Here is a 72,089-nt window from a genome sequence, read left to right on the forward strand (position 1 = left end):
AAAGAAACACAGATTTCAGTTGTTTTTGATCCCACAGGTTTAAATCTAAGAGTAATTCATCTATGTCATTTGATGCAACAAGTTTGTTTTCTGCTGGTATTTAAGTCAAGAAATCAAGAATAAATTAGCCTGGCGAGGTCTGCAAAAAGTGGAAAAACAGGTTTCCCCCAAGGGGAGGGCATTCCTCTCAGCAGATACTCACTGACATATGATAATTGTGGGGTACAGCAGACTTTTTTCTGCAACGAGAGACTGAACAATGGTAGATTCTCCAGGCCAGGAAATGGACATGTGAACAGCTTGTAAACTTGGCTTGCAGAAGGTTCCCAACGGTGGGGGCTACTCCTTGAGCTCCAGGGAGAGACAAAAGACGGACCATTTGCTGCCAAGAACATGTAATGAACAATTTTTAGAGACTCATAACTTGTTATTAGAAAGGGTGACAAAATGTGGTGGAACTGTGTAGCATATTCTGAACAGGAATGGTGATATATGTGATTTTATGGGAACTGTATTTATGCTAGAATTGTTTAACTTTACCCAGGCATCCCTATGGTAAACACAAATATTTGTGGAAATTTGGAGAAAGTTTGAAACATGTTTTTATGGAAAAAATGACAAAATGCTGCAGAAAGTCGAAACAAGATCTCACAGCTGCGGGATTTTGATGAACAGATACTACATACAATATGTTATCCTTGTGTGTGATTTTTGTAGAGGTTACAAATGTATAAATATGTATTTAGGACAACATTCGATTTTGATACAAATGGCTAGGGGAGGTTTCTAAGGATTGTAAAAACCAAACCATAAACTTGACATCAGCTGTGTTTGAGCCAATCACTCTGATGCAGGGCAGAGATGAGGCTCTGATCCAATCCCAGTCCACACAGGCAAGTTTAGTTAAGCCGGCCCATACACCCATTCTTGTGATGTCATTTGAAAGGATAAATAGCGATAGCTGACAACAGATAGGGTCTTACTCTTCTGATTCCAGCGAAGCACTCTGATCCAGCAGCCAACATCCAGCATTCAACATCCTTCAAGATCCAGATACCTAGGACCCGGCCAAGCAGTAGCTGAACCATTTTCAGCAAGGCCTCAATCCTCAACTTATCTTTATAACCCAGTGAAGCGCTGTGGTGTGAGAAAGCATCCTGAAACTAGCATCCTAAAACCATCTGGCTTAATGCAATAATGCTTGCCTGATGAACTCGCCACCCTGCTGATTTGAAATACCCAGAAACAAGAAGGGCAGATCCTGTGCAGTTCCGGTGACCGGCCTAGCTGATCTAGTCCCACGCCTGATGTGCTGTCTTTCCTTGATAGATCCAATCCATTGACAAGAACCGTGACTGTCCAAAAATCTTAAAATCCCAGTGGATTGTGAGTATTAATAGGACGCTAGAGAACTATTTTATACCTTTCATTATCATGTTCCATTCTGATTCCTGAACTATCCCTACTTTCCCAGCCAGTAACAGTGTCAAAATCATTAGTGCTATATTATTCTGTCTAGTTGCTAAAGCGCTGTTTTCATAGTCATCTTTATTTGTGCAACTCGGATCCATAAATCTCACTTTGAGTGTTTGGAATGGTGCTGCCGGGGAAGGTGATGGGGATCTGTTACTGAAGTCCTGAATCAGTCTCAGAGCTTACTTTGTCCCGACTTGGTTGCATAGCCTGAACGCTCTAGCCTTGAGTAAAATCATAAGCCATATTTTCTGATTCTAAACTGAAGTCCTTGTTCAAATTCGTGTCTTTATTTTAGAAAAAACACCTCTCACTAAAACCTCTATAACTCCCTCAGTTTTTAAGGTAGAAGCAAAATTTAAACTCCCACTTGTACCTAACATCCTTAGCTACCACTGCAAATATCATTGTGAAACAGTGCGATTGACCCATTATAACAAAAATTGCATAAGTAAAAGTTTGCCACGAATTGACATTTGGAAAGGTTTTATATGTGTGAATTACCTTTAAATTATTTCCTTTTGATTAAATCTTTGCTTGTGTTTGCTTGCATCTGTTCAAAGCGGCTCCCATAGGAATTTATAATAATTTAAGCATTTTGAACATATTTTGTGTTTTTGCTCAGACAATTTCAAAGCCATCTGACAGTTGAAAAGTCAAATCCGTTCTTCCCTTGTGTTTAAGGTGGGGAAGGTGGGAGTGAAATTCTGTTTGGTCTGCATTATTCCTGAATACCTGCTCTCTCCTCACATCTATTTAATATGCCAATTGGTGGGTCTAGGGGTGTTGAAAGGGGAACCCCTAACCATAGTGCTACCTGTTCCAAACCAACTCAGAAGTATTCTTTGCTGCATTCTTTTTGTGTTCATTACTTCATTCCTAGTGCATTAAAGATATTATTCATTGTTCCTGTCACCCCATTGGTGATTGTTGTTACCTATTAAAAATATATTGTGATTTTAAATTCTAAATAAATAAACAAATAATTACCTTTACAACCAGCCTGATTCCTGGTTCAGTGTAACCTGGGGGGTATTTTGAAGAGGGTGTGATATGAGTGGTATATCATTCATAATATTGAACTTATAGATACAAATAAATAAGGGTTTCATTTGCGCACTACATGCTGGGAGAGACTTGGGTGTGTGCCGGATTGAAATCTCTTACATATAGATCACTTAAAATGCACAACTCTGGGGTCAATGATACTCATTTGCCCAGAGCCAACTGTACATTATTGTGTATGGTCCCCCAATATGTTTTAAGTCGTGCACAATGCCATAAAATATGCAGGATGTCTGCCTCTGGCGCTTTACATCTCCAGCATGCATCATGTTGCTTGAGACATGCCGATTTCAATTTATTGGGGTTCCAATGCCATGCCTGCATACATTTAAATTGTGTCAGCTTGAGACTCCCTTCTCTACACCCCTTGGGGTAGGTCTCCAGTATGCTGTTAAGCTTGTCTTCACTGAACATTCAACATATTTTGCCATCTTTACACCATCCCTTCATTTGTGCTTTCTATGTATAGCAAATCTCTGAATGTAGTGTATAATGTTCCTATCCAGGCCTTTCAATCTTTCAGGTCTGTCAGTACTTTTGTCACAGGAGAGCTCTCTGGCCCTTTCCCCAACTCCATGAGCGCATGTGTAACACAGTCTGCGAGATGAATGTACCTCCAATACTCTGCTGGGCTCAGATGAACATTTTTGGATAAGCTAGTAAAGCTGAGCAACATTTCCCCATACCATATGTCCTTAATTTGGTGTAACAATCTGGCTTCCCATTACGCCCATGTTATACTTTTTAATGGCCTTATTATTCCAAAGGGGAGCTTCTCTCTGCCAGTGACAATCCACTTTGAGCAGCTGGTGTGCCTGTCCCCTTATCCCTCCCGAGGACATGAGAATCATGGTTTTCCTGAGTTCCTCTTTATCACTGTATATCATGTTGTTCTTCTTTTGCATGCCCTGTAAGCTGCTCCAATCCCACCCATGAGGGCCTCATTCATTCTGTCTCCTTATAAAATACAGCTACACGAGAGATTTGTTGCGCGAGATAGTAGAGCTCTACATTGGGTAAGTTAAGGCCTCCTGAGGTTGTAGAGGCTGCAAGGGTGCAGAAGTACGAGTGTGACACAGTGATGTCATGCTTGTTGGCAAAGACTTATTATAAAAATAAAGAAAAGGAAAAACCTAGCTTGCCCTGTTTCTATGAGGAGTTGCCCTACTGCAAAAAAACACTCTGTCAGGATGTTTGTAAAGTAAAATGTCCACCATCCGCGTCCAAACCTATTTCTGTCCCTTAGACTAAATTGACTAAGGAAAAACCGGGCATCTTCTTGATCCACAAGGAGTCTTCTCTTGCTGTCTGGGCATAGCCCCATAAAGTTCCATTTGTGGTGTGAAAACACAATCAGTGTCACAGTTCCGCAGTATAAAGTGGGAAGTCTCCTCCCCCTGATTCTTTCTCCAACTCAAAACTGTTGCACTATGTCTGGTATACTATCCTGCCAGACTTTACTGTAGAATTCAGAACTCCAGCAAATGTCTCGTCCTTCTGAAATGGGTCCTCGACCCCTTGTTGCAACCTCTTGTACTCATTTTCATGGGTTCCAGATCTCTCACAATTGTCTCAGGTTCTCCCTGACTATTTCACTTTTGTCCCAGCTCCCTCTAGGTTCAATCAGGTTCTCCCTAACTTTTTCACATGGCCCCCAGATCTCCCTTGGCTGTCTTGGGATCTCCCCAACTTGCTCTGCTACTCCTTTCTTTTCTGTGTGGGTCCCAGACCCTTTTATACTCTCTTGGGATCTCCCCAACTAGCTATGGGCCCCAGACCCTTCAAAGTGTCCCTTCCTCTTGTAAGGGTGCCTGACCCTTGTGCCTTGCTGTTGTGGGCCTCGCCCAACTTCACATGGGTCCAAGACCCTGATGTGTTGCTCTGTCCAACTGAACAGACCTGTTGTACTCTCCTGCCATTTTGTTTCAGCTTTTCTTTTCCCTTGTATTTCTTTTGGGTCTCTGACCCGGCTTTGCTTCGGTTATTCACTTGGGTCCCAGACCCAATTTTACTGGCCTCCAAGGACATCTGGTTCACTCTCCTGCCAAGTGTTTAGTGATGTTGCATATCTCTTTGTTTTTATATTTCTCTTGGGGTTCTTGACCCATGCATTATTCGCTTCAATTTGTATTGGGTCCCTGACCTTCCTTACATTTCCCCTTGTACAGTTGCCAGCCTCTCTCATGGGCCCAGGCAGCCCCCATACATTGTTTTCCGGGTTCTTGCTGTGTGAGTTTCCGATCCTCCACTCTCTGCTTGTGCTCTCTTCTGCGTCCATGCCTCAACTTCAGGGAGTCAGGCTGCATTGCTTTGCTCCAGGAGACATGCCAAATCTTCTACATGTTTGGGGTCTCCTCTGCTTCTTGTGGTCTGCTGGTTCTTGGCAGCACCTTGGCAGATGGCGGCTTCGTTCCACCATCTCCCCAGTCTACAGCATCTTCCTGTGTTTCTCCACCTGCAGCATTCAAACTTCTCCCTTGTTTCCACCGGGGCAGACCTTCTTCTGATGTGTACACCGTTTAACCAGTAGGCGGTCTCCAACAACTAGACTGTGCATTCTGGTTCGTATAGGTATTCCTCATTGCTTGACCATTCCTCGTTGTTACAGTACTGAACTGATGATCCTCATAGAGTTCAGTAGGATTCTTCTTTGACTCAGTATTTTCTTGGGACTTAGTTTCCTCAACTCTACACAGATAAAAAGAGGTGCAGGGAACCACAGGGTATTGAGTGGGGTTAAAGGAAGGAGGTGATAGAACTGAAGGAGGGGATTAGCGTGTTCTCCCAAGGTGATCACCACTGGTCCCATGGAGGGATTCCCTTCCGATGAGATCCACCTGCTGAGTACCACCCTTAGGTTTACTATCGTGTAATAGCCTCACCTCCTTAGTCTCATGGGATTGGGCTTCCTCCAAGGAAGCAGTGACAATTGCCTGGTATTCATCAAATACCCTTTCCCTCATGCAGCTACTTCTCCCTCTGAATTCTTTCATGGGGTTTTTAGGCTGGTATCCCTATTCCAGATAGGCATATTAGGTGAGAAATCTTCCTCCTCCCATAGTTATAGTAAAAAAAAAAAACTGTGGGTTTATTGATTTTCTCCAAAATCTCCCCAAACCTCAGGAAGTCTGTCAAAATGATGTTTTTTTCCGGTATTCCTGGTATGACCGCTGAGTTTATTAAGAGCTCTTTGCCCCTGATCTTAATAACTTTGGGGGTTCTATGATATTCTTCCAGGCCCCATTATAGACAGGTGATCTTAATAGGTTTACTGTGTTTTAGTTCATCTATGTCAACTAGATCACCCCTTATGACTGTATCCTTGCTCCCTTAATCCATCAGAGCTGATACTCGAACTCCATTAATGGTGTTGGGTTTGTGAGTTTTAAAAGGGATAGCCTGACAGAAGTAATTGTTGGTGGTTTCAATGCCAATGTCAATTTGGTACTCAAGATCATTCTATGCTTCCCCTGTCATGTATACTATTTCCATAGGTTCAACATTCTTATTGGAGGGACATTGCCTATCTAAATGTCATTTTCTCCACAAGGAAAGTAAACAAATGGGGAATCTGCAGGGATTCTAGTTTCATCAAGTTTTACTGTTCACCTATCTTTTGTTACCGACTGTCTTCTTTCCTCTCTTTCTGAATCTCAGGTTCCCATTTTATTGATTCTTGGTAAGCCCTCATTTATCTTTTCCCTAACCTGAGTCTTTGTTTTGGGATAAAAAGCACTTCAGGGTCCTGGTTTCATCTCTTATTTCCCATTGTCAGTCTTATGCAAAAGCCTAAGGTGTTTATTAGCCTCTACATGATTTTGGCCGGTTTCTATGATTATCACCAGTGTGGGCTTGCTCATTTGCAAAATGGGTCTCTGGAGCCATGGATGCAAGATATGTGTAAGCTGTTCCATGGCTAAGGATTACAACACCTCTGGGAGGGGTTTCTTCCTTTTCCAATACGATAAGGTGTTTTGAATTCTAGCCCGCAACTCCACTGGAGTTTCACCTGGGTTCAATTTAATTTCCTGAAAAGGTATTTCTGTAGAAATGTTCAGTCTGTCCCACTCTAAGAAACAAATGAAGTAAGCCCCAAGGTGTTAAGGGTCTGAAAGGATACGATATGATATGATAGGTTATTTATAATGTGCTTCATACCCAGAGGTTTCTAAGCGCAGACCCAGGGATCGAACCTGTGTTGCTCCGTGTCATCTTGCTTCCAAGGCGAGCACGTTGCCGCTGAGCTATCCTCCTGAGCCAAATGCATGTACGTCCCCCTTTAACAGGGGTGCCAGATAGCAGGTTTTGAGTTTATCCCCCCAATGAAACTGCTGGGCTAGTCATTCAAAGTTTAGGAAGAAACTTCCTAAATCTTCCCCTTCCCTATAAGGCTGTAAGAACCCATGCGGGAGGATTGGTCTTGGTTGGGATGCTACTACCCTGGCAATACCCTCTTGAAATCCGACCTCTGTTTCCACCTGGTGGATTACAATATGTTCCAGGAGAGCCTCGAGGGTGCTCTTGGTTTGGATTGGGACTGGTCTCTGTGAGAGCTCTAGCTCTGTAGTTGAAGCTGGTTCAATTGGAGTCTTCAGGGATCGTAAGTTGGAAGAAGAAATCTTGGGTGATCCAAAGACAAAAATATCATATTCAAATTTACAAGTACATTCTTCGATTTCTTGGGGTGTACAACTCTCTGTTTGAAAGGGCTCCTTGTGTCTTGGGGAATTCTCTTCAGGAACTGGCCACAAACTATCGGACAAGGTAGGGGTTTGTACAGATTCCCTATAAATTACTTGTGGGGATTATTTTAAACTTGGCTTTATGCCAGGGCTGCCTATTGGTGGTAGATTATTAGTGGTTTTAATGTCAAGATTTAGTTTCTGATTGGGTCCAATAGAGTATTTAGATAGACATGCTCCATCAGCTAATAGCCTTTCTTTAAACATAAGTTTATGGTGGAACATTGGGATTTTTAATTTGACTAGGAGTAATTATGTTAGTGCATTGATGGGTTCTGCTGGAGTGATGTTTAACTAAATCCCTTCCCCTTCTTACTACTTAACTATTATTAACATGTGGGGGGTGGCATGCAGTGTGTATGGGTTCACCACAATGTATCAAGTGGATCAGTATCACACTCCAACATATTATATAAGGGTGAAGAACAAGTCTGACACAGTGGTGGCATGCTTGTTGTCAAAAACCGTTATTATAAAATTAAAGAAAATGAAAAACATATCTTGCACAATTTCTAAGAGGGGTTACCCTACCTCAACATAAACACTGTGCACTCTGTCAGAATGTCTGTAAGGTAAAATGTCCACCGTCCAGCGTCAAATCCTCTTTCTGTCCCTTACACTAAATTAACTAAGGAAAAACTGGGCTTCTTCTTGATCGAAAAGGGTCTTCTCTCGTTCTCTGGACATGGCCCCGTAAAGTTCCATTTGTGGTGTGAAAACACAATGAGTGTCACAGGTAAAGTCCATTTCCCTTGTTTCTTCCTCCAACTCGAAACTGTAGTGCCAAGTCTGGTACACTATCCTGCCAGAATTAACCGTAGAATTCAGAACTTCAGCAAAGGTCTCTTCCTTTTGAAATGGGTTCTTCACTCCTTGTTTCAACATCTAGTATTATATCACATAGTGCCCAGATCCCTCTGGGTTGTCTCGGGTTCTCCTGACTCTTTCATATGGGTCCCAGATCCGTATGGGTTGCCTCAGATTCTCCCTTTATACTTTTACGTGGCTCCCAGATCTCGCTGGGCTGTCTCAGGATCTCCCCCAACTTGTTCTGTGCTCCTCTCTCTTCTGTGTGAGTCCCAGACCCCTTTATATTCTTTTGGCTCTCCCCAACATGCTGTGGGCCGCAGCCCCTTCAAGGTTTATCTTCACCATTAATGGGTCCCTGATTCTTGTGCCTTGCTATTATGGGTCTTAGTTTCAACTTCTTGTACTTGTTCACATGGGTCACAGATCTCTCATGGCTGTCTCGTCTTCTCCCCTACTCTTTCACATTTGTCCCAGATTACTCTGATACTCCTTTTCCTTCTTTGTGGGTCCCAGACCCCTTTATATTCTCCTGTGTCCTCCCGACTTGCTTTTAGCCTCAGCCCCTTGAAAGTGTCTCTTCCTCTTGAAGAGATACCTGACCATTGTGCCTTGCTGTTGTTGGCCTCTCCCAACTTAATTTGGCTCCCAGACCCTGATGTGCTTCTCTGTCCAACGGAACAGACCTGGTGTACTCTCCTGCCATGTACTGTTAGACATAGGATATTATAAACAATTAGTTTCAGCTTTTTTTTCCCTTATATTTTTTTCTGGTCTAAAACGAAGCCTTGCTTCTTTGATTCACTTGGCTGCCCATGACACTTGGTTCACTCTCCTGCCAAGTGTTTACAGATGTGGCATATGTTTGTTTTTTATATTTCTCTTGGGTTCCTTACTATCTGCTTCAACTTGTTTTGGGTCTTCGACCCTGCTCAGGCTCCCCTTGTTTGGTTCACAGCTCTTCTCATGGACCCAGGCAGCACCCATAACTTGTTTTCAAGTTCCTGCTGTGTGGTATCTTGCTCGGGCTCCCCCGACTCTCTGAGCGACCTATCAATCCTCCGCTCTCTGCTCGCTCTGTCTTCCATGTCCCTTCTTCACCTTCAATGAGTCTTGCTGCACGGCTTTGCTCCAGGAGGCGTCCAGAGTTTTCTACACACTTGTGTTCCCCTCCACTTCTCGTGGTCTGTTGGTTCCTGTCAGCACCCATGCAGACAGTGACTTTGTTCCACCGTCTTCGCGGACTACAGCTTCTTCCAGTGTTTCTCTGTCTGCGGCATTCAAACTTTGCTCTGGGTTCTTCCGGGGCAGCCTTCACCAGTGGTGTAGTCCTTCTTCTGATTTGTACTTCATATAACCAATCGGGAGTCTCCAACAACTAATAAGCACATTGTGGTTCCTATTGGTATTCCTCATTTCTCCAACCTTCCTCCTCTCTACAGTACTGAAATGGTGATCATGATAGAGTTCAGTAGGATACTTCTTTGTCTCACTAGTTCCTTGGGACTTAGTTTCCTCAACTCTACATAGAGAGATAGAGGTGTGGGGTCCCACAGGCTACTGAGTGGGGTTAAAGAAAGGATGTGATATAACTGAAGGAGGGGGAAACCACATTCTCCCAATGTGATCGTCACTGGTACCATGGAGGGATTCCCTTTCCATGAGATCCACCCCAGGGGGACTATTGGGTAGCAGCCTCACCTCATTGGACTCATAGGAAGGGGTGCCCGATGGTAGCAGTGACAATACCCTGGGACTCATCCCAGGGTATGCAACATCTTCATTTTCAAAAGTGGCCTCATGCTTCCCCACACAAAGTATTTAACCGCTGTCATAATCTTCCATATCAGCAGTGGTAGAACCTCTAGTGGTAGCATTTTGAAGGCATAATTTAGTCTCATTATTATCACTATCTTAACAATGTGTACTCTTCGCCATGAAGACAAATGAAATGCTTTCCATCGGTCCATTTCTTTGCATGTTTTCTTCCAGTTTTTTTTCTATGTTGTCCTACACCATGTCTGCCAGGCCTTGATACAGATGAATCCCTAAATATTACATACCTTTGTCCACCAATCTAAAATTGTTATTTGAAATACAGGTTCTAATTGTACTTTTGTGCAGTGGCATCCCTTCACATTTATCTCAATTCCTTTTCTATACCGAAAAGACGGAGAAAGCATGTACAACCCTCGTAAGTTCCACAATCGAGGAGCATGGGATGGCCAGTTTTAACATGATGTTGTCAGCAAATAGCAGTGTTTTAATCTACCCTCTTGGTGTTTTTTTTTTATCCCCTACATGTTTCTATTTTCCCTGATTGCTGCTGAAATAGACACTAATGCCAAAGTAAACAGGAGTGGTGATAATGGGCAGCCTTGCCTGTACCACCTTGTGATTTCGAATGGTGCCAAAATGCATCCTCCTGTTTTTACCGTAGCACCAGGGTGAGAGTATAATAGCCTGACATTTTATATTTGATCATCTCATAAACCAAACTGTCTGGTATTCGGAACAAATACCCCATTCCACCGTGTTGAAGGCTTATTTCTGCATCTAGTGGAAGCGCCATCCCTCTCTTACAAAAATACATGCAGCACTACTCTCATATTATCTCTCGCAGCTTGCCCAGGCATATACCCCACTTTTGTGCTATTACAAGCTTCGGTATAATTTTCTGCAGTTTAATCAACAAGATGGGCCAACGAGATGTTTCTATAGCTTCCACAGTTAGTCAGATCCCTTCCTGGTCTGGGTAAGATGGTGATCAGAGCCCAGTTATATTCCAGAACTAAGGTCCCCACTTTTGCTGCCTCGTGAAAAAGTCTAGTTAGGGCATCTGCAATCTTAATCCCTCTTGCTATATAGAACTCCATGGGCAACCCATCTTCTCCCAGTAATGTATTGGCCTTCATATCTTTGATAGCTTCGCAAACCTTCTCCACTAAGAAAGGTCCACCTATCACCAGCCTGTCTTCATTGCTTAAAATGGGTAGAGTTATGGCATTTAAGAATTCATCCTCCTTCCTCCAATTGATGGCTGCTTCAGCGGTCGATAGGTTACTATAAAACCTACAGAAGGCTGTGCCTTTTGGATCTGTGACATTTCCCCCAGTGTCTGCATTTCTAATCAAGGCAATTCCCACCTGCTCCTCCCTCTGTCTCAGTTGGGCAGCCAACAAATGGCCTGCTTTCTTCCCCTGTTCTTAAGTGGGTGCTTTTATCCAAAACAGTGCATAGTCTGCTTGCTTTGTAAAAAATTGCATTTAATTCACATTTCCCCCTGTCTGTACTTTTATCAGATTCACCTGCAAGGGTGTCTCATCATAGAGGCATTTCTGATGTGCTACGTCACATTCAAGCACCTCCAGACCTTGCAGGCAATCCCATAACATTAGCATCCTGGCTAGATCCAATAAGCCATATTGCAAGTCCCATTTCCTCATCATCAGCCTCAAGTCTAGAAACCCTTTTCTCTTGTCTAATGTCTCTCTGGATAATTCTGGCGAGATGTATATTTTGTGGCCTTTCCCACATTAGTGGGTTTTTAACTCTGACAGCTGCTAGAATCTGACATAAATGCAGGTGGTACAGGAAACAGGCTATCATGGGTCTAAGTGTTTGCACGCTGCATCCATGTCTTCTTCTCACCCTGTGAGCCCGCTGTATCTCCAGCCCCCTCACAAATTCCACATGTAGGGTAGTTGGTATCCAAGTTTCAAGGAAGTTGAGGTGAGTCTTTCCCTTGAATCGCTTCTGGAAATCCAAAGAAGCATATGTTGCTTTGTCTTCTTCTGTTCTCTAACTCACAGTTAGCCTCTTGAAGCACATCTACCTGTTCTTGCATGGTGAACATGTTGTCAGACATTGTTCAACTCTTCCAACTCTTTCCTCTACTTCCCTTAGCTTGTCTGTGAAACTGGTCATCTCAGCCTTCACACTCAAGACCTTGTTGTGTATTTCCTTTGCTCTGACACCCATTGTTGCCACTACTTCATTGAGCTTGGCAAACAACTGCAGGATAAGGTCCAGCTTCAATGCTTCCAGTGAGGGACTTCCTCCTTCTTGCTCCTTACTTGGCATATTGCCTAAGTGGGCTCCTGTGATATTTCCTATTTGCAACAGTATTTTTCCCCCTCTGTGCCTTATACCCCTCATGTCTTTTTTAAAAATCTGCTTCTTCTCCCTCCTCTGCCCTCCTCCTCCTTTCATCCTTAGGCTGCTTCACTGCTTCAGAAGGTGCATTTCTACAGGCATCTTTCCCAGTTGAGGGGACACATGGACAGTGTTCACTCTCCTCTAATCTTCTACCTTACATATGTTCCAACATGTCTTTCTCTGCCATGGTTCATAATGGTGTCATTTTTCCTCCTTTCCTCAGTGTTTCATCCTAGACATTTGAATAAGCATATATTTTTAATGAGGTCTCGACTATCTCTGTTCTCTCACCTGCAGCCAGAGGACTTTGGGTAGATTGCAGCTATAAGGTCCTCCCGGTTAAGCATAACTGTGCCTTCCTGGCAACATGCTGCCTGTCTTCAGGATCTGCACCTCTTCAAAACCCTGCTGTCAGCATTCCTTTGTCTGTTATGGAGCTCGGCCTCACTCCCTCCAACTCCGGAACCAGTTTGCTTCCACAGCACTGGCTCACTCCCTTCTGTACTGCAGTCTACCCACTAGCAGGCTATGAGACAACACTGCCTCGCACACCGCTCACCCTTGCTGCTCTGGATGGTCAGAACTCCCTCTTCTCTGTCAGCACATCTTTGCCACTCATCCCTTTATTAGCCTGCACCGGCTCCTCACCAATTTACTGGCACTGTGTCCTCAGCAGCTATCACAGTTCAGCACTAGGAAAGCGAGGTGCAGCAACCAGCTGCCATTTTCTTTTTGGACCCAGCTTCTGGTCTCCAGCAGCCCTTCACTTTTCTGCTTTCTGTAGACATCCACTTATGTTAAACACATATGTTAAACAATAATGTCATTCCGTGCTGTAACTTTCCCACTGCCGATTCTACGCTCTCAGAGACCGTTTCACTGCTTCTAGTCTCTCACATGGAGTAGAAGGTGGTGAGGAGAGTATGAGGGTCAGGTCTAAGTAGACATTTTCTTGGGCAGTTGGACACATCCCCTTCTGCTTCAATTTTGAATCTTTTGTTGTTCAGGAGGTGTCATAGTCGAGTGTCAAATTCTATAACACATGGTAGTCAATATTCTTCAGCTTTTAAAAATTATGACATATAGGATATAACTTGGACACCACTTGCTAGCTAGAGATGTGAGCGAAGATAAGGGGTTAATGCACCAGACCCTAGTGTTCTAAACAGCCACGCTTATCTACAGGACCTGACATTTTTCAGTACTATGGCTTAGGCCATTGCCGAACACTGCAATAGGTATAGGTTCTTTGAGATAGCTAAGTCACAACCGCTATTGTATATATAGTAAAGTATTCTGAACTAGGTACCATTAACTATTAAGGGTGTCAATATAGGCATAAAGAAGAATTAAGATCAATGTAATCATTCATTATGAAATGAACAATGGAGCCCTAGACAAAACGTGTATTACTAAATTGATGAATTAGTTAAAGTGTGTTTATTGTTTTTATAGGTGCACTTGATGGTTAAACAAATATACCTGTTCTTTGGGGAATTTATGTAAGGTTAGACTCATATTAAAACTACCTACTACCAATAAAAAATCTGTCTGTAACCATTGTGGCGCATTGAAACTTATAATCATATTCACAATTGTGATGCAGTGGATTGGCAAGCCAGGGAACAGGTGAGGTTATACAGATCTAAAGCAAAACAAAAGAGGTGATGACTGGCATGTTTCTACAGACAACCGTTCTTCACCTGCCACACCATTACAGAAAGGGTAAAGACCATATGGAAATCAGGCTTGGTTACACCACAAAAGAGGCAGGACCAGCCAACCCTGAACAGTTTGGTCAAATTCCTTCTGTACAAGACCACGAGCAATTCAAGACATGTTGTGGCACCCTGAGCATCATCAGTGAGTTGTTGCTTGGGTCAATAGGCCCAGCAGGCACAGGACCAACATCGGGGTGACTTAAGCAAAACCAAAGAGGTGATGTCTGAAAGGTTTTGAATGAATCTGCACCTCTGTCATTGCTCTGGGCAACCGTCCAGGCCATCATTCCTTGTCTGCCAAGCCGTTACAAATATTGGAAAGACAATATGCAAATCAGACTTGGTCCCACCCTAAAACAGGTAGTCGAGCCTGAACTGCTTGGTAAAATCCCTTCTGCAGGAGACCACAAACAACCCCAGACATGTTTCATGCTATTTGGCATCATCAGTGAGGTGTAGCTTGGGTCTCTAGGACCAGCTTGCGCAGGACAGGAATCTGCGTGTACCTGGCCCACTCAGGATGACTAAAGCAAAAGGTCTGGCGGGTTGCCCCCAAAGCTGCACAGTGGTTATGGTTGATTCAAAACTATACAGCCATCACCTTTTGATGTTGCATTAGTTATATGAATAAACCCTTAGGAGGAAAGGGTTAACATTTGTCATTCAAAAGTCCCTGGCTTCTAAGGGCAGTGAACCAAGAACTACATAAAAGGAATTTACTACAGTCATTGATAAAAATATTGCAGGTGAATCATATTAAAATCCTCCTGTATGGATCCCCCTTGCACTCTCCCATTTCCCTCTCCCTTGCACTTGCACGTTCTCAATGTCACTGGGACTAGTAAGATTGTTGTTTGTGTCCTCCTATTACCCCACCCTTGCCTCATCGCACCCTGAAGCACTTGTGTATGGGCGTGCTATAAATAAAATATATGATATCATTCTTCTTCCACCTTTTCTGTGCTTTGATAGATACACTTATCATGGACAATGCGACAGCATAGGCCAGCTTTGGACAATATACCAAAACACAGTCCAAACTTAAAGTCGGTGTGTCTCCAGCACGGTGTTCAGTCAAAATGTCGAAAGAAAAGTCGAATGACAAAAATGTCTAAAAGAAAATGTCTAAAAAAAAAGTCGAATTTATTATTTCTTTATTTATATATTTTTTTTTGGGTTCGGTAAGTAAAAAAAAGGGGTAAAATAAAAAAAATAGAAAAAAGGGGGGTTGGGGGGAACCCCCCCATTTAGAAAAAAAAACCTATTGAAAAAGAAATTCGATTTTTTTTCGACATTTTGACTTTCGACATTTTTGTTTTCGAACAAATCACTATAAACCCTCCAGCACATGTAAGGTTGAAAGGCTAACCTTACACAAATACATTAATGTGTCCCTTAATGGTGTCATAATAAAAAGAATATATATATATATTATATGTTGTCAGCAAGCGGCGAGTAATGACGCGAAACGCGTCGACTTTTTGTTGGGAAGGCCGAGATGCAAGACGGCTGATACATGTTTATGTCAACTTTTAACCAATAAAGAGGTTACAAAGATATGCTGGTAGCGATTTAATTTCTGAAGCATCATTTGAAGGCGAGTGCTCCTCGAATGACTGAGGACAAGTCAGTTTCATGGATCACATATATATATATATATATATATATATATATATATATATATATATATATATATATATATATATATATATATATATATATATATATATATATATATATATATATATATATATATATATATATATATATATATATATATATATATATATATATATATATATATATATATATATATATATATACACATATATATATATATATGTGCTAACAAATGGGTAAACATGGCTTATTTCATCCTTTCAAATATTGAAACAATAACAAAAAAATGGAATATACAAAAACTGGCAAAGTGCCAAATTTGAGCCCGTTGAGCAGTTAACTGTCTCAATGTTAAGGTATCTGAAAGGTGTCTGCTTCTTGTTTCCAAGGCAGTTCAACTCTACAATTTAGTTTTGTCTCTTCCTCCTCCTGGTCCTCCTCCTCTTCCTCTTGTTCTTCCTCTACCTGCTTCTCCTTCTTCTCTTTCTACTCAGGTTTGTTTTCCTGGATGACAGCCATCATTAAATAGAATTTGGAAAAATTGGGAAATCAGGTCCACAGATTACAATTACCATCATGGCCTACTCATTACATTTGCTGCTTGCTTAATCAGCGGTACATATGTGTGGGGTCTGTCGTTGTCCTCTAAGTCCTATGCCTCAGGATCTTTAGTCATATAGCCTTTGGCCTCTTTCCAAAAGTGGAGCTTGGCTGGTTGAAACAGCTGTTTTACAAAGGAGTAGACCATCCCCTTCAGCTTACTTCATTTCACCCCTGTTTCCATGTTAGCCAATCCAATACTAACAGCAGGTATGTTCGATTCATGTAATCAGTTGCACTGACCATCTTCCTAGGGTAGATTTACATGAAGCGAATGTCACCCTGTTGGTTGCGCACATATTAATTGGAATGTTTGTCTTCGAAGAAGGATTTGCAAAGCCAGTGTTTTTCATTTTAGCTCATCAGCGATTTACCTTGCTAACTAGAACAGAACTGCAGCATTGACCATATCAAAAACATGTTTGGCTGTGTCAGCATATTGCAATAAAGCATGCCTGCTAGCTTAGATTTAATTTACATTAACATGAACATCTATCTTTTGTTTGCTAAAAAGCATCTTTGCAGAGGTACAGCCCCAGTGTTATATTTGAAGCCTCTCAGCACCTGCTTCTTAAATCTGCTTGTGCACGAGTACGCACTTTCTCTTTGCATGACATCACATTTCAGTATGGCAGATTTCTTGGCTTTCGGGTTTCATGGATTGTTTAAAGTAAGAAACATTTAACACTGACGATTTCACTATTTACAAAGCTGTGCTAAGTGTGACTGCATTTCTATTACAAAGGCTATGAAGTCTTTTCAGTCAGTCATTTCAGAAATATTATTTCATACAAACTGTACATATTAATATTTCACATTCCAATTATATACATCAACTCAATACATCTAAACAACACAAGAGTGTTCAATCATATTTAACAAACACCCTATCATACAGTAAATATTTGACAATATAACCTTTACAATAAAGTGTAGCTGCGCTAAAATACAGTACAAGATAGGATTAAAATCTACTACTTGGCTATAGTGAAAGAACAGTACAACTCCTTATATAGTTGTTTACAGGACATCAGTGTTATAAATATAACAATAATGTGCCGCTTTGCTTGAGTGTAGAACACAGATAAGATAAGAACACCCAGCCAACCGCTGGAGTATTGACCAACACATTTATAAGGCAGGATACCTTGGATAAAACTTAGCTTCCTAAGTATTGTCAACAAAGATGTCCTCACAATGTGATCTTAGGCAGGACTGAAAAATAGAAGTAGATTTTTTCAAAATAAAATGCTTGTGCTTAATAAATAGCAATATCGTGCTTTGGACAATAATGCAAAATAATAACAGATACAATGACAATGTGCACTCATTCTGGCAGAGCATGAAGTGTTGTTTTGACAATTGTTTTTAAATATTTAACAGTTATAAACACACCATTGTGTAGTCCATCTCTTTCTGTGCTTTTTGCAGAGAAAGTGTAATTCTAATGCAAATAACATGTCATGGCTTGCAATGAACACCGTTTAACCCTATCCTAATATCTGAATGGTTCAATAATATTCTGTACATTTCCAATTGTTCTTGAAATGAGAATGTGCAAATTACGATAGTTTTGAATGCACTTATATGAAATGCATTCCTGCCGAATTTCCCTGCCATTTGTTGCTTCAGCGGACTGAGGGCTGTTTGAACCACAGGTATATTATGCAGTTTGTGACAATATTACTTGCGAACAAATATCTGTTTTAATTTTGAAAACCTTTAAAATATCAATAAAAACTTTCATTCACAAAAATAGTTGTAAAACATTTGGGGATTTCTTCAAACATCGCATTTACTAGTTCAGCAATTATAGAAATCATGAATTGGTTGAAAATATGTGAAATGAAACTTACATTTTTCGACTATGTATAGTTATTAACAAATACAGTTAGTTAAAAATGGTATGTCATTTTGAAAATAATTCAATATGTATTTGACATTTTAAAATATTTAATTGTCTTTGTTATCAATTTATAACTTTTTCTCAAAATGCTTTAAGTGTTAGAATGTGCTATTACAACACAGGTGATGTTTTTCATTTTTGAATTGGATGCTAAATACAATTTTATAAACTTGTGTGTGGTTGTTTTTCAAAAGTTCGAATCAGGTCCAATATTTTACAATGTGTGTACAATTGATGTGTGTATAATGAGTTGATGGGTTGTTAGAATAATCTAAAACATTATATTTTAAAAATGTATGCAGTACTTTTAAACACTAAGCTTTTGAACATTTGTATGACCTTTACATAATTTAGATTGTTTTAATTCTAAATTGTTTAAAAAGTTAAGGATTCTGAAGACCGTATTATCATACTATTTAGGCTTGTTTAAAACACCCAAGTAAGATTTATTTTTATATAGTTAAATAACTTTTTTACATAAAAATCATCCCAGCACTACTTGACTATATGATCAACTTCTAAACCAATCTGGTCTTCAAACAGTTCCTAGAAGAATGACTTGTAGACAGAGGCAACCAAACACAGGTATTAAGAAAACACTTGAAAGGTTAGTTCGCCCACAGCTGATCATGCTATATTCTTTGTTGCTGACTTCTGACATATAACCAGACATTATGTATCAGGGCTATTTGTATGTTGAAACTTTCAATGTCATAACAGGCAACTTGCATTATTATGCAATATTTTATGCTATTTTACTTGCGATTTTCTAGTGCAGCAACTGCCTGCTTACTTCTCTGCACAAACTATTGGCAGACAACCTCGTGGAGCTTTAGGCCCTCATTACAAGTTTAGCAGTCTGGTAATAACGTGCTGGTACGACCATGGACCAGTACTACTACTGATTGCAATATTCCGAGTCAAAAGGCTGGTAACACTGGCACCGATAGACGCAAACCCTGTGCCACTGGTGCGGGAGACACAGGCATCAGAACTACCAGCAACCCCCAGATGCATGCCAGAGTCACCGGCCCCAGGGAGCCAGTTGCCAATTATGACCATGGTATTACTGGTACTACCAGCAAAAAAATGGACATGGAGGCGCTACACACTGGAGTGCAGCTGAATGAGCTGAAACAGCACCAATGGCAGCAGGAGGCCATGGAGAGGAGAAGGAGGGGAATGTTGATGGCTGGGATGCAATTGTCAAGGCGGAGGCAAGCAGTCTTTCCCTGCAAAAGGGCCACACCATGGGCCATGACAGGTGCGTAGATACATACCCTGTACTTGCTAAACAGGGAGACAATCAAAGAACTACTGACCAAAATCCAGTGCAACATAGGTAGCAGGATCGGCCTTCGCAGAGTCATACCACTGCTGTTGAAGCTGGTGTCGGTCCTGTACTTCCTAGCCACAAGCACATTCCTGCACTCTGTGAGCCGGCTGCATTGCATATCACAGCCTGCCTTCTCCAGAGTGCTGGTGCAGGTACTGGGGGCCCTTCTAGCGCCATGTTGGCCAGCATGTCACCCTCCTAACCACCCTGGCATAGGTGAATGCCACCAAGGCCTGCTTTTACATGCTTGCAGGCATGGCAAACAGGCTTGGAGCATTGGCTTGCACACATGTCGAGCTGGTGCCCTCACAGGCCACAGAGGAATTGTACAGGAACCACAAGCAGTGCCATTCCATCAAAGTACAGATGACCTGTGACACCAACCTCACCATCACACACTGCTGCGCACGGTTCCCAGGGTGAACCCACGACTCCATGGTTATGTGGAACAGCACCCTGCCAGCATACATGGCAGGGACATCAGACAAAGGGCCTGGATGTTGGGTGATTCCGGATATCCACTGCTGCCCTGGCTTATGGCCCCGCTGATGGATCCACAGTTGCTAGAGGGCATGGCATATAACTCTGCCCATGGCAACCATCAAGCAGATGTTTGATCACCTAAAAGCACGTTTCAAGTGCCTACACTAGTCGCGGGGCGGGTGGGGGCACTTATGTACTTCCAGAGAAAGTGGGACAGATAGTCCTGGCAGGTCCAATTTTGCATCATTTGTGCATAAGGCGAAGCATCCCCCTGCCCCCAGACCTCGACATGCCACCACCAGAGGGCGGAGATGATGATGATGATGGTGATGATGGCGAGGCAGCACCAGCTAGGCATAGGCACATGCACATGGACACAAGGGATGGGTGCATTGTACAAAAATAAATAATAGAAAACATCTTTTGATGTCCACTCACTGTGCACCACCCATGATATATCACTGTCATTAATGTGCACACTCAATATAAATCATACACATGAACAACGGCGGTCCACTCATTGTTGCAAGTGAATATATGAATGTATTGAACAGTTCTACATATTTATGGTCAAACACCCTGCTCTCCACCCCCATCCTGCACACCCCCGTCCCCTCTCCACACACCCGCCACCCTTCGCCACACACCCACCACCTCCTCCCCACACACCCACTACCCCTTCCACCCCCTCCCCAAACAACATAACTACAAAGTGTAATTTATCCCAGTCCAGAGTCTACCTCATGTGCCTCTTGCCATGAGGGCCTTTGCCATGGGCAGGCACAACCAAATGTCTCTGGGAGTGGCACTTGGTACTGCTCTGCACTGAGCTTGCAGGGGTGGCTGTGCTGGAGGTGCGGTCTGATCCTTGTGCACACATGCTCTCCTGGTTTAACCACAAAGACAATGCCACAGACTCCACCAGTGCTGACACTCCCTCATTTCCCACACGAACCGTCTGGGCAAGACGAACAAGGGCAGAAGTGGGACAGCCCAGGGCACATGCATAGTGGTGGCCAGTAGCCTGTATGGCCTCCATAATCTGGTGGGCCTCCGCTAGCTGCTGCCATTGGATGCCAACCATCTCCTCATGATGGGCCTCCATCTGCCATATGCGCTCGTCCATGTCCCTGATAGATAGCATTGGTGGTCGTGGTGGACTGTGGAGAGTGGATGGAATGAAGGTGGGGGAGGGATAGGTAGAACACTGACGTCCATGTCTTGCCCACCATCTTCCGCCTGAACCTCATCAGAGGTGGTGACGTGTGATTGGGCGGCATGATGGCTGATGGGCGCCTGTGATGGCTGCCATCGGTGTGCCACTGCCTGAGCATGTGCAGCAAGGAGATGTTCTGGGGCAGCTGGCTGGGCTTGCAGTAGTAGCTGGGCTTGCTGTGGTGGCTGGGTTTGCAGTGTCTGGTGGTGGCTGGGCTTGCAATGGTAGCTGCACCTCCTGGGTAGCTGGCTGGCCTTCCAGTGGTGGCTGCTCCCCCTGGGCAGGTAGCTAGGCCTGTGGGACTGGCATTGTGACATATGTTATATGGGTGGGCTGTTGGGCAACTTGGCTGGGTCCTGCACAGTCTACGGATCTGCACTATCGCCGTCGCTGTCAGTGGATGTGCCTGTTAGGGTGAGAAAACATAGCAGTTAGCAGTCTGTGTGTGACAACGATGCACTTACATTATGCTACTAGGACGTTGCATGTTCCCTGACCTGGCCAAGATGGGGGTGTTGTGCACTGATGAATGCGTGCATGCATGGGGTCTTTCTGTTTTGGTTGGACTCATGGCACAGCAGTTTGTTTTTGTGTGTACATTGGGGAAGTGCTAAGTGTCCTTTTATGCCATGGTGCACATGACATGTACATTTAGGCATGGATGCTTGTTGGCTATGATGGCATTGCAAGATGCATTTTGAGCCTGAACCCTGTCATCTATGTGTGCCTGGAGGCTTTGGATGTTGATGTCAATAATACTACCACTTTCCTTGTGCACGTAACCCTGAACTGTTTTGTGAGCACATTTGGTGTGATGCAGAGCATTCTGGTGTGGCTTGTTGTACTCACTGCCATCTCCTAGGGTCCCATCTCCAGTCTCTGCTCCTTCAATGCACTCCAGATGCATGACTGAGCTGCATCACTCTTTTCCAAGGGCATCAGTTGGACAGGAGAGACCATCCCACCTCCTGTAGCCATTGACTCACAGCACCTCCCCCCCAGGTGCAAGTCATCCCACTGCTTGCGGCAGTCACTTGAGGATCTGGGGATCGACCCCACTGCAGTGACTCTACTGGCCACCTGCAACCATATGGTCGACTTGCATCATTTGCTGATGCAGCGGTTATCCCTTCCAAATAGCATGTTTGCATTGTCTACAATGTGGTCTGTTAAGGCTGTCTATTCGCTGTCTGAAAAGTGGGGCTTCGGGAGACAAACTTCTGGCAGCCTTGTTTTGCTTCTTCCGGACATCCTGGTAGTGTTTCCTGGTATGGATGCCTACAGGAAATGCCCAATTTAAAAAGGATTGTGTTTTCCAAAATGGGCGATGGCCTATTTACCTTCCTGCGATGATGCTGTTTCCGGTGTCATTGTTTCTGGTGCTGGTGTTTCTGGCATCATTCGGATGGATCAGGTGTACCTGCATATTTTATTGCGGTGACAATGTCATTTTCTGGTTTTTGCCCCTATTATGGTGTTGCCGATGACACTGTTTCCAGATCTACCAGATGCGCACATCTGTAGAGTTGTAATATGCTGGTGATTTTTGCCAGGCCGGTAGCCGGTAATGGTACTACCGGATTGGTGGAAAGACAGGCATCATAATGAATAACTTGTAATGAGTGCCTCAGAGTCAGCGCTAAGTTTAACAGCTATGTATTTAAGGACCTTCTAAAGGTAGGTTCTCAGTAGATGCTTGCAGGTCTTAGGGGGAGGCCATTCAATATGTGAGTGACTGGCTCTATGCTGTTTTCTTGACACATATTTCTAAGTGGATAATTCGGACAGCCAACATTTAGTTGTTGCAGTTTGTTATTTTTCATTTTTAATGGACGTGTCCCCAACACTCCTACCGTTTCTCCCAACCTTTCTTACATCTCTCTCTCTCTCTCACTATCTCTCTCTCTCTCGATCTATTTTTCTCTTTCTCTCTCTCGCTTTCTCTGTGACTCTTTCTCTCTATATAAATATATATATCAAATATTTATGTTATACCCACAGCCAAAGTTATGTCAAACAAACATACCTCTTTCAGTGAAACCACTGTATACCTCTCAGTGTTCTGTACTGTAAACATTCTGCTGCCTAACGTACCTTTTTAAATGTCTGTGGCTGCATCAAATAAAGGAATTTCAGAATGTTGATTTCAGCAAGAGGTGACATTATTGAGTTTGTCCAGGAGGGTAATTCTATATGAGCTAAAGGAGACCACTTTTTTGTTAGGGGCTTGTGGGATGTGGTCTATAGTACAAGACACATTCCCCATAAGGGCTTCTCTGTAAAACAATAGATAAATGCCTTTGATTGGAAGTCACTTTGTTTTACTAACACCACTTGAAACTAGTAATGGGTTTGATTGAATCTTGACATTTTGCTAATAGATACATATGAATGCCTTTGAATACAGTGTTTCATTCTTTGCTATTATGTGTTGTTAAATATTGTCTTTTTAATAATTGGACCTCTTGCTGGCCTTGCTTTTTAGCATGTATCAGAAAAATAAAATGTAATATATATTTTTTGTAATACCAGCCTTCGCGTGTATCTTGTGACATATGTTTTCACACAAGATGTTGATTCACTGTTGCCTCATGTCAGTTTACATTTCCAGCCCAGATGTGTGACATCTATAGGTAGCTTGTTTTTGGGACCCCACTATTTCTGTGTTTGTCCAGGAGGAACATTGAACCAGTGTCATAATAGGTTATATGACAAATCAAAAAAAAATATTTTATAACTTGAAAAACAAGCTCTGCAGACCCAGTAACCAGTGCAACGCCTTCAGAAATGTAGTTACTGATACTGTAGTACTGATTGCTATCAGAACGTGTGCTGTAGCGTTCTGAAGCTGTTAAAGGCAAAAATCAAATATCCTGGTACTCTCTAGAATATGTCAATGGCCTCATCTACTTGTGACATCACTATGGGTAATTTTAAGGGATAAGGCTGCTGTGCATTTTGCTTTAATGTTAAACAAAGGTATTATGGAGGAGCCCTTGAAGTCGATGGCAAGCTAGGATTGTAGTTTAAGATTCCTAACCTGCATTATCAAAGCTGCAGTAAAGAGGCCAATGAACTGCTAACAGTGCCAGCGTGTATTGCATCAAATGGAAGCACATTTCAATGTCCTGGAATGTGCTACATTGAATAGCATCAGGTAAATGGAATCCATTGCTCCAGGTTCAATTCCATGGCAGGGAGTGCTTCGATCCACAATATTCACTCAACAAATGGCTGCATTCACAAGAAATCAGTGGTGAACAAAATGGCTTAACCTAGCAGAGACATAGTGGGCCCCTACTATTGACCTATTACACCGAAGCACACCAAACATGTCAGAGAGATGAAGTGGCACAGGAAACAAAGGCCAACAGGATCCTCATACATGGCTTACAGAAAGATCTGTAATGCCCATGACAGTACTTATCACAGGCACAACACAATGGGAGTGTAAAATGTTTTTAAAAAATTAAAAGAAATTAGCAAACACTGCAGAATTTCCAACCATTTTATACAAAACAGAGAACAGTGGTATGTCACAGGTAATACCACAAGTATCTCTTTACTCTGTAATTGGAAAATGAACAACTTTAATCCAGATTTGGAGAGTTACTGTTGTGGTCATTAGCTTTGCCAGTGCATGGGAAATGGCAGAATGTCCTACCGACCCAGCCACAATAACAATATGCAATAATCCCTGCATTGGTGTAACGGAGTAGGATGAAAATGCATTGGAATACCCCAAACAGGGGCCTTCTATAAATCTGTAAAGGAAGCAGGAATGTGTATTTAGAGCCAAGCTAATCAGGTTGTAGGTTTTAAATCTTTACCTCGGATTCCCCAATAGTTTACCAGGCCAGACACCCGTTGGAGAATAACGGGAATAGAGGCAGGTATACAACCCATTTCCAGTAAAAAGGGAAAATAAAATAATACATATCAAGGGACCTGACGTGAATGGCAAGAGGACGGAAAAGTAAGTGAGCAGGGAATCTGAGGCCACTTGTACAATAGAATAGTAATTTCAGTAGATTGGTTGCAAAATCCCTGATATCCAAATCAGAGGGAAAACTCACAATCAAGTTTGTGTCATGAAGACAAAGGCGCAATGGCCAAAACAGGAGGATAAGCAAAGTTCCAGTGATACCCAAATCCAGCAAGGGACAAAGCAAATAACAGTTCAAACAGCAGTCCAAACTCCAAAGCACAGTAATCCAAACAGACAGAAATACAAACGCCACTTTAGAAGCATCTATTGCTCGCACGTGTGGTTATTTATTTCAACCTTCAATGGACTGTATACATCCTCTGTGATGTTTCAGCCTTATGCATGCTTAGTGTAGTGCAGAAGCCATTTGGGCGATGTTTTTGCCTATCTCCTGAAACCCTTGGCATGGCAGGATACCCCCTGAAAGGCTGTGGACCACACAGGAGATCCAGGTGCAGTTGATGAAACCTATCAATCAGACGTGGCCTTGACTACCAGTCTCTGGTACCCACGTCCAGTCCTCTGGACCATATCCCCTTCCATTCTATCAGATATTGTAACACTCATGAATAACCCAGGAGACCAGAATGCTTTTGAACTCATATTCATCAAGCCCTTGTACTCTAATAGGGAGAGGTTTTGTGACTAAGTGAACTACTGGGAAACACAGCTTTAGGAGGCATATGTGACAGATGTGGTGCCTTTTCAAAGGAGGGGCAAGAGTTGGTTCCATTATGATAGATATATTTTATTTGTATCGCGCTCGTACACAAGTGTTTCAGACCGCGACTAGACAACGGAGGGGAACAGGGGGGAACACAAAAACAACAACGATCCTACTAGGTCCAGTGACATTGAGAATGTGCAAGTGCATGGGAAAGGGAAAAGGGAAAAGTGCATGGAGGGGAAAAGTGGAAGTGCAGAGAAGATACATAATAAATCAAAATAAAATAGAAAATGGAGGCAATAAACAGTGGTAGTGCAGCCAACAAGTGGCATGTGCTGTGTTTATGGCAGCAGACTGGGTGAGTCAGACAAGTGCAGAAAAAGAGAACGGGGGGCTGTATGGGTACAGCTACAGTCCACCAGTGCAAGGGGTGGCCAGGAGGCAGTCCAGGAGGGCGGCAACGTGAGTAGGTACCTGGACCCAGGGGAAAGAGGGTGGCCAGGTGCACAGTGCCAGGAGAGAGCCGGTCAGCAGGAGAGAGGGGGAGCGAAGGCAGAAGCAAAGAGGAAGGTCTCGAGGTGTTTCCGGAACCGGAAATGGTTCTCCTTAAGTTCAAGAGTTGTGACAAGATGTATTATACATTTTATTTGATATGGGCCAACGTGCTTGGGCATTATTTAAAGTCCTAAGTTTCACCTAAACTGTAAATGGGTGATAGTTGCTGCTTGGCATTGGCTGACTGCATGTGCTTGCATTGCGCTTCTAAGAGTTGAGTTTTTACGGAGGTCTATACTTACTTACATGAGTCACGCAATGTGTAGCTACCAGCATGGGCTTAGATAAGAAAGGTTGTAGGTGTAAAACTCTAAGCTGTTGTCCAAAGAGAACATAGAATGGGAAGACCCCCTGGAGGTATGCACAGAGTTGTTGTAGGCAAACTCCACAAGTACAAGTAAGGAAACACAGGAATCTTGGTTCTGGATTCACAGACACCAGAGTTACTGTTCAATAGTCTGCTTCACTCATTCTGTCTGTCCATCCATTTGTGGATGAAACAATGAAGAGAGTCAAGTGTCAAACCCCAAGAAATGGACCACTGCTCTCCAAATTCTAGAGGTACATTGAATCCCACAATCTGAGATTATGATGGTAGGAAACCTATAGGAACAACATATCTGCTGAAAAACAGGCTTGCCAGTATAGGTGCCAAAGGAATACCTTGACATGGGGTGAACTTCCCAATTTTAGTAAAGCTGTCAATTGCCGTTCAATTCGAATCTTAAGCCTGACCAGGTAGTAGTTCCACTATAATATCCATAGTTACCATATACTAGGGTTTGCGGGGTATTAGCATATCCTGCAGATGACACATGGGCTTCTGGTGGACTGCTTTGCTTTGGATGAAGACTGCAAAATGTCTTCCAAAGTCTATCACGTCTCTCCACAGGCAGGGACATCAACACTATTTAAAGCTTTGAATGTTATCTTTTGACTTGGAATATCTGCCACGTTATGATCATGGCACCATTGGAGAGACATGTCTTGTAAGGAGTCTGCAGTAACGTAAAGGCTGTCTTGCATTAACGAAAGGCTGCAAACTATGTTAGTGTTAATATCAGAAATACATTATGGATGATGCAGTACTCACTGACTTACCTCATCAGAAAGAGAAACAGAAAGTGTACATAAAGTGGCAAATCTAGTGATAGTGCCACTTACTCTATGGAGGGAAGCTTCCCTTAAGTGGCCAGGCAAAGGCAGAAGATAATTGACTCTGACCATGGGGGTAGCTATTTGCAGGAGGACCACATAGCGGAAGACCAACTCCAGAGAGGTAGGAAATGCATAGAGATAAAATAACCTGACAATCTAAAATCCACATGACTCTGATACACCTCTACATCATACCCTATATGGCTTATTGTAGCATAAAGGAATAAATTCCAGGTTTTTCCAGCCAAATACTCTGTTTGACCCCATCCATTTAAGTACTGAGACAAGGAAGAGAGATGGAGTAATGAAGATGACTAGAGGTTGTAAGGCAACACTGCATTCTAGTCTTTGGACACTTTTGACATGCCAGGAAGTTTAAAACTGCTACAGCATATACGATGAAAGAGAGTGGCAGAGTACAAGGCTGTCGGCAAACTGTGTGAACGCTGTCAAAGATGCCAGAAACCCGAAGACTATGAGCTGCAGCACAGAGAGTAAAACGGACAGTGTGAGAACGAACCATGCTGAAAGCAGCCTGCCATCAGCTAATCAGGAGCAGCACAAGCCACCCAAAGCAAGAGAAACCAAAGCAAAGACCGACCAGCAGACAGGACGTACACCTAGTCAGCGGACTGAGCGAGAAGCCAAAGAGGAGACACAAGGACCGCCAGAGACCGCCGGTAAGCCAAAGGAGGCAGACTGGGTTACCGGGGTGCCTTAGAGAAAATGCCACATTGCGCTGAGAACTTGAGTAAAAGCCGTTGAAAATAATATGGACACTGATGCAAGTGAGAATACTGTGAAAGAAGGGTTAGTGACCCATTATTCAATAGGAAGAAGTAATGTGCATTTGAACATTGTTAAAAGTGAGACGAAATTGCAAAACTTAGAAAGGAGAACAGTTATACATACTGACAGTGTTCAAAAGGGTTCAAAAGAGGAATTGTTATACATAGTGACAGTGTTGAAAAGGGTTTGGAGAACAAATATTTCAAAAGGGGGGGCAAATTAAATATGAACTTTATCAGAAAAGGGTCAGTGTCCCAACTCTGGAAAGCTGTTGTGACGTTGATGAAATAAAGAGTGAATAAAGAAGCAGGGTGACCTAGCAGGTTATTTCACCAGGCTAACAACAAGTCTAAGGGCCTCATTACACGGTAGGCGGTAAGGGTTTACCGGTACCAGTATTTTACTTAATCCTTACCGCCTTACTACGAGGTCCCTTTTCGGGTTTGGGAATTTAATGCCTGCTTTTTGCAGGCGTTAAAAACCAACCTGCAAAGGGACCAGTGGAGCTAATTACGGTACCGCAAATTGCCTTCCCCATTCCCATAGAGCCCTATGGGGAAAAATGGGGAATGGGGAAGGGCAATGGTGGAAGGGGGAATTACCACCCCGCCAACCTTGGAATGGGGCGGTAATTCCCCTTTCCACCAAGGCGGTGCCGGTATTTTACCGGCATGACCCATGGCGCTAATAGCGCCATGGTTCACCGCCTTTCGTGTAATGAGGCCCTAAGACTCATGCTCAAGAGGGGGGATAAGCAGAGTAACATCGGCAGGAGAATAAAACAGGAATGAGAAGTGAAGTGATACTCTAGCAAAGGAAGCAACCATAAGGAAGATGTGCAGTTTCTACACAGGAAGGGAAGATAAGAAATACAGTGATACCCTGGCAATGAAGTAAACCAGGAGTGAGAAATACAGTGTTATCCTGTCAAAGGAATAAACCAGGAGGTCAAAAGCAAATAAACGTAACATTGTAGACACAACAGAAAAGACTCATACCCTTTTTCAAGGGAGGGTCCCCCTTCAGCCAACAGGCATTGAAGGTTGGGGTGGTCCTCTGAGATGAAAACCTCTCCCACAGGAGAGTCTTCTGTCTCTGCTCCCTCAGGAGTTGAGTGTGGGTTTTCCACTGGACCCCGCCCACCCGGAGCATGGATCCCAATGGGTGCTGTTGGAACAGCAGGAAGAGAAGGAGCCCCCTTCACAGAGGTGGCCTTCTTGCTCTTCCGTCTTCTTGCCTTAGGCTTCGCCTTTGACTCGGGTACCTGACTCACAGCCAGACCCGTTGTCACCTGTGACCTAGTGACTGCAGCAGCAGTCATCGGTAGACCTTCCGATATCAACCCCAACTCTACTAGATCATTTCCTAGCAGAATGTTAGCAGGGACATTGTCCTGAACCAGGACAGGAAGCTTTGCTGTCTTGTCTCCAATCATGAATGTGACTAAGGCTACAGGCGATAATTTGAGAGACCCACCAGCTATACTGGTGGTTTTCAGAGGAGCACCTGCATAGTCCTCTGGTTTGAGCAGGGTCCTGTCCACCACTGTCATGCTTGCCCCAGTGTCTCTCAAACCAGTAGAAGGCTGGCCATTCAAGAGGACACTTCTCCAAAACCTAAAGGTGTTCTGTGGGATTGTCGCCAGTACTTCTGAGTACTGGTCCCAGGCCCCAAGGGACACTAAGGAAATCTCTACAGGAGCACCAAATGTGATCCCTGTAGAGGAGGGGAGGACAGTGGCCTCCACCTCAGACATGGGGTAAGGGTAGCTCAGGCTGACAGCCTGTACTCCAAGTGCCTTACCTTTACACTTGGAGTCACCCTTCATGTGATCCAGAGCCCAACAGTCCCAACAAGTGCCAGGAATGCGGGGTACGGTATTAGAACCACTGGGAGCCAGCTTTGCAGCAGGTGGGCCACTACTCTTATTCCCACCAACATATGACTTATCTCCACTAGATTTTTGGGTCTTAGGGGAGGAAGGTTTAGGTTTACTCTACTGTGATTGTTTTTGGGACTCCTCAGATTTCTGAGGGGTCCCCTTTTCTTTGCCCTTGTCCTTCCCACTGGAGTCCTTAGGGGACACCCAGTGGGAGACCCACTTGTCAGCCAACCTAGCCAGCTTAAAGGGATCCAAAATGTTCTGGTCAGCAACATACTGACGCAGCTCTAGTGAACAGGCTTCAGAAAAATGCTCAAAAAACAAAAGGTGAGACAATTCACAAAAGTTTTCACTTTGTAACCATCAATCCACCCCATCATGTTCATGTGCACAGCACTCACCCAGTCAACCCAAGAAACATTCTCTCTTTTTTAAAAATCCCTGAACCTTTTAAGGTATTGGGTAGGTGTCTTGCCAAACTTGGCAATCAAAGCAGACTTCATGCACTCATACTGACCCCTTTCTTCCACAGTAAGTTTCAGAATACAGTCAGATCCAGTCTGAGGCACTCTGCTTAACAAACACTTAGCCCAATCTCTATTATCAACATCATGAATTGCACAAGCCATTTCAAATGCTTCAATCCATTGTAGGATATCAGAACCATCTGCAAACACACCAACCAAATGTTTCATAAACTTGGCGGCTAGGGACCTGCCACTCTCAACTGGGTTAGCTGAAGTCTCCACACTACCTTTCTCTAGCTGGATTCTCTGACATTCAGTATCCTTGTCTTTGAGTTTAAGATCCCTATTCTTGAATTCCACTTGCTGTGCAAGCTCCTTTATCTTAAGCTCAGCTTCTATTTCCAACTTGCAGTATTCAAAGGCCAATTTCATCCTTAGTAATTCAAGTTCCACAGAATTGCTGGGGGTTGGAACAGAGGCATCAGGAATGGTGGCATTCCCAGAAACAGAATCAGCAACAACCCCAGGGGCAGAGTCCTCATTGGTTGCATCCCCCCTTCAAGAGTTTCACCATCAGTCTGGTAGTCCACCAGGGCAGCTATAAGCTCAGCCCTAGTCTTATCCACAAAGTCTAACTCCCTGGCTTCACAAGCACTATGGAGAGCCTCTAAGCTCATCCTAGTCAATTTACCATTTTCAATAGACTCCATTGCTTGTAATGCAGTTATCTGGTACACAACTAAACCTCAATTTAACAAAGTGCAGATATTTTGTAAGTGGCACGGTTATACACTGATTCTTAAAACCATAAGCATCCCACTGCTGCCACCAGTGTAAAGACTGGAGGGGGGTATGTACTTCTGCTCTCTATATGGTAGAGGAGAGGCACAGAGGACCCTAGCCAAGATTCTCTATTACGGTAGCAATGGACGAGCAATTAAGGCCTAGTTTCTCAGGAGGGGATGCAGGCTGGTTCTTAAGTTCTTAAGTACAGTGTAGTCCCCAAGCACCCACAAAGGAATGTCCACACACTGGATTAGTTAAAACACAGTCTGTATATAATTAAGGTTCAAGGTTATATACACAATCACAATAACTCACTTTGTGCTCAGTTAATCTACATTGGCAAATATATACAGTTCTAAATGGTACCACAATTATTATCAGATTCCATTAACGTGCATCAACTATACTCTACTTAAATGTCACACAAATCACTTAATAAAGGTTACCGACAATAGACATAGGAGGAAAGCAGTTGGTTAGAACAATTGGCAGAATACTGGCCCCTACCAACTAGACACAATTCTGTGTGGAGATCCCCGACCTGGGCAACCTGTAAACTAAAATTATACCACAAGCCCAGTCCATATATTGTTCTATAAGTCTTATTTCCTTCTACAATGTTTCTACCACCCCAATGTACCTGGACTAGCAGAGTTCGACGTCAGGTCATCAACGGATCCTTCTTGAGCGGCTCGCTTTAAAGCTGGAGCCACGGATCTTTGAGATCCCTCAAAGAAAGTGAACTCGGCGTCGAGGCGGCAGCTTCGGTCCAAGTGGTGCTCATCGATGACGGAGTGAAGATGTCCTGCAAGGAAGTGGCATGCGAGGCACCTCGATGTCGATAGTTCAGGACCGCAAAGAGTTTGTGAAGAACCTTGGCCCAGCAAGGGCGTTGAGCCGTCCGGCGTCTCTACGGTCTTTGGGTGGTGGGAAACCCACCGGCGATGCTCCTCGGCACGTCGATGGCCTGGCCTTCTCCGGCAGGATAAGATGGGCGGCGGAGTGGATGAGCGTATCTGTGAATCAAAAGTCTTAGGCAAAGGAGTGTGCGGCTCCGGTTGGTGGCTGCATGACATCAAGCGGTCCCCTCTTCTGGGCAACACAGCTTCAACGGGCCTCCAGAGGTTACAACAAACCAGCGAACCCTGGTCGACGATGGTGGACGTAATGTCTGGTGCTTATCTTCGTTCTCCTCTGCGGTTGTCCCAGTCTCTGGTTGGCTGCCTTTCGAGGGTCTAACTTCCAGGGAGCTTCTGCGAAGGAATGCAGTAATCGATGCTCCTTCAGGGCATGGGAAGAGGGTGCCTAACCAGGCCCTCTCTTGGATCAGTCTCAACGGTTTTCGGATATCAGCTAAGGGAGACAGCAGTCAAACTTCTTCTTCAGGCTCGGCTTCGAGATTAAGCGTCATTTTCAACTTCAGCTTCTGAACGATATCTAGCAGTGAGAGGCCCCCAGATATACTAGTTAATCTCCCATTCATTCTGATGGGTCAACTCAGGCAACCACTCACTCAGAAGAGCATTCAGCAGTAAGTCAGCCAATAAGGCATGCAGTGCATTCAGGCCATTCTCCTCCTTCTCAGACAATCACAACAAGGAACGTGGATTGGGACACGTACCCAGCCATTCAACACTACACACTGCATTCATACCAATTTCGGGCAGGGCTGCTCAGTCATTGTGTCAAACACCAGAAACCAGACATCCACAATAAGAAGTGCATATTGGTCACACGCTCCATTCACCCAGGTCCCACCCACAGGGTGTACCCACAACATACAGTCACTGGGAAGGCTCCAGCCAGTCTGGCCTGAACTTCACAACAACATCATATATGGAACCTCTACCTGGCTGTTGCCAGTCAGGGAGAAGGGACAGAGTCAGGGCTTTCCAGGACTTTGGGAAAACAAGGTAACAGGCAATAGAAAGCAAGAGGCCACAGGGGCCATCTTGTTTCGTATCAGGAATCAACTGATTCAAATGGCAGGGCCTGGGTATCCCAAAATGGAGGATACCCAGGGCACCTGTCAAATTAAGCATGGAGCTGCCACCAGCCCATACCCTGCTCTGTGGGTCACACACAGGTGCCCACAAACATACACTAGAGGCACAGGTTTGCACCCCCAAACATGGGTGTCATAAGGGTATCCCAGGGGTCTGCACACTAAACCAAAAACAGGAAGAGCTGCACTGCCAGGAGTCCCACATGGACTCCTGAGCAGAAAACAATACAGAACACAAATGAAAAAGGACTACAGGACAAGGACACGGAGGCCCTGTCCCTCCAATGCATTTCCAGCATCACACTATCCATACCTGAATGAGGAGGTAGATTTTGTTCCCGAGAGCCATGTTGCTGAGGTAGTTGCCCGAAAGGGGTATGAGGATCTGTGTGTCATCTGCATAGTTAGTGTAGGTGACACCCAAATTATCCAAATTGTCAAATAGTGGCTTTGTGAAGATATTATACATGGTAGGCGAGACTTGTGGAACGCTACATGTAATAGGGATTGGGTCTACTGAGTCTGACGGGGAGAAGACTCACATAGTTTGATTATTAAGGAATGATTGTACCCATGCTATTGCGTCTTTAGAGAAGTGAGCTGCCGATGCAAGGTGTTTAAATAGAACCTCCTGGTCCACAAAGTCAAAGGCAGCTGACAGGTCAAGGAGGAGTAGCACAGCTGTTTTCCCTTTGTCTGTAAGTTCCTCAATTTGTGTTTTTAAATCAATTAGAGCAGTTTCAGTGCCATGTTGTGGCTTGAAACCTGATTGACGGGTACCTAGGAGATGATTTGTTTCAAGGTATTGTTGTATCTGAAGGTATGCTACTCGGTCGAGTATCTTCTGAAGGAATGGTATAATTGTGATAGGCCTGTGTTAGTTGGAATGGCAGTGTCTAATGTTTGTTTTTTGAGTAGAGGTAAGACCCAGGATTCTTCCAAGTTGCTTGGGACAGTGTTAGTAGAGAATGACGCGTAAATGAGTTTGGAGATAAATGGTGCCAGGTCTCTGGCTGCGTCTTTGATTAATTGTGCAGGACGAGGATCACCCTGGCATCTCGACGGTTTCAGTCAGGAGATTTTTTTCTCCACTTCAAGGATGGAGACTTTGGAAATTTTGAATTGGTCTGGTTTATCAGTCAATGTCTTAGGGGTAGGAGTGTAGGTGTCCTGATTAGGTAGTGAGGATTTCTTGTTGGCAATATTTTCTTGGAGGAGTACTGTTTTATTGGCTAGAGCATCCTGTATGTTCGTACACCAGGTTTTGTCTTTAGCAATGTTGTCAGCTGGAGGGATAGGGGACACAATTTCTCAAAGTATTGTGAATAGCTCCTTTGTGTTAGAGGTGGCTTTAGTGATCCTATCATTATAAAGGTTTTTCTTTGTCTTTATTATTTCTTTTTTATAGTTATCTGCAAATTCGGTCAAGTTTGTTTTTTTTTCTTCTGAAGGGGAGTGGTGCCATATGGCTTCCAATTTCCTTTTTTTTGCCTGAGTGTTTTTAGATGTGGGGTGAACCAGGCGTTCGGAGCTGCTCGTTGTTTCCTTTTATGTAGTTTGAGGGGTGCGATGAATCCAAGGCTTTAGACATGGGGCCTCATTACGACCCAGGTGGTAGGGGGTTAATGGTGCCGGAAGGCTGCCGGCACCGTTAACCCCCTACCGTCTCATTACGAGGTCTGCTTGCGGGTCCCGCGAGCAGACCAGGATGTTAACAACGGGTTTGTCATTAACGGGCCCGTTGTTAGCATCCTCCCCATTCCCATTGAGCCCTATGTGGGCTGAAATGGGAATGGGGATGTACCGGGTCCGGGTTCCTTGAATGGGGAAATACTGGGCCCTCCAAGGTCGGAATGGCCCAGTATTTCCCCATTCAGGGAACCCGGACACGGAACCTGGTATTGGGGTAGCCATGCCGCTAGATGCGGCGTGGCTACCTACATACTTGCAATGAGGTCCATGGTCTTATTATAGATGTCAACTAGTATGTTAGGGTCAGAGGGGGACAAGAGTAGGTTCAAGGATGGGAGGACGTGTGGCAGTAGTCTGTCAACTGTGTTGTCTTTTTTATTCCTAGTCGAATGAGGTGGTGCTACGGCCAAGTTAGTTTGTGGCTGTTTATTTATTAATATCGTAAAGGCAATCAGATGTTGGTCTGTCCAGGGTAATGCAGTTGATGAGTTGATGGATAATTCGCAATTTAAGTCTGAGATATAAATTTAAGTTGTCAAGATATATATAACCCAAGAACTCATCCTCTGTTGCTGTAGATCTGTAACGGAAGTAGGAATAAATAGAGGCCGACAAATCAAGTTGTAGTTTAAAAATCCCTAGCAGGAATTCCCCAATACTTTCCTGGAAAAACACCCACTGGGTATTAAGGTGAGGATTAAAGACAGATTCAGTCCTGTGATCAGATAACCCGTCCCAGCAAAAAGGGAAAAGAAAAAAATTCAGGTCGAGGGACCTGCCACAAACTACATGAGGATGGAAAACCTTGTGAGCAGGGAAAGCGGTGTCACTTAGTACAATCGATTAACAATTACATTAGATAGGTGTGAAAGTTCTCCAGAGCCTGTGAAACAAAAACAGCCATATCAGAAGGTACATCCACAATCAAGTCTACATCTCAAAGCCAGAGGTCCAATAGCCAAAACAGGAGAATAAACAAATTCCAGTGTTACCCAAATTCAGCAAGGGTACAAACATCGAACAGGTCAAACTTATTATGAAATCTTAAGCACTGTAATACAAACACTGAGTCAGAAATACAAAAGCCACGCTCACCGGAGTTTTTGTGAAGCATTTCTTGCTCTTACCGCCGGTTATGTGTAACTGCCTTCTGCAAGCTGTATAATTCCTCAGTGATACGTCAGCCTTCATGCCAGATCACGCTTGCCCTTGCATGATGGGTAGGTTAGTATCCACACTCCACGGAGCTCTCTGATCCTCCACGAAAAGTCCAAGTAACCGAGTGGGCAAAGTCTGTGCCTGTCCCCTGAAACCTGTGACATAACAGTTACCCTCCACCATATTATTCAGTGACCTCCGACCTACACTTTTGTTCACTAAGGCATACATCAATTCATGAAATGCTTGAAATTGAAACACTTTCTGGATCCTAGTATGTTCTGCAGTCCTAGAGCAGGCATTGAGCAATGGCTTTATTTTAGCTTTAACATCATGGAAAATGCATTATTTCATAAATGTGCATCAAGTTAAGGACACCTTTACTTAAAACAGAATATTAAGGTTGATAAAGGCTATCACCGCGGCATCAGGGGGCCTACATGGCCAGAACAAGCCAGCCAGCCCGAGACTAGGAAGGCCTGAGTGAAGTGAGAGGCTCCCTGTTGCCTCTCCACAATCAAGATGGAGCCACCCATACTCACCCATATATTGCCAGCCACCTGATTGGCTGAGCACCCTTTCCCAGGTGCAAATTAGTCAGTGTAAGAGGTTTGATGAATAAATGCACTGTGAATTTAGTTTGTCCTTTTGAAAACGTGTACTTATTGGTTCTACTCCTCCTTTGTGGCGGCATAAAACAAACATATGGTTAGTCCTTAGGTAACAGCAATTTGGTGAACCAGAGGGACTCACTCAGGGACAACAATGGAATACTCCTTCAAAACGTTTTCAAGAAGATTCACTGTGTTCACATGTATCTTATGCTAATATGTGCATTTTCACATGTGTGTCTAAGGTGTCAGCTATGTGTTTACATACTTTTTTGTCTCTGTAGAGTAACACTCACAAATGTACATTTTGTTGAACAGAAACACTTTGCAGGAATAATTATAGTTTGCAAGTGAAAATTACCGTTTTGCTCTTTTTCTCTAAAATTCTTCAAACAGCCACCACTCACCAACGTTCTAACTTCATTGAAGCATCTTATTGTTTCAAACACTTTAAGTGGCCTGTTGTCACACGAGGGGCTCCTGTCTCGGTATTAGTTGATTTGCAAGAGGTGGTTGATGGTGGTGGCATCACATCGCATTCGCTGTTCAGTTTATTGGCATAGCTCGATAAAACAAAAGTAGCCACCTTTGTCTGCTGCTGTACTTGTTCACTTAGGGGAATTTGGGTATCCCTTAGTTTGATTCCTGTCTTGCATGGGTACTATTTTTTTTATAATGTGCTTAAGACCTGAGTTCAGTTTCTAAGCGCAGCTCTGGGATTCAAACCTCTGTTCATCTGTTTGATTTTGCTTCCAAGACCAGCACGATGCCCCCGTGCTATCCTCCGTATCGCTTATGAAGCAGTGGTCACGGCTCAGTTTACAGAAAACGATCCTAATAATAGTAGGTCATTGCAATATTTGGTCTCTGCAGATATTGCGCCGTTTAGCATGCACGTATGACCAGATCTCGTGAAAATAGGCCACAGTGTGGGATTTCCGACTGTGTTTGGCAGTTAAAGGTATAGATTGCTGCTGCCAAGTTGGCTACCTTTTTTATTTGCGTATTGAGCAAAAGCACGTGTCCTTCTATTCCCCACTGCGCTACAATACGTTGCTACGTCCGTTTTTGAAGTCGAACCATTTGCTTTATTTGGGCGTTGAACTGATTCATGCTGGTTCTGAATGCTGCTGCCACGATCGGAGAAAGTATTTGGCAAAGGGTGCATTGTTCTGCACATTTCATAGTGATTGATACGCATGTCATGTAGGATCGATCTTTGCTGTGCAATTACATCCGTAATTTTTCCTGACAACTGCCTTTGCATTTTGAACTTTCTTAGCTCTGCTTACGCATATCCTGTGGGAACTCAGTGACTGGCAGCTGCTATGTAGGTTTTGTAGCACACAGGCTATGGAATGCTTTGCCATTTGAATATCGATCTTTCCTGAAATGATTAATGTTGTGTCTCATTCTGACTCTGGTGTACACGCCCTGCTCCATTCACCTGTATATAGCCTACATATGATTTTTTTTTAAATACTTAAAAAAACTTCAACTTTGCATTTAAGTTATCCTGTGTATGATTCTCTGATGCTTATATAGTCAAAAGTCATGCTTTTATGCCTTGAACAAGTGACAATGCATGCGTGATTTTGCTACCTGAGATTCAGACAGTACTTGAATATAGCATTGCGGTTTATATATATATATATATATATATATATATATATATATGTAATTGGTTATTTATAACACACTTAATACCCAGAGGTTTCTAAGTGGACCCAGGAATCAAACCTGTGTTGCTTTGTGTCATCTTGCTTCCAAGACACGTATGTTGCCCCTGAGCTATCATCCTGACTTACAGGTTCTTTTTGTGAGTAAGTGCCTTCCAAACTCTGTGGCAGATAATCATGTTTGGTGTCTGCTTTATTTGTTTTTATTGTTTACAACGCAGACCTAGCTAGAGAGCAGCAGATCACTGTACAGAGTGTGGGTAGCCGGCATTTGGACAAGTATCTTTTAACAGTTGTGCACTACTGTGAGGTCTATGTGTCATTATTTGCGTCCATTGGAATTAGTCAGGTGTTGTTGAAAAGCCATGTTTTGAGACATTTGCACAATTGGAGAATTCTGGGGGCATTTTGAGCCGACACCGGGATCGAGTTCCAGAGGGTGGATGCATGACAAGAGAAGGATTGTTTGCAGGTCCTCTGTTAGCGGACGAGTTGTGATTCAAGGCGGTTGGTGTATTTGCTGCACGAGTAGCGTGTGCCACCAGATATGTGGAGTTTACCCACCAGGTACGCTGGTGTGCTACTCATTACTGCTTGTCACGGTCAATAGATTCTTCCCCCTGAGTCTCCTCACCTGGATCCTCTCTGGAGCTTGGACCCTTCTGTCGTCTCCTTCTGTCCTTCTTAGGAGCTTCTGTTTCATCATCTGTCTTGGTAGTTCTTATTCCCTTCTTGCGTTCGTAGAGGTAAGGACGGTCTCCTCCCGAGGCCACCTTGACCGTCGAATAGACAGACAGTCAGATGAACCCAAGGGAGCCCGTCCCTTCAAACAGGGAAAAAGCCTGAATAGGCAGAAAAAACCCTGTGTGGCCGCAGATGGTGTTGGCTCGGCAAAACTGGAAGTAGGAGAGGCTGGTTCTGTCTCGTATCGAATTGGAGTAATGGACTTCAATATGTAGTAGAATCTCCGGTCAGTTTCAGGAGGGATAATATCCAGAAAGAGTAGCTCCTGGTATGGCAGCCAAGGAAGTAAGTATTTCCACGGAGACAGGAGGTGCCGGGAGGGAATGAGCACCGTCTGCAGTATACACCAAAATACAGAAGGTAATAAGGACTTCTCAATAGAAGGCAAGTGAAAGAGGGAAAGAGAGAAAGAGGGTGAGAGTGTGTGAGAGAGGGAGCGCTGGCGAACGGAAGAGAGGGAGAAAAGGAATGAGAAGGAGCCAGCGAGTGAGCATAAGAGAGCGAGAGAGAGAGAGTGGACTAACAAGTGAGAGAGAGAGAGAGAGAGAGAGAGAGAGAGAGAGAGAGTGAGAGAGAGAGAGAGAGAGAGAGAGAGAGAGAGAGAGAGAGCAAGAAAGGGAGAATGGGCGAGCGAGGGGCTGGAAGAGAGGGGAAAACCTGGGAAGCAAGTTGGAAGGCTCCGGACACACCGCAGATGGGTGTCGGAGGGAATGGGCTGACAGAAGGGAGGCACAGAAGCCTGGAAAGGCAGAGGGGAAAGCCAAAACCTGAAGGAAGCAGTTCCCAGACAAGGAACCGAGAAGGCGGCAGCGGAGGGGCTGACCAGAGACACAGGTGAGTGGGGAAGAACCGGAGTGGGGAAAAAAGCGGAGGAAGTACGACTGAGGCTATAACAGTAGCCCAGTAGGAAGGCACGGGAGGATCAGGAACATGAGAAAAATAACAAAGAGAAAATAGAACGGGAGCACTGCAAGCGGCGAAAGTCGGATGACCAACGAAGCGAGTTGCAACGCGACTCGCAGGGGGCGTGCCCTCCGTATATACCTGCAGCCAAGGAAAAGTCTAGCATGTCACGCTACCTTGCCATGGAGACCTAATAGCGTCTCCATCTTGCCCATAGTTTCCACGGCCGCGGTGTGACACTGCTTTGCAGATGATACATGCTGTCTTGAACAGTATCCTAGCTTGAAATGGAAGCCAAAGTAGTTTGTGTAGGATGGGGGTAATTCGGTCACATTTCTATGCAACTGTAATAAGATGTGCTGGAGTGTGGCTGACTGCTATTAGCGGAGCCAAGTGAGCAGCTTGGAGCCCTGTCATGGGAGCATTTTCCCCATCGATGTTCGAGACCACCGCGGCATGCACTACAGTTCGGAAAGTCATATGTTGGGATGAAGGGTTTGATATTTTAAAGGGTAGAGATTCTGAGCCAGGCTCTTTCAGCCTTCTTGGTTATGTGTTTCTGGAAAGACAGACTGGTGTCAGTGGTGTAGCCTATGCATTTTGCTAAGTCTGAGAGTTGTGGGTCAAATCCTTTTAGGCGCATATCATTGAGCCATTGTTGGGCAAGTTATTTTTAAGCGGGTAGATCAATGAGGAGGAATTCAGTCTTGAAAAGGTTTAGTTTGAGGAAGGCAGTCGACATCCAGGATGGGATGATGGCTAGGTAATCACGGAGATGAATGATGTCCTGTCTGCTATTTACTAGTATGCACAACTGAGTATCATCTGTGTATTGGTGGATGGCTATATTGGGATCTTTGAGGAGAGTGCCCAAAAGCTCCATGTAAAGGTTAAAAAGGATTCGTTAGAATGTGGGGAATCCAGAGGAGACCTGGACTCTGTTAGAATGAAACAAGTTCATCTGGACAGCCTGGTGTCTGCCTGAGAGATAGGAGGTACACTGATTCAGGACAGTGGCAGAGAATCCCATCCTGTCAGCAAGGAGGGAGAGAAGGATGCGGTGGCCGACAGTGTCAAATGCAGCCGAGAGGTCATGGAGGATGAGGAGGCATGAGTCACCCTTATCCATGATTGGGAGAGCATCATCCACCACCTGAATGGCCGCTGTCTCGATGCTACACTCTGGGTGGAACCATAACTGATAGTCATTTAGGAGGTGGAGTTGTTCAATTCTGGTGAGTAGTTGTCTTTTTCCAAGATTTTGCTAATAAACAGGATGTTCATAATGGGCCTGTAGTTTGCCAGGCAATGTGAATCTAGGGTGGGACAATAGTCAGCTAACCCAGCCCTGTGAGCCAGGACTCGAAGGAAAACAGAATGGGAAACGTGTATGCAGGTTTTGAGGCATCGAGAAATGTCACATGAGACACTGAACTGCAAAAGTCAATGACCGAAGGGAGAGAGGCGAGGCTGTGCAGCATGGTGTTACACATGTCTCATATGGACCCCCTCAGCAGTATTGGCAGAGATTATCAAATCGGACGTGGTGCCGTCATGCCCACTGCAATATTGTGTGAAGCTGAAATTGTGAATCCTCGATGAGAATCAAACCACTGGTGTCAAAGGTCGCAGAGTGAGTCCTATCATGGGGACGCAAAACAGATAGCAGATCAGGAGGCAAGGAAAGAGACAAGGAGTTGTAAGGCCAAAAACAAGTTCAGATGCAGAAACCCATAGACACAGGCTTTTGGACAATGTCTGGACACAGAAGAAGATCTCATATTTTGCAGAGAAACAAGCAAGGGCAAACATTAATGCTGCAAGAAACATTGAATAAAGCCATTGCAAGCTGGAACTTAGAATGCAATTTCGTAGATCACATTGAGAAAAAATGACAAAGAAAGGATACAGTGTATATTTGAACTTGTAGCACAATTTCTGAGAGCTCTTTTGGAAACACATATTTAGAAAAAACAAACTGCTTCATAGTTTTGCGAGTGAATACCTAAAGTGCATTGAAAAGGCCCCATTGAAAAGACATTTCATTATTAAAGCTGGAAAGTAAAATATGAGTTCCAAGAGAAGATTTGTAAGTGATTTCAATCCAGCACTCCAACTAAGTCAATGCCTAGTATGGGATGCCCAAAGGAAACCCTTATTTATATATTTTTATGTCAAAAGTTCTTTTAATTCTGGATGAGGTACCCTTATATAACGCCCCTCTCTTTGAATCCCCCCGGTCTCACTGAACCAAGAAATAGGTTTGTTTTGCAAATTAAAAGATTTATTTGAGGAATTTCACAATATATATATCAAACTTTTATTGATATGAACAATATCTATCTGAATATCACACTTATGAATATTTATGCAATGATCAGCAATGGGTAATATGACAAGATCAACAATCTCTTTAATCAATTAGGAGTAGGAATAGGAAGAATAATGTAGCATAGAATACTTTGTATGGGTTCAGGGAATTGCAATGATAGGAAGGAATGCAACACAGAAATAGAACTTGATATGACTTCAATCAAAGACAATGTGATCACTCTTTCCCCTGTGACTACTCACTTCCCCTACTATGCAATATGAAGAGGTGGAATGAGGGCACGCAGTTATCAGGAATAACAATCAACAATTGCAGTTTCAATCCCACTTCCCCCCAGCAAGCTTAGAGAAACAGGGCTGATTTTAAACAGGTCAATTGCTTTTAAATGTAATATGAATTGAATGGGAGAAATGGTAAGAATGACTTCAATTCGCTAAATGGTATTCAGAACTAGCAAGAGTTGCTTTGGATTGGTTCAGGTCAACACTAGCAATGATTGTAGAATGATTAGCAGATGGAAAACGAAATTCAGAAGTTGAAAGCAGGAAATAGCTATTTTTACATGTGGTGAAATTGAGCCAAATGCGAAATCGCGGCAACTTGTTCATTTCTAGGACGTAGGGTTCAAAGGTTACAGAGGTTACAGAGGTTTTAGTAGAGGTTGATTTTTCTCAAAAAGTCAAGATTTCAAAATGAAAGATGCGCTGTTGAAGATTTGGAACAAAGATTTCTTAACGCTAAAGATTCTATGGAGCCGTAAACTACACGACAGCCCAGCCACCTATCCAGAGGCGCCTCCGGATGGTTTCTGTCTGCACAAGATGATTGCCTTTCTCCAGAAAATATATATTAGCGCCAAGATGATTATCACTACAATTATCAAGGATTATGGGGAGGAGAGAAGAATTTAGGATAGACAAAAGAGATTCAATAATGTAGTTATGGATAGGTTGGAATGGTTGGATTGGGTTACTTAATACTAAGAGGTTGGTTATGGACAGTTCTACACTAAATACTTACAACTATGGGTTTGGAATGGAATGGGCCCGTCAAAGATCTGGACAAAGTTTTGGACTGGACTTCGCTTGCCACCGGACAGGCTTCAGGGCACCTGGACTCTGCTCTCAGCAAGGCACTCTGGTCTGCGCGGCCTCTTGGACTGGGTCTGACGGGTTCTCGGTTACAGCTCTGCTGGACTGATCTGGATCTTGGGTTCTAGCACGGTTCTTGGCCAGTAGCAGCAAACAGCTCAGCCAGGCTGTTGGATCAGTTAGGTTAGGCCCCGTGGAAGTTTAGGGGTTAAATCAGGTTTGCAAGATTTTTAAAGGCCTGCTGAAAAGGGTTCAGATTTTTGGATTAGGCCTCTGCTTCAGGGTTCTAGAGTCTGGTTCTAGAGTCTGGATCTGGAGTCTGGATCTTCCTGACTCCAGATCCAGACCAGTGGATCAGTTGATGAGTGAGAAAAGCTGTCTGTGGGTCCTCAACATTCCCTATCTATCCATCTTCCAAAGGGGTGGGAGTCTGATTCTACTATGCCCAACCCTCTAAGGATCAGATAGGTCAGAGAATTTCCCCTCTACTGATTTGAGGAAGGAACAGTGTGTCATCATGTGTCATCATGTGTCATGTTTATGGCTTAGGGAGAAAACCTCCCCTTTTTTTCTCTGTAGAGTATATCTTATTTTTCATAAAAAATATATTTACAATATGCACAACTTGTTCATAATACATATTTACATGATAGATTGACTAAGGTACGTTTCTGTCAAAGTCTCAGGTTCCTACAAGTTTTGGTTCACAAATGACAGTTTGTCGCACTTTTGGGCGGTTACACATTTTTGGATCTCTACAATTTCTTACCTGCACATGCACATACCCTCTGAGCATGTTCCTGTATTTTTTCATGTTCCTAGCATAATCACCAGAGCTAGAATATGAACATTTCTGGGGTTCTGTCTCTGAATGTCGCACAGATTCCAGATTAGTTTTAAACTGTGAGCACATTTTTCATTGTAATAATCTCTAAATTCCATATTTTTGTCAGTTCGGTACAATGTTTTATAAGTCTTTTCTTTAAAAATATATTTAGTCCAGTTTCAATCCACATTTTCAGTCTGGCCCGCCTCCAAAATCTTGGCTGAGTCAGAGAGTCACATGGCTTGTCTTCCTGCCAGAACAGTTGTTGTCATTCACACCCGGATTAGCATTTCCATTCAGCTCAAGGACTACATTGTCTCCACTCATAGCAACATGCCAGAGTGCCCCTCCCAGTTCCTTTCATACCAGCCTGCCAGTTTCTTATCAGAGAGCAGGGGGAAGGATTATTTTGTTGGGTAGAAGGTGTGGAATGTCTTTGAAGCTCAGTGTGGGAAACCTTAACTTTTAAACACAATGGCCCTCATTAGGACCCTGGCGCTAAGTGTTTAACGGCGCCGTAAAAGGCTGCGGCGCCGTTAAACACTTAGCGCCTTACTACGAGGTCCCTTTGCGGGACCCGACCTGAATGGCTGGTCTAGACCAGCCGTTAAAGTAGGGACCCGCAAAGGGAATCTCGAGGTAAGTACGGTACCGCAATTCACGGACCGTACTTACCGCCTTCCCCAGTCCCATTGAGCCCTATGGGGCAAAAATGGGGATGAGGAAGGGCCAATGTTCAATGGGGAATTACCGCCCCGCCAACCTTAGAATGGGGTGGTAATTCCCCATTGAACATTGGCAGACTTGTTACGATACCGGCACCAACCATGGTGCTAATAGCGCCATGGTATAGCACCAGTATCGTAATGAGGGCCAATGTCTGAAATTGTCTTGTCCTAAAATATAACTTACATTTTTAACAAATATATCAACCAATTTCTTAATTCAAACCCTTTCAAAATATAGTTTTGAATTGTATCCACCTCTTAGGTTCTGATAGCAAGTCTTTCTTTGGCATAGTTTGAGTTCAATGTACAACTTTAAACATGACAGGTTTCAAAATCGCCAGCTTCTGACACAGGTGAGTAACGGTATTACACCCAGACAGATTTCTTTCCAGCAACCATTTTCAAAAGTGGGCTTTGTTCTGATAACATATACTCCTGTGGAGATTATATTTATGTGGATTCTTGAAGTAGAATGATGTTCACCACCCAACAAGGAGGTTGAATCTTTTTGGGCGATTTGTGAGCCATGATTTTTGCAAATTTGACAGCCAGGGAAAAACTGATTTTAAAACAGCTCTGTGTTTATTTTGCAATGATTTTGCTCTGTGGGCAGCCAAATGATGGGTTTTGGCAGTGGTCTCCTGTGTTATCACTGACATAGGCAAAAGTGGATGGCGGCCTATTTTTCAGATTTTTACTGCTCACTTTCTGTTGATTTTTAGCGAGCAGCATGCTTTCCGGCGGCCATTCTGATGTTTCTGCTGCAAGCAATGCACAGTAATGTTGCAGGGCCTGGGTTAGTGAGTTGAAACATCCCACAGATTAATGGTTAAGGTGGCTGCCAGTCAGGCGTATGCTACAAACCAATAACACAGACTGTTGGAAGGACCTGCAGCCAAGCTATCCCATGTACAAGACGGCTTCTTCTCTGTAGCAGCCCCTCGGTTGTGGAATGCCCTTCCCCCTGATATAAGACTATGCAGGGCATTATCAGTCTTTAAGCGCAAGCTCAATCACCTTCAGTTTGAATAACTTCTGTAAAGAACCCTAATGATTCTCTGTCCTGGCTAATTCCCTGTTTTTGTTCCATGGTGTCTGTCTTGTCCTTGCACTTCTATGCGCAAAGGTGATGTTCCAGCACGTTACAAATAAAAATAAAAATGCATTTAAAAATAAAAATAAGCACACACTAAACAGACCAGCTGCATTCCAGAACTTACAGTGAGATATCTCAAAGTGCCTTGAGAAAGACATATTGAAAATACAAAGCGAATGTTAGGACTTTGTGCGCGAGTTTGAAGAAAATACAGTCAAAGCCACATGGTAACGGCATGCTGAACAAAACCAAGAGTGTGAGTTCTTACAGTGATTTGAGAAGGGGACAATCAACATAGATGCTGTGAATTAGAACTTGCAGTACAAGTTCTTGTGTAAATTGAACACAAAAACAATGGATTAAAAAGAGTTTTATCTCGAGTGAGCAGTCAGAACTCTTAATCACTTTGAGAAAATTACTATAAAATGCAGAACATACTGACATTGGACATTCATATCTCCAAACACTCTGAGACAGAGATAACAAAGAAATAAATGCCTGCTAGAATGGGGACATCAGAATAATAAACAATCTTGAGAAAAAGACAATAAAATAAGAATGTGCATGCTGCTGCCTGGATAGACAAAGCCATCGTGAGAAGACTAAACACAGTTATGTCGCAACCGTGAACCTAAATGTGCCGATGAGACAACATTATTAAAAAATATCAAAGCAATTTCTTGATCATTTATGACTCTTTAGTCACCTTTTCAGATTCATCAAGTCTGTCACACATTGTTTTAGTAGTGTGATAAACATGAATCTGGCTCAGAGACTCAACCCACAAATTCTAGAAGGTTCAAGCCAAACTGATGGACAAGGAAGGCAACGACATGAAGGGAAAGCTTGTACTGCTAAAGAGTCTTCTTTTGCAACATCATAACCTACAGTTCGGGATCTACAGTGAATAGAGTGACAATGGGCAGCCTACCTTAGGTTAGGGCAAGAACTAAGCTGAGAAGTCATTATTCTCAAAGGACCAGTCCCAGATTTTATTTTAAAACCTGACTGGAAGCCCAGCTATGTTGATGTCCTGGGAGATGTGGCCGTGGCCTGGGGCTGACTGATATAAATGCATACAGCTCTCTTTTTTATTACTGACCTTCATAACCCTCCAAAATGTTCTCTGCCTTTAAACACATCTTAATGTTATAAGTTGGCTAAACTAGTAGCCCAACTTCTATCATATTTGTTTTTTTATCATGGGCGCATGTGTAGGTACTCTTACTGCAGCGCTTCACTTGTTCCCTGTTGGAACAGTGAATCACTCCAAATGGCCCAGGAGGGATGCTACCTCAAGAAGTCGGTGAAATGCAAATTTCACATAATGGTGCTGCCTACGATCTGGTAAGTGAGAAACTGTGCACTTATGCTTCGACTCATCAAAATGACTAATAGTCAATCTATATTAACTCTGAATTATAAGTAGAAAATATTGTGGGTTACCTGCATGGATTAATAGACTCTGCATGCATTTCAGAACCTTGGACAATGACATTCCTTGGTTAGGGATTAACCCTATTTGATGTGGCTTAGGGGTAACGTAATGTACTGCACTAATTAAGCAATGTGACCCTCGCGGCGGGGTCATTACCGACTCAAGTAATGCCCCGGGGCCTACAGTTATAGGCCCGAGCAAAGCGAGGGCCTTAAGGAAGGCCCCGGGGCATTACCTGAGTCATATTGCTTTTAGTACCCAGGCCCGCAAGATTTGCGTGACCAGGGCACTAAAAGCATTTTGTTCTGTCCCGAAACATTTGAGGACAGAGAAAAAAAAAGCTCCAAGAAAATGGCCGCTGGGAAAGGTAAAACAGAGTCCATTTTCCCTTTACAGGGTGGCCATCGGGAGCGGACGCACTGGAAACAGAAGTGTGCCGAGCGCATCCGCTCCCAAAAAAAAGGAGAAGAAGGTAAGTGGGGTTGGGAGGGAGGGAAAAAAATGGAAAAAAAAACCTGTTCCTGCATCCCCGCTGGGGGACGATGGAAGCCTCCAGCGTGTGGAAGTGAGGAGCGGGTATGGACCCGCTCCTTGCCTCCACTCGCTGGAGGCTGCCATCGTCCCCCACCGGGGAAACAGGAAGCAGAAGGTAAGTGGGGCTGGGAGGGCAGTGAGGAAGGAGGAAAGGGAAAACAAATTAAAAAAAGCCTTACCTGAGTCCCCGGCAGGGGGGCGAAGGCAACCTCTCAGCCGTGGGGATGCTCGGTGCAGGGATGGCCTGCTTCGAGTCTCCTCATTGGCTGAGGGGTTGCCACGTCCCCAGCTGGGTACAATGGCCGTGGAATCCCGGCCGAGGAATTCCCAGCCGGGTAATGCTTCGGCGAGGGCCAGTCAGAACGGTTGTTTCATTCTGATTGCGCCCTCGCTGGGGACTATTTTCGCCTAACTGGCTACATGAAGTGTGCTAAGTAAACAAAGGCTGCATTCATGGCCTTAGATTCACAAACAGTATACAGGATCTCTTTTATGGAGAGGAATTTTGATATGCTTATTGTGTGCATTTATTAGAATATTTAACCTGCTTTGCACCCGCTAGTGTGGGCGTTTGGTGCTCTCCAAAGTGTATTGCCTTGGAACAGACTCATAAATCATTGGGTTAGGCAGAAGGCTTTTGCTATTGAGCTGTATATTAATTCACATGAAAAGTTATCCCTGGTCATCAAGTCATCCTCAAGCTGAACAAGCTAGTTCCTTTTCACATCAGACATTGGGCTGGTTGGTGGTGAAATTCTTCCTGTCTTACCTTTTTTAGTGCTATTTCATGCTGTTACTATTGAATCCCTTCATCATACACCCTCTGCATTTTTGATCCAACTCTAGACCATAGGTTTTGTATTTACAATACTTTTATTTGAAGACCAATACACAACAATCTCAATGTTAATGCAAACATTTCCACCGATATGTTTTGCTAAAAGTTCTGTACTATATAGACAGATTCTGTACTTGAACATGAAGCATCTATATTTTTAATTTGCTACTATACTAATGAATTCATTCTGCCATATACCTAACTTTAAATATTAATGTAGGCTGATATGTTGTACATTTGTGCTGTGTTTGCAAACTTTTTGCGATAACAACCATTCTTTATTTACCTAATGGCCTCTCAAACAAACACAGCCATACAGAATTCCTTTTGCCATTGAAAAAGCACTGAACGTGTAATGCACAATGTTCTAAGTGATCTTGTATAGCAGCCCTCCACAACTATTGGTATTTTCACTGCTCTTGGCTCTTTAATACAAATGGGGTCATTCTTGGGACAGTGCTAGATGCAGAAGCAAAACCTGTAGCAATGAAGGGTGCAAGTCAGAATTACCTGGTTGTGCCAATCTGCTTTCTGTGAGTTTGGCAACATCTGATTGACTATAGTGCTTTGAGTCTGGTTACTAGTTGATGTGGTAGAGTATAACAGTGGTCGAAGTGTACAAAAAGAAGGAGTGGAACTATCTTCCATGTTGGCCTGTCCCGCTCTCCACACACCCCATTGCTGCTCTCCCTCCCACACACAAAACACACCACCAAACAGTTGCACCTGCTGTTTAAGGGAACGTTCCGTGAACAAGTTTCAACTTCTTCCTACACTTTTATTTTAAAACGAAACCATTCTGGAGCGATTTCTTTTTAAAAGGAATGTATAGGAGCTGTAAAAGGTAATTTTAAAAAGTAGAGGAGCACCGCTCCCAACCGCTCCCGCTCACTTCGACCACTGGAGTGTAATAGGCCTAAGAAGGATAGCTTAGTTAAAGATTGGTTTCTGTTGATGTACTAACATTTAGGCCTCTGGTGGCCGTTTGTGGGGTGCGGGGGTTGTGTGTGTAATGTTAGATCATTGGAAAATTTAGAGGGGAGTTGGTTACTCTGGGGAAGGGGGTAGGCTTCACAAGGCAAGACTACCTGCAACCCTCCACGTCCACCATGTCTCTTGTACACAGATGTCATTTATATAGCACATATTGCCAAGATCTAATTGTGACCCCCCCCACACTCACATTGCTTTCTACTAGATGCAGTAACGGGTACCATTCTTATTGAAGTGAAGTCTCTCAAACTACTTATGAAAATATTGTATATCTAATGGAATCAGATGGATGACAGGTGAGTGTCATGAGAATCCAGGATATAGAAAGTGGACTTGAGGATTAGTGGCCTAGAGGGCGTTTCCAACAGATTAGACATCTTGGAAGAAGTTGTCTCAACTTACAAAAGCATAATAAGGACCTAAATAATCACAGCAGATGCAACAACCTATGCCTTTTTGTCACTTGCCACTTACAGGGACAATCCAGATCTCTTGCTTAAAACCAGAGTCTCCCAGCTAGTAGGTGAAACATCCACAAAGCATATCATTTTAGTTCAACAGCTACAAATAATGATAAGAAAAAAGCCCCAGAGCCAAAATCATTTTCTTTCTCCTGGATGATCCTCAGCTCCAGATGAATATGATATCATAAGAAGAGGTCAGACAATGGTATGCAATGTTGCAAAGACCACACAGTGTACAGAAAATAACTTCTATACTTTCTCCCATTTCTAAGACAGCTTAATAAATGTTATGGGCCTACTGGCCTATTTACATTGAAAATATCTTTCAGAGGCCAGTCATTGGGTTTGAAGATCCTGCTAAGCATAAGACTTACATATGATTCTGAAAATTAGAATGTAAGGACACGTCCAAGCCTAATGTAGATCCATCACCTGTTATATCAGGAGAAAAAAACTTGAAAGATTGAAAGGATATTATTTTCCATGCCTTTCCAAGCTTTACCTATAATTCCATAATATGGTATGATACATTAAGTGGAAATGTTTTTTGAATAAATGAAGTCAGTGCAGACAAGATGGGTGGTTGCTGTTTTTTCATTTTTTCATCTTGGTGTACATGAATGGAGTATTCTTTATTATTTGTTAGTCCCTTTTATCTAATCTTATTTTGTATTAACTTCAGGATTTTCTATGTCCTCTTTTACTGAACTTGTGTATACTGATATGATTTTCACTTTATATATTATTTGTGATAAGACAGTATTAAGATCTTCCAATTAATTGGGGGAAAAATGAAATTCTGCAGTGGTGGTAGCTGATGACAATCGGAGCTCGGAGCCCCATGTCAATGTCAACCTATGATGTAATTGTTCAACTCATTGCTGAGCTTTACTTTGATCACATGTATGTACTCACAAGCCTACCAATGGGGAAACTCTAAGTCTTAAGATCTGAGGACTGCTTCTCCATTGCAAGGTTTCAACAATATTGCAGAACACATTGGTTCATGGTCTGAAGTCCAATTATACTGAATGTTTGAAAAGAACATAATAGCAGATAGGTAGGAATTGTTACGTAACTGTACTCAAGTCTGTGCCTCTTGTGCCCAAACAAGGAGCTTCAAAGTAAGCAGAACACTGCTGAGGGAAGGCTGGGAGGTCTTATCTCTCAAATTAATGGAATTTTAATTTGAATGAAGCCTAGGCGCCATGAAATTAGTCATGCTGCTAACAATCTTACGCCCTACACACCCTGAAGCCAATTTATCAAATAACTTCCACATAAACTGTTATTTGCAGTAGTGACCACATCTTCCCCTAGCTCATGACACCCTATTACCCCTCTCAACCTCCAGAGAAACTCCCAAATTGTTTAGTGCATACTGAGCCACTTAGAAATGCTGCTTATATCTGTAGACTCATCAAACAAAACAATCCTAGAATATTTCCCATCACAGGGGCATGGTTCTACAAATGTTCCCAAGATCTATTCAAAACCATGTTCAGTTGACCTGCAAGATATTATACAAACACAGGGCCAAAAAAGGTGAGGCATACCACTGATATTCCCGAAATACTCAACATGTACAAGAATGTCCTGAAAGATCTACCCATTTTTTGAAGTACCTTTTGGTCAAATGCACAACAAACTCAATTGCTCCCTTGCCCATCATCATTCCTTAATGTCCAGCTAAGTTCAAAAATCAGTTCTAAGAGGACTGTTTAGACCTCATAAATATAGAAAACAATTCATCTAACACAACCGTTTTGTAAGGAGACTTCAAGCTGCACAGCTACAATACCTGAGTCAATGAGACATAAAAGAGGTATCCCAAATTTCGAATCTGGGTTTTTGTAAAATGGTTCATGATCCCACACATGTACAAAGCCACTCCCTGGATTCTGTTCTTACCTGGGACTTGATTATCACGGATATCATGCTGTCAAAACTATTCTGGTCAGATCTTTATCAGGCTGGCAACCCTTTAAGTCAGCCATAAGACATGTCTGTGAAGAAGCCACTTTCATACCATGCAGACCTTCTATCAGCTCTGAAAACAAGTTTTTGCAAAAGTATTCAACTCTCTTCTCACTGAAGGTACCACCCCAGAACAGAGGTTACAACCATTCCACCATGAAATCTAGAAGAACTTAGATAACCTGACAGCTTGAAAGATGAAAAAACTGCACATTGTAATGAAAGTCTTTATTAAGTGGTAAGACAATGATACGGCTGACCTCAAAAGAGACGGATGGAGACCCTAAAGTTGATAGCACCATTCAAATGATGCTTTAAACAAAATGTCAACAACACCTATGCAAGGAGGTACTAAAAACGAAAATGACAAAAGAAAAGAAAATCCTTCTAAAGGGATTTTCTGAATCAAAAAGCATAACAACCTAACTATCCAATATTATAAATGAACAAAGTGTCAGACCTTAGGCAGAGCCAACCAGAAACACTTATTCCAAATATCACAGAGGACATATCATGATTATTTGTAGACACAATTGTGAAAGTTAGAAAAATGATTTGTGCTTTCCAACCCTGTACGACAGCTGTCATCAACCCACCACCTGAGGCTGAAAGTATCTTCTCATATATCTCTGTGATATCCACTAAAGGATTACTTAAAGTGTCATAAAAAAAATAAAAACCCATCCATGGTTGTCTACTTTTGCCCATCGTAGTTCCTATAAAAACACTTGGTCATACAAGGGCACACCACAACAACCTTCTCCCTCCCTAGCACAGGTTAATTCCTCTGCCCCCTCCGCCCCCCGCCCAAAGAAGGCCATGGTGATCCCCATGTTAAAGAAAACCAACACTGACTTGCATGACCTAGCCATCTTTTTTCCCCAATCTCAAATCGTCCCTTTGAAGCAAACATTTTGGAAAAATGTCTCACAGGCCTCAACCATAAATTATGCTTCTTGCCATTCAGTGAGAGCAACACAAACATTTTTTTTATTTATTTCTGGTTATTCATTAAATCACAACATCAGACTTAACCATACATTCTACAGATCATGTGTGTGATTTCAAACTAAATCCCAAGTAGCAGTATATCAGACTAGAGCAGTGCATCATACCTCGCAAGAAACCCTGCGCCCAATTCAATATGCAATGCAATCAATTTCCTCTCAATCCTGAGACATCATACCTATACAATTTAGCTCACTGGGCAAATCAAGAAATAATTCAGCCCACTAGTCTACTATTTTATGCAAGAACTCATTCCATAAGGAACATAACAGTTCCCTCCTCCCATCTTTCACCCAGTCAAAGGGCCTCATTCCGAGTATGGTGGTAGTCATGGCGCTATTTGTGCCATGACTACCTCCCATACCGGTACCGACTCCGACCTGGTTCAATGGATAATTACCGGAGTAGTCCGACCTTTGCGGGACCGGTAAGTCCCCATTGAAAAATCCATTCCCCATTCCCATATGGGCCTCTACAGGGCTCAGTGGGAATGGGGAAGTAGCTAATAACTGTACTGCTGTACTGCAATTTGCAGTACCGTTATTAGCTCTGAAGTCCCTTAGTGGGTCCTGTCCATAACGCCTGGTAAAACCAGGCATTGAAGGAGGGACCCGCTAAGAGACCTCGTAGTAGGGCGGTAAGGGATTACCAGCACCGGTCTCCTTAACAGTGCCCGGTATCCCTTACCGCCCTACTCGGAATGAGGCCCAAAGTCTTATGCCCCTTTCCACAGTCGTCCACATATTATTCTTCAATTCATGTTTCGAGAGAGGATGTCAGCTTTTCCATTGTTGGGCAATCTACTACTTTGCAAACACCAACGCCAAATGTGCAAATTTAGGTACGAGTCCTGCCTCATTCTTATCAGGGGTCAATTCTAGCAAATATTCTTTAATTGAAACTGCCAGTGGCATCCAGATAAATGTGCTAATAGGTGTATTTCCTTGCCCTAAAATTCATGTGCAATTGCGTAATCCCACCAGCTAAGTTTAAAAGATGCTGGTGCAATCCTGCATCTATGAAAGACATGTTGCATAGAAGAACACATGCTATTCAAGACTTACAGACTGATGTATGCCCATTGCAGTACCATATATGCATTCTTTTGAATCACATATTGCGCAAAACCAGACAGGCGTTCGTGCACCCCCAGTCCCATTCATGTCTTCCAATGCCCTGGCTATGTCCCCTTCACAGTTCCTTCTCGTTTAGTCTTTAACTTCAAATGTGTACAGACCTCACACAATGCAGTATACATGTATCCAAGCCCACTAGGGATAAGATGACTTACCCCGATATGTCCAACTAAGTGTTGCAGCTTTAGCATGTGTCAAAACTGTGTTCTAATCAAACCAATTTTCTTACAATATATATCAAAGCTCACAAGCAGCCATTCTTTACAGAATATCTTCACTTTCCCACTCATATAATGTTCTAGGCCTATACATCTTCTTATACGCTGGATTGAAGGTGTATTTAGCCAAACGGTAAGTGTTTATCACCTCCCAACCCAGGCATGGGATACTCTACAATTATATCAGTGCTATTGAAGCTTTGATCATTGTAGTGAGAGGGCCACAGCATGCACATCAAACAATAGAACCACACAGTATAATAATGAGGCTGAATAACATACTTTAAAATATGATTAACCAAATCCACCTAGTTTCAAATTATCCTGAGTCACCCTCTGTGTCTTGCCGGTCCAAAACAATTTCTATCAGAACAAATTGATCAAAAAGTGTGGTTTTATAACCAGGGAGGGGACTGGGAACTGGGAACGAAAGAAGGCCATGGAAATAGTTTTTGATGTGGCCCCATATTACATATTTTCAGCAATCTCAACCCTTTTCGTATTAGAACATTTTGGAAATTAAGTAGGTTACAAAACAAAAGAGGCTCAGGGTTCAGAGGCCTACCAGGAAATCTCCAGAGTTTCCTTTAAGCCAGTCCACCCCTGCTTATAAGCATTAGGACACTTTGAAAAACATAGAGCACCGTAGGCAACATAATCATCTTAACCAATGAAAGTCGTCCCATCAGACATGTGCATTTTTTTCCAACAGTTGTATGACATCACCAACCCCTCCATAAGCTTAGGTACATTTCTCAGATAGTTCTCATACCTACATGCTGTTATCCCAATGCCCAATTATCGAAAATGCCTGGTAGCAAGGACAAGCAGACCTTCTCAGAGTAGATTGGTCTGCGTACCTGCCATTGTGAGCATCAGTGTTTCTCACACTGGCGCAGCCTCCCTGCCTCTCTCCGTCTTGTGCCAGACATCCTTTAGTTCCGGAAACCTCTCAAGAACATCCTCTTCTCTTCCTCTTTCTCTCTCCCTCTCCCCTACTAACCACATTTCTCACCTGCTTTCCCTCCTTCTTTCTCTTTCTAATCTACTCACTTCACTGACTTGTCGCCTGTTGCACCTCCAGAGCCTCATGGGTCCTGTAAGGATATTTGGCGTGTTACAGTACAGAGTACAGCACTACTGCACAGGTAGCAAACAGCACAGAGTACAGCACTACTACACAGGTAGCAAACAGCACAGAGTACAGCACTACTGCACAGGTAGCAATTTTTTTTCGCAGCACCACCACAAGGGTGCGGTGCATTGCTATATGGGTTACCAGATTAACAAGGAAAGACAGGCTATTCAGTCAAAAACGATTTTAACATATAAGATGCAAATCTATTTTTACAGTTAAAAGCACACGTGCTCATTTAAAAATGCACACTATTTTTCACCTGAAATGCCTATGGTGCGAGAGACACATTTGAAAATTAACAGCTAACCTATTAACCATTAACCTGACTAATAAAACCTTATTTAACATAACCCATTAATAAACTGTGTTCTCCACTGCAGAATTAGGCATACTCTAAAAGCCATTTAAATGTGTGTGCAGATTTTTTTTTCTTCTCTTCTCTGCCTGATTCTCCGTGTTTTTGTGCACAGTAACTGCAGGAAGAAGGAAGTCAGATTTGCAACAATTGCAAATGTATAAGCGAAGCTATTGTTGAGAGTAGGAGGATGAGAGATGATGGATTTCATTGGGACACGTCATACAGAGGGCTGAGATGAAAGTTTTAGTGGGCAGTATCGGGGAAAAAGACAGGCAGACATTTTTCTGCACTACTGGGGAGAAGACCTGGCTGTGGGACTCCTGACTGAATGCAGATTCCTGCGTCCTGCTGCAGTCGAGATTGGGCAGAGCTGAAAGAAGGACCTTTCCACTGGCTGAGGCATTCCTATCTGCAAAAGCTGAGAATTCCAGGCAATGACCCCGGTTTGAGAAGGCAAGCGTTCCTTTTTGCTGGAGTTAATCTTCAAGGGAACCACATTCACAAAGAGAACAGCCAAAGAGAACAACTAAAAAGATAAGGTAATGAGAAGTGTGGGAGCTGAGTGTGTACGGTAATATGCAGTCAGTGTAGGATTCCTGTGCGTGTCTTAATCATATACCAATGTTGCAATTTGAGTTCTGTTCTCCGCCACGCTCTTTGCAGTGTGTCATAGACAATGCTTTTACTGTACCATTTTATTCATTTCTCTAAAGAATGAGATCGTGTTTAAATGCAACTTTTATAATACAGAAAAATATTTGAAAACAGACGGGTGGTGTATTTACTATTTACCATTACAATGCCGATGATGTGGGGAGATTTTTAAACAGTGCAATGGTCATTTTAAGACAGATGTGTGCATGTCAGAATCAGTATGAATAATTGTGAGTGACTGTAGCATAGCTTGTTGGAGGTACATGAGCCAACGGGAAGAGAGACTCTCTGAACATAGCTCCCTTCCGTATATAAGGTAGTGGAAATTACCACAAGACTACCATATATAGCTCTCTGTCGTAAATAAGTCAGTGAGTTCGCCCATGGTGGCACACCAACACTATCACTGAAAAATGTGGTATTCCTAAAATGTAGGTCTGGGGTCTCTCTAGTGATCACACGAAAAATCTAAGCAAAGATAAGGGATTCTGGACATTGGGGCCACAAATAAAACAAGGGAATTATGCTCACCAAAATACCACCAACCACGTATACTCTCGCTTTGATGTATCTTTTGACTCAAATTCCAATGAGTTTAAAACTGCATACTTCTATGGGCTACAGAAAGACATCATATCCCAATTGGTCCGTGAATTTGACCGTGACAAGTCCCTTGAATGGATTGTACATCAAAGCACAAAGCTATATGAGGTACTCTATTGTCAGGGTAGAGAAAGTGATAAAATGAAAGATACCAGGCCTAAATCTAAAGAACCCTCAGCCACAGTAATGGAAATCAGGTCAGCCAAAATGTCCCTTGAGTCTGCTCAAAGCCAAGGTAAAAATAATGTGACACCTGAACAAAGGGGTAATCAACAAAGATCGCCATTTCCTGTACCAATGTTCCAAACACATGATCCTAGTAATAGAGAGAGCTACATCAGCCCTAGATATTTAGGGGATAGACCCCGGGTAGGATATCGGCCTGATATGGCAGGTATGAACAATAACCAGAGACAAAATCAAGATCAAAGAAATGATGGTCCCTACCAGTCATTGGGGACACAGAGTAGGTAAGATCCCAACACCATGATATATGGTAATCAGGATAGGCCCCGATATGTGGATCGATTTACTTATAATGGAAATCAACATAGGGGCCAGTACCCACAATCTGAGAGACAGGACATGAGGCAAAACGTGAACTACAGTCCACGCCAGTACAATGATTCCCCACCAGGGGACTATAATCAAAGGATGGGTGCAACCCGCTCCCCTCCACAAATGAATCAAGAATTCAGAAACCATCCCAACCGACATCAATCACCTGAGAGGTATCAGAATAGATCCAATCAGGGGGAAAACAACCGATATCGACCTAGGCCACAGAAAGAGGATCCTAGAGAGATGGAAAGGTTCCAGTGCCTTGAGGCCCAAGTGAAAATGTTAGCTGAGCAAATAGGAAAGCTCTATACAGCGCAAAAACAACCTTCCAAAGAGGGGGCTGATGGCCATAGCAATGACCGGGGGGCTTCCGAAAAGTGACTAAGTACTCATGATAATCGCAGTGCCAAAATGACAGATTGCTCTGATATAATTTTGCATAACAACTCTGAGATGCCTAATGGATTAAAAATGAAAGTACCAGTAAATGAAATTGTGATAGAAATTGCAAATATTTCTAAAAAAGAGGTACGGTTTAACTTAGAGCTAAATAAAACAGTAAAGATTTGCACAAATGAAAAAGAAACATTAGGAATTCCAAAAGAACAAAGGAACAGATTTAAGAAAAATGACTCATGCATGGGGAATACCAGTGAACAGGGAGTAAGTGGGGATGCCATAGCTCCTTCCCTGGGCAAGCAAAACAATGACCAAACACAGACAGAAAAAGGAAATACTCACAAGGAGGGTACAAGTCAATCACCTGAAGAATTCTTTGAGCCACATATTTTTGAAGAGGCTGAAAGGGCTGGTATTACACTAAATGATCACAAATGCACTGAATTAAAAAATGACAAATTGCTGAATGATGTTGTTACACATGTTCAGTTGGAAGGTTGTAATGTGGTCTCTGATGTTACCCAGATGGATGGGCGAACAGTGGCCACACTCCAAAAAACCTCTGAACCTGGAGAAATGAATAAAATATCTCGCACAGAAATGGGTAAAAAGGAGGGAAAAATGTCTTTTCATTTACCAATGTGCTTAGCCAAAAGTGAAAAAGATCTGAGAAAGGTGAGCCCTGAAATCAGTAAGAATTCACATTTCTTATGTGTATTAGAGGAAGTTGAGGACAGATATTATGCACCCATCACTGTAGAAGAAAAATGCCACACCTTCGCTATGATTGACACTGGCGCACAGGCCACAATTATGTCCAAGGAGCTGGTAAAGAGTATCAATGAAGGGAGGCCTCCACCGAGTCAGATCACAGTGAAGGCAAATCAAGGCCCAGTGCATAACTTTAATGGGGAGGAGGTGCCCATCATAGGTGTAACTGAGGTTGACATAAAAATAGGAAAGCACAGAATGAAACAAGAGGTATTGATCACATCTATTTGTGAAATTCCATTTCTGATGGGGACAGATTGCCTGAAAAGATTGTCTCCTCTCATAGATGGGGTGAATGGAGTGCTGTGGTCCTTAACCAAAAAACCATTGAGGCCTAAGAAACTAAAATCACAAAACAGCAATATAAATGAATGTCACACCGTTGCCAAAACAAATGATGCTGTGGAGGTATATCTCCAGAATAGCTGCATACCTAGTGTCACTGTTATATTAATGTGTCAAGACAAAATGCAGAGCGACAATGAAAAACTACCTGTACAAATATACTTGGACCCAAGGAAAGATTGGCAGACTGCCGTAGATGAGCACACATTACGTTTCTATTTAAAAGAGAAAACATGCAAACAGAATATTATTCCTAAAACAGATTCAGAAAAACACATTACCACTCTGGCAGAAATGCACATGGAAGATGAGCAACCATGGGTTCATGTTGGTATAAATGATTATCTTAAAACAATAAAAGCCACTTTAGCACTTGAACATGAAAGGAGTTTCATTGATGAGAAATTGTTGCAAAAAATTATGGAGAGGGAAGAAATCCCGAAATTTAGGATTAAAAACCAATATGTTTCTGGGTTGGACAGTCCAGACTTTGAAAACCGAATTGCAGGCAGATGCATGCTTAAAATTAGCATTGGGCAGAAAACAATTTACCATAATGTATGGATAGTGAGTGGAGCACAAAATGAATTTTACATGGGCAATGACATCATGCACAGAATGTGTATGGTGTTAGATTTCCTTAATCAAAAAATATGGTCACGCCTAGGTGGTCCGGCACCTGAATTTGAAGACAAAAGAAGGGCTTATCATTGTGCACAACTGGTTCCTTATGTAGTCGAATTACAAATAAGGAAAGATACTATTATTCCTGCATTTACAAAACAGTTTGCAATAACACTGAAATGCAAAAATGGGCAGCAGATGAAAGGCTCTGATGCATTTGTATGCCTGAATGAATCCATAAAACAGCAAGGCCTGGATTATGAATACATTCCATTGGTAGACATTGGTGAGGGATCTGTAAAAATCATGGTAAATAATAAAGGTTATCAGGATATTCATTTAGAGGAAAACTCCCCATTAGGAATGGCCATACAAAAATCACATTATACGGCAGATTTAAATAACATGGTGATTGGGAATATTCCTGAAAAATATGTAGATGCCAAGGGCGAGTTGCCAGAACACCTGGACTCTCAGCCCAAAGGAATATTTAAAATTCATTCTGTGTATCCTTATGATTCAAATGAGACAGTGTGCTGCCATCAAGAGGATTGCATAATATTTAATTTAAATGAAAATGAAACAGAAAATCAGCCCATTGAAGTGGAAGCTGATATGCCAAAATATTTAAAAGTGGCAGCTCTACAAAAAGACACAGCCACACAGTTAGAGGAAAGCGTTGAGATTCCTTTACCAGAAGAGTTTCCAGAATTTTCCAGAATGGTAGAAGAGCAGATCTCCTTAGCGGATGCATGTGATAGCGATAAGGATAGAGACGACCTGAGGGAAATATTTATGGAGTTTAAGGATGTATTTGCAAAAGATGCTTATGATTGTGGTTTAACTGATTTACATGTGGCCACACTACCAGAAGGTTGTAGCAGAAATCCAGTGTTTGTACGCCAGTATAGACTACCGCTGGCATGTTTAGAATCATTGGCAGAGATTATTAAAAATTTGGAATCACGGGGAATAATCAGGCCCATTCATAGCACATCCAATACGCCTATTTTAGGTGTGTTAAAGCCAAATGGTCAATGGCGGCTGTGTGCAGACTTAATAGAGTTAAATAAAAGAGTACCAGTATCTAGATGGCCACTACCATTCATTGATCAGGCCCTAGCTCAGATACATGGTTCAAATGTATTTACCACATTAGATCTCACATCTGGATATTGGTGTGTGCCATTGGCAGAGGAGATACAACACTTATTTTCCTTTACATTTGACAGGACTCAATATGCCTGACTTAGAGCTCCGTTCGGGTACATCAATAGTGGGAGTGAATTTGGCATATTTTTGAGAAAGGCCATGCCGGATGCAGCGGAAAGAGGAACAATAGTTTATGTGGATGATGTCCTGATAAAAAATGAAAGCCTGAAAAGCCATTTTGATGAAATAAGACATGTACTTGGCCAATTGCAGAAAGCAGGCGCCAAAGTATCTTTGCAAAAAGCACAATGGTGCAAGAAAAAAGTGAACTTTCTAGGGCATGAAGTGACTGAACGTGGGCTAAATCCACAAAGGAAGAAAATAGAGGCCATACAAAGATTAAAAGATCCTAAAGATGTGAAAGGAGTAAAAAGTTTATTAGGGATGACAGGCTATAACAGAAAGTTCATTGAGAATTATGCAGAAATCACTCAACCATTGACTAAACTGCTTAAACTAAATACTCCCTGGAGATGGGAAAGAGAGCAGTCTGATGCAGTGGCTAGATTGAAGGAATGTCTTGTAAAGGCACCATGTTTAGCATACCCCATAAAGGACAGGGATTTCTTTATAGAAATAGGTTTTTCTGAACATTGTATGTCAGCAGTGTTATCACAAAAACACGATTTGAATCACAAAACCATTGCATATGCAAGTAAGGCATTTTCCCAAGTTGAAATGAAATTTAATGAATGTGAAAAGGCCCTATTAACCACTGTGTGAGCGCTACAACATTTCCGCCCCATGGTTCAGGGAGAAAAGGTGATTATTGAAACAAATCATCAACCTTTGCAATTTTTAGAGAGTAAAAGAATTAGATCAGGCAATCTAGAGCAATCCAGAATCACTTCATGGACGCTGGCATTACAAGGTTTTCCCGTAGAAGTGAGATATGGACAAAATAAAAAGAGCCCAATTGCTCAAGGGTTAGCTGACTTACATGACTGTGCAGCTGAACAAATACCAAATGAAATGGAAGTGGAAACTAGTTTACAGGAATTTGAACAATCACCACACAAAGCTTTTGATGAAAAAACATGCAAGGATTTGCCAACTGTATATGTGGATGGTTGTGCTTTTCACATTGAAAATGACAGTAATAAACAATTAGTGGCAGGAATAGGAAATGTCTGGTTGAAATGTGAAGGCGTTCCTAGTATAGGGATGAGGATTGGAGATAGGAGCAGTCAGGTGGCGGAATTGGCAGCCATTTATAAAGCAATTGCTACTGCAGTTGATAAAAAGTTCAGTGAAATTGTCCTGGTGACTGATTCTGACTATGCACGGAATAGCTTTGTGGAGTGTTTGCCTGGTTGGAAAGCAAGAGGCATGGTTACATACAACAAAAAGCCACTTAAACATGGAAAAATGATACAAGCCATAGACAAATTGGTGTCAGAAAATAATGTAACAATATACTGGAGAAAAATTTGTGGGCATTTAAAAACACCAGGAGAGGATAAGGAGGGAAATGATAAGGCAGACCATCTGGCTAAGATTGGGGCTGTGATGGGAGAATTGCTACATATTGATTATTTAATGGGTGAAATACAAATTGATGCAGTGACACGTTCTAAAGCACCAAAGGAGGTAGATCAACTGGTGGTGCAGTGGAGTCATGACACGCCAGACCAAGATTTGATTGAGGCACAAAAGAATGATCAAATTTTGGGAATCTATTATAATCATTTGATAGATCCTGAACAAAATCCTTTAACAGAAAAAGATTGTATGGGAAAAGAAGAGTTGAGGGTGTTATTAAAGAACAAAACATGAATTAGATTACAGGATGGACTCATGATTAGAGAGTCCATAACAGGGCAAATACAGTGGGTAGTACCCCTTTCATTCAGAGGACTAATGCTACACCATGCACATGATGCCATAACTGCAGGCCATATAGGTTCACAAAAAACATTAGAAATACTAAAAGATTATGCTTACTGGCCACATATGTCCCAAGATGTGGAATTATATACTAGAGGATGTCTAGTATGCGCCCAATTTAAACCTGCTTCACCAATGCATAGAGCACCATTGATGAAAAGAGGCCTAACTCTCCCATGGTCAGATTTGCAAATAGACTATGTAGGTCCTTTAAAAAGGTCGAGCAGGGGACACCGTTATATTTTGAGTGTGGTATGTTTGATGTCAAAGTGGATTGAATGCATTCCTGCACCAGATTGTAGTGCGCAAACAGCAGCCACATTGCTGGTGAACCATGTGTTCTCAAGGTTTGGGTTGCCACAAAGAATTGAGTCAGACAGAGGAAGTCATTTCACAAGTACTCTAATGAGTAAAGTATGGCAAATACTAGGTGTGAAAAGGAAACTACATATCGCATATCGGGCGGCGTCTTCAGGTACAGTTGAAAGAAGCAATAGGTCTGTTGTGGATATTTTAAAGAAATTTGTGGCAGAAGCAGGTTCCAGCTGGGATTTACGTTTACCATTGGTTTTGATGGCAATCAGATCGACTCCTGCCAAAGCAACAGGTGTTAGCCCTCATGAGGTCTTGACAGGTAGGAAAATGGTGTTACCACAACACCTACTATACAGAACACATGAGCAAACTCTAGTGAGTGCATCCACAGTTCATGAATATATTGATGAACTGAGGAGGCATTTGCAACATGCATTTGCTTTTGTGCAGAGAAATCTGGAAAGAGCTGCTGACAGTGCAAAGTCATATTATGATAAAAAGACATCAGCAAAGGAATACGGTGTAGGGATCAGGTGTACAAGTTTCATTTTGGAAAAAGTAAACAGAAAAATTCTAAATTTCTAGCAGCCTGGCAGGGGCCATTTCGGATTATAGATAAGGTCTCTCCTGTAGTGTATAAAATTTTGAAAAATGAAGGTGAAACAGCAATAGAGCAGTTTGTCCATGTAAATCAAATCAAACCATGCCATCCCAGACATGAGATCAGGCGGCTTGAGCATGTAGAAACAGATAAAATCCCTTGAACACAAAAAGAGAAAATAAATGGGTACAATCAGGAGGCAGTGACAAAGAAGTTAAAAAGTTGATTGTTATGATGGCACATAAACACTGTAGTATATGTAAAATATAATATAAAATAAATATAAATAAATAAATAAATAAATGCACATATAATGGAAGCTCATGGTTGGTGTGCAGAGAGAAAGTGTGTTAAATATTGAATATCTGCTTGTTTTCTTTTAACTTGAGTTTAATTTCAGAAAAAAAAAAATGAAATATTTTTACCAAGCATGTTTTATTTTTGGCAAAAGGATGAAGTTAGTATTGTGCTATGTACTTAATCTGTTTATTTTCTATTTTGATTTAGACAATTAACATTATTTGGTCGGAGGTTCCGGGATCAGAGGCCACGGGAGACGATGGAGTCCTGGAGTCCCCTGGATGAAGACCAAAAGATGCCTGCCTCCAGGTGGAGGTGAAGACAAAATAACCGGAATGCCAAAAGAGATGACTACTGTGGATTCAAGATTGCCAAGATGAAAGAGTACTCGAATGAACCGAATAACATCGCTGGTCGGGACATACCAAAAGAGACAAAACAAAAGTTCCGGCATATGAAGTTCCACGTATTTATTATTTTAATTATTTATTTTAATTTGTTATATTAATTATTTGTTTTAGTTAGTTGTTTTATTTCGTTGTTTTTAATTGACTTGGAAAATTTAAACTTAAAGTAATGCCACTTCAACTGAGAAGGCAAATGTGGAACATTTTATGAACTGATGGACTCAGATGAAATGTTGATTGCAAATTTTCATTGATGCACATGAATATTCATTTTGTTGGATTGCTATATTGTAAAAAAAAAAAAAGAACAAGTTGTTTTTAGGAATTGGCTTGGATTATAGCCAAGTTCTAAAAACAAAAGGAGGGTATATGTAAGGATATTTGGCGTGTTACAGTACAGAGTACAGCACTACTGCACAGGTAGCAAACAGCACAGAGTACAGCACTACTACACAGGTAGCAAACAGCACAGAGTACAGCACTACTGCACAGGTAGCAATTTTTTTTCACAGCACCACCACAAGGGTGCGGTGCATTGCTATATGGGTTACCAGATTAACAAGGAAAGACAGGCTATTCAGTCAAAAACTATTTTAACATATAAGATGCAAATCTATTTTTACAGTTAAAAGCACACGTGCTCATTTAAAAATGCACACTATTTTTCACCTGAAATGCCTATGGTGCGAGAGACACATTTGAAAATTAACAGCTAACCTATTAACCTGACTAATAAAACCTTATTTAACATAACCCATTAATAAAATGTGTTCTACACTGCAGAATTAGGCATACTCTGAAAGCCATTTAAATGTGTGTGCAGATTTTTTTTTCTTCTCTTCTCTGCCTGATTCTCCGTGTTTTTGTGCACAGTAACTGCAGGAAGAAGGAAGTCAGATTTGCAACAATTGCAAATGTATAAGCGAAGCTATTGTTGAGAGTAGGAGGATGAGAGATGATGGATTTCATTGGGACACGTCATACAGATGGCTGAGATTAAAGTTTTAGTGGGCAGTATCGGGGAAAAAGACAGGCAGACATTTTTCTGCACTACTGGGGAGAAGACCTGGCTGTGGGACTCCTGACTGAATGCAGATTCCTGCGTCCTGCTGCAGTCGAGATTGGGGAGAGCTGAAAGAAGGACCTTTCCACTGGCTGAGGCATTCCTATCTGCAAAAGCTGAGAATTCCAGGCAATGACCCCGGTTTGAGAAGGCAAGCGTTCCTTTTTGCTGGAGTTAATCTTCAAGGGAACCACATTCACAAAGAGAACAGCCAAAGAGAACAACTAAAAAGATAAGGTAATGAGAAGTGTGGGAGCTGAGTGTGTACGGTAATATGCAGTCAGTGTAGGATTCCTGTGCGTGTCTTAATCAAATACCAATGTTGCAATTTGAGTTCTGTTCTCTGCCACGCTCTTTGCAGTGTGTCATAGACAATGCTTTTACTGTACCATTTTATTTATTTCTGTAAAGAATGAGATCGTGTTTAAATGCAACTTTTATAATACAGAAAAATATTTGAAAACAGACGGGTGGTGTATTTACTATTTACCATTACAATGCAGATGATGTGGGGAGATTTTTAAACAGTGCAATGGTCATTTTAAGACAGATGTGTGCATGTCAGAATCAGTATGAATAATTGTGAGTGACTGTAGCATAGCTTGTTGGAGGTACATGAGCCAACGGGAAGAGAGACTCTCTGAACATAGCTCCCTACTGTATATAAGGTAGTGGAAATTACCACAAGACTACCATATATAGCTCTCTGTCATAAATAAGTCAGTGAGTTCGCCCATGGTGGCACACCAACACTATCACTGAAAAATGTGGTATTCCTAAAATGTAGGTCTGGGGTCTCTCTAGTGATCACACGAAAAATCTAAGCAAAGATAAGGGATTCTGGACATTGGGGCCACAAATAAAACAAGGGAATCATGCTCACCAAAATACCACCAACCACGTATACCAAATATGCAGGTCTGTGTGCTGAAATAATGCATGTCCATTGTATTATTGTTGCACATGGCCAAATCTGAATACAAAGAGTGATTATTGCTAAGTTATTTTTCGGCGGTAATAAAATACCATCAGGCCCCAAATCTCCACAAAATACCCTACTGGACATTGGGGCCACAAATAAAACAAGGGAATTATGCTCACCAAAATACCACCAACCACGTATACCAAATATGCAGGTCTGGGTGCTGAAATAATGCATGTCCATTGTATTATTGTTGCACATGGCCAAATCTGAATACAAAGAGTGATTATTGCTAAGTTATTTTTCGGCGGTAATAAAATACCGTCAGGCCCCAAATCTCCACAAAATACCCTACAGTCCCAGGCTCCCCGGCCAGTCCTGCACCTGCCTGCAGGCTCTGCACTCTGTTTGGCACCACTGCACTTGGAATATTTTCAATGAGAGAGGCAACCACTCTGCCCTTAACTCAGTCCCTTGCTGGACGGGGTGCATTTGTCTCCCCCTCCCCCTCACACTTCCTGTGTGTGCACTTGCACTATCTAGTTTGTTTGTTTATTTTTCTGTATGCTCCCCCCACCCCCTTCGCCTCTGGCCTAGTATGCTAGTTATTGTTGTTAGATAATTCGGAATCTTCAAGGTCTAAGACTGACCGTATTCCCTTGTTCCCTTTCCCACCTTGAAGCTCTTTGAAGCACTTCACTTCTCTATAAGCGCTTTACAAATAAACAATTACAATTTTGATGTAGCTGTATCTGTTCCAAGGTCCCCCTTCATGAGGTTGCCGGGTCCCAAACTGATAAGAACATTTTATTGCAAATAGCAAGATCACATGGATTTGATCCTTTAACATGGATCTTAACATCTGCTCTCATTAAACAAGGCAGAAGATACACCATCAGACCAGCTGGGATAGTGGGCAGCCCTATAATTTACCTCTAGCCACTCGGCACCTGTCAGAATGTCCCCTGTGCTCTGCTGGCATCTTCTAGACCAGAAATGCTTTGCTCCACATTTGAAGTACTGTCTCACAACCTGTCCACATCGTATACTATTAGTTTTATGGATAAAGAGCGTGAAACTATTTAATCAGAAATTCATTTATGACCTTCAGTATCAGTTGTCCTCATTGGAAATGTCACCCCCAATTGCTATCAGACCAGACACGTTGGTAAAAGCTGCTAATTAAGATGATCCTTTGGAGAAGCTGCTAACTATGGAGCCATGAGAAATTTCCTGAGTTTCCGTACTCATCTTCTCTCCTTCGGGCATTGCTAATGCACCAACTTCAGAGTATGAGTACTTTGACTACAGCTTCTCCTGCCGGTCCCACAATTCCAGTAACAGCAGTTTTATGGATGTCCAACGCAAACATTTTTTTTTATCCTTGAGTATCAGTAAAGCAATCACAACAGCTCAAGCTATACCACACTTGCAAGACATATGATACCTTGATTTCAATGCCATAGTTTTCTCTCTCCCCATGCACTGCACTGAATCTCCCTGGGGGTTACTCAGCGCCAGAAGCCTAACAAATCTCTGCACCCCACCTCCTCTTCTCCATGTAGTACCAACTCTCCCGCATGGGGGAAACTGGTACAGCAGCCATTGGGACAGGCCAAGTGATATGGAGGAGGGGGGAAGGAAAAGGCAGGGGGATGGAGAGTGCCCACTCCTCCAACCTGAACCAAGCCACACCAGTGCACACTAAAGTCCCCGCCCCATGTACACCTGCCCCTTCCGGAGCCAATCAAGGAGTAATGTCAGGCCCTCACCAGCATTTCACCCCAAGGAGGGCGGTGCCCTGCAGTCCTTGCCCTCTTTGCCCCAGCCTCATCATGCTCTGCCTCTTTGCTGCTCCAGGCCATACTGCCACATCCCTAGATCAGCCTCGCTCTCCCATATCCAGGAACACCCATCTGGTTCACTGACTCTTCAGCTACTTCCAAGAGCCAGAACATTCCTTTGGTGGGGAATGGTGAGGATGCGTGGGCAAGGGTTGCACTTTACTCTTGCGGCATGGTGTTGCTGTGAAAGGTGTGTCTTGTCTGTCGCCCATCTTGGTCCTTTGATAGCAAAACCATCCTGATCAACATCATGTGTATTCCAACTACATAAGATATACTTATAATCATGTGGAAATGAGCCAGTATTCACTTACACTGCATCTAAAGGATATTGGGGCTAAATGAAGCAGGTCTAGCTTGCCATAAAGATCAGTGCTACCAGGTATCATGGGTCAATAGATCTTGCAAACACACAAACAACACTATCGAGTCTGCCAATTGCCCACTCTCATCACATGGCTATCCAACGCATACTTGAGATCACTCATTTCTCTGCTGGAATCCTTCAGGCTCCCATAGATCTCTAAATCTCTAGATCCCTATGCTGCGTGGTCATACATCTTTATTCATCTGGGTAAATACAAAGTTAACACGCATGATATTCCAGGCTGCCATGTCCAAATCTAACAGCTTTATGTCCCCACACGGAAACAAAGATGAAAGATACATCTTTTGCCAATTAAAATCACTTATCTCCTCCTCAAGTGGCCACTTACAATGGCATTGCTCCATCACCATTGACAGGCATACTGAAGCCGGTCATCATCTTCGATCCAGAGTTGCCCTTCAAACCCCAAAGAAATGTGTTCATTGGTTCCATCCAGGCTGGTCTACTTTAACATAATCTATGTGGGAGCTCGGAAATGCACCTGGATTGAAACACAGTTAGTCCAGAACAGGGCTTTAGGAAGGGACAGGGTACTCGTAGGACTGAAGAGAATCCACTGGATGCCTCTTGAACATAAAGCGCCTTTCTAACCATGTGCAAGCCTCACCGAGCAATCATGTGCACTGTCCATTCATGCTTTTTAATGGAGCGGTGCCGGTACAGACCGAAATGTTGCTTCAATTAACTAATAAGAATCCATTTGGAGTGCCAAGATACCAGTCACACTGCATTTCGCTCAGTGCTACTTATCCCGAATTGTGTAATGCATTGTTGAAGGCAATGAGATTACAGGAACATTACCTTGCTAAAGGAAATATCTGAAATGGTCCCTTTTGCAAAGAAATTCAACATAATGCCATTTCACAGGAATATCTTTGCACTATGTGTCGACGAAAGATGTTTCTATGGCATGCCTGATCTAGTATCTGCCCAACAGCCTCCCCTTTAGCAACCTCACCCGTCCCCTGCAGACACCCTCTGCAGTGTCCGCCTCAGGCCTAGAACTCATCTCCACCCTCAGACTCCTTTTCCCCCTTTCCCCGAGTTTCCAAGACCTTTGGCACCCCAAACCAAATGCCACTCCTCCGAGACCTTTCTCACCGTTCCTGAACAATGCCGTGAATATGTGTGCAACTTTCATCAGTCCCTGGTGAACGGGTTTCTTGTGAACTCTTCCAAAACTAATGGACATTGGTTTCCACTCTTTCACGTCTCTCTCTCTCCCTCTCTCCAACAAAAGCTAGCTCTGCTGACCCGTAACTCTGACAATGAACCATCTTGAGTAGTGAGACCTTCAGGACTGCAGTCTTTGTGCACGCTGTGAATGCTGTTATTCTTCCCCTCCCACATCCCCCTTTCCTCCTTCTCCTTCCGTTTGATTCCATCCTCTCCTCCTTTTTCCCTACCGAGCAGTGCTCTAAACACGTTTTACCTGTATGTAATGCTGTGCTAAACACCAATAAATACATTAGAGAATTGGCTAATGTTCTGATTTGGACCCGTATGTGTGACGTCATTGTGTCTTCTGTTCACATATCCGTCCTTTGAAACAGAACCTCCATCTCCTGCATTCGAATTAGGAGCTGCCCTTTGCTGACCTCTTGGTGGGTTATTCAGTCTTGACCCCGTGATTTTCAGATTATGTCTTTCATGTAGTCCTATGATGTTCTCATGTTCGATCAGACTAAGTATAATTCTAACTGGGAAACGTGGTTGATAAGCTAAGTGCAAGTAATCATGTATGTGCGTGTGCTATGGCAACCTTAAATGTCTCTCCTATCCTAAAGTTAAAACAGTCGCCCGTTACATCTCCAATAATAGTTAGATATAACATATGAAAAAGACAAGCATTTTTCAGTCACCCGATCAGTTATCCAGTAACTCTTCATTTACCTTCGGTGTACTTTCTCAAATGACAAATGGAAATCATCCTTCTTGATGTAGCATTTGGAAAATGTTGTTAATATGCCTACACACTGTGGGTGACCATGAGTTAGAAACAAGTTAAACTTTTGTGGATCCATCAAAAGTGCTTTTGGAATATCAGGTAGATTGTCTGGATGCTGTTTCATGAGCACTATGGGCATATCAGCTGACCATATGCTCCTTGAACGGAAGCAGCAGGCATCTCTGCTATTAAGTCAAAGGCTGCTATCACTTTGCTAAAGTTCTAGATAGTGAAATAGGCCTGTTTGCAAAACATCTAACCAATTGGGCTATCTTTGTACAGATAGAAGTATCCAAGCATACATTCCGATTATGGCTGGGCCTGGCAAAATCCAAACTAAGTGATTTGGCAGCGGCAGAAACTATCGCGGCAGAAACGTTTGCATGAGAAAGGTGCAAACTACCAAATGTTTGCACCTTTCTCATGCGAATGCACATACATACTCACACCCACACACACAACACACCTATAACACCCCCCACCCACACCCCCAACATAAACAAACCCCACTTACCTTCATCTTCATGCTGGGTTCCTGCAGCACCAGTTCCCTTTTACTTCCGTGATTGGGAACCGGCGCCACAGGTTCTTTTTCTTTTCTTTTTTTTTTTTTAACGGCAGGCTGCGGGGATGTTCCCCGCAGCCCCCTGCTCACTATACCATAAAGTGTAGTGAGCGGGGCAATGCGGAGGACACCCCCGCAGCCCCCGTTTTTTTTTTTACAATGCTACCACCAAAGGTTCAAATAAGGAAATCAATCTGTCAAGTCTTGCCAATGGCAAAATCACAGTGGAGGCAGAAAGACCAAACAATAAAATCCTCAATGTTGAATGTAGACTCTGGAGGACCACACCCGAAT

The sequence above is a fragment of the Ambystoma mexicanum genome, chromosome 6q (genome assembly GCF_040938575.1).
Source record: "Ambystoma mexicanum isolate Mex_15411 chromosome 6q, UKY_AmexF1_1, whole genome shotgun sequence".
Classification (NCBI taxonomy): Eukaryota; Metazoa; Chordata; class Amphibia; order Caudata; family Ambystomatidae; genus Ambystoma; species Ambystoma mexicanum.